The 72,089-nt window shown below is 36.8% G+C and overlaps 2 protein-coding genes across 2 annotated transcripts; one reads left to right on the top strand and one right to left on the bottom strand.

Annotated features, from left to right (window-relative positions):
• Window positions 1–14,407: 14,407 nt before the first annotated feature.
• LOC109059506 (60S ribosomal protein L34) lies at window positions 14,408–19,552 on the bottom strand. Its single transcript, XM_042753972.1, has 5 exons — window positions 19,464–19,552; window positions 18,971–19,041; window positions 18,755–18,854; window positions 16,637–16,740; window positions 14,408–14,531 (listed from the first exon to the last, which is right to left on the bottom strand). Exons 2-5 carry the CDS (start codon window positions 19,033–19,035, stop codon window positions 14,447–14,449), a joined length of 354 nt encoding a protein of 117 aa, XP_042609906.1. The 5' UTR covers window positions 19,036–19,041; window positions 19,464–19,552; the 3' UTR covers window positions 14,408–14,446.
• Window positions 19,553–37,083: 17,531 nt separating this feature from the next.
• On the top strand, window positions 37,084–58,054 carry LOC109065060 (probable tRNA (uracil-O(2)-)-methyltransferase). The gene is made up of 6 exons (XM_042753971.1): window positions 37,084–37,564; window positions 37,653–37,767; window positions 55,779–55,998; window positions 56,818–56,886; window positions 57,152–57,259; window positions 57,594–58,054. The coding sequence occupies exons 1-6, from the start codon at window positions 37,225–37,227 to the stop codon at window positions 57,678–57,680; spliced, it is 939 nt and encodes a 312-aa protein (XP_042609905.1). The 5' UTR covers window positions 37,084–37,224; the 3' UTR covers window positions 57,681–58,054.
• Window positions 58,055–72,089: the final 14,035 nt, after the last annotated feature.

Genomic DNA, 72,089 nt, shown 5'->3' on the forward strand with positions numbered 1-72,089 from the left:
GTGTCGAACGCAGCGCTTAGATCCAATAGCACTAATAGAGTGATACAACCACGATCAGATGATAAGAGCAGGTCATTTGTAACATTTGTAATTTGTAACATTTGTAATGACAGCAGTCTCAGTACTATGATACAGTCAAAAATCCTGACTGGAAATCCTCACAGATACCATTTTTCTCCAAGAAGGAATATAATTGTAAGGATACTACCTTTTCTAGTATCTTGGACAGAAAAGGGAGATTTGAGATTTGTCTGTAATTAACTAGTTCTTTGGGGTCAAGTTGCCATGTTTCAGTAACAGCCAGTTTGAAGGTTTTGGGGACATATCCTAATGACAATGACAAATTAATAATAGTCAGAAGAGGATCTCTGACTTCTGGAAGCACCTCTTTTAGGAGCTTAGATAAAATAGGGTCTAACATACATGTTCTTGGTTTAGATGATTTAACAAGTTTATACAATTCTTTGTGTCCTATAGTAGAGAATGAGTGGAATTATTTCTTAGGCTATCTATAGCACACTATCTGATGCAATACTGTAGCTGATGGCTGCATGGTTACAATTTTATCACTAATAGTATCGATCTTGAAAGTAAAAAAGATCATAAAGTCATTACTGCTGTGCTGCTGGGGAATGTCTGCATCTGCTGATGCTTTATTTTTTATTAATGTAGCCACTGTATTTAATAAATGCCTGTGGTTGTGTTTGTTTTCTTCTAAGAGAGATGAAAATTACGCAGATCTAGCAGTTTTTAGAGCTTTTCTTTAAGTAGAAATACCTTCCCAACATGCAATATGAAATACTTCTAGTTTTGTTTTCTTCCGGCGGCACTACATTCCCTGGGCATGTAAGGCATGTATTCTTTAAGGCACGATTGTACTCGTATTACCACAGTGTCAAACTTTTTTAAAGGTATAAAGGAGCAACCATATCTAAAGTGCTAGAAAAGAGAGAGTTTATAGTTTCTGTTACAACATCAAGTTTTTCTGAGCTATTGGATCTGCTGAGAAATTGAGACAAGAAGACATGCGTGTGATGCTGTCGCTGGTTTGAATTTGGAGCTCCATCAAATTTATCATTAATCCTCTGTTTAAACTAACCTATAACCTGCTATTTTCTTATTTTACAATGGGTGAACATATCCCCGATAGTAATTAACATTAAAAACAATCAGAATGGTTTGAAATAGCTAGTTTTATCCTATTTCCCAAACATCCGCTACTAGCTTAGCCCGTGGTACCCGGCTGGTAAGTTTCTGAGTAAAAAGTGTGTAAACAAGATGAAACTTACTGTTATTTGTTTAAATGGCGAATCTGTCGGCCCAGCTACGAGAGTGGAGAACAGCGCTTGAGACATAGTGCACTGATGCCCACAAATCCCTGGTAAGCTTCCCGCATTATGTTAATACTCCTACCTCCTCTACTCTCTGTGTTTCTCTGCTCAGTGTCCATACACCCAGGACACGATCGTCCCAGGTCTCCTTCACTCCGGCGCTGGGACACCATGGACCCTGGGTGCTTCAGCAGCGGAAGGGCGAGCCAGGTCCCAGGCAAGGGCCTCTCTCCCTCCGACCCCCCTGGTCTTCGAGATCTCCACCTGGAACCGCTTTGCACATCTCCATGAGACGAAGATGCAATGCTGTTGTCATCGATGACTCAATCGTCTGGCATGTCCACGTTACATCATATAAAGGTAAGGTGCACATTCATTGTTTTCCTGAGGCTTGTGTTCTCTATGTTGCTGCACAGTTACCCACAATCCTGAAGGGCTACAAAAGCATCAGAGCTGTTGTGCTGCACACTGGGGTGACCAATATCTGACTGCCGCAGACAGAGGTTCTGAATCAGGACTTCAGGAGCCTGATCTAGACGGTACGCAGCACAAGGATCATCATTTCTGGACCTCTACCAACATACCAATGATGAAATGAAAGTTTCAGTATATTATTTGCTCTAAATTAATGGCTAATGTCGTGGTGTATTGAACAGGAACCAACTCACCATCTTAATCATACACTAGACTTAATTATATCACATTGAGCCAGTCTTACTGATATAGACGTTATACAGCAAAGTATATACCTTGTAACTTGTGTACTTAATACCGCTGATATTTGTCATATCGCTCCATGTTATCAACTAGGTAGAACAATTATCCCAACCTCTCAAGATAGATTCACAAATAACCTGCCTGAACTTTCTCAGCTGCTAGACACAAATGAACTAGCATAGACACAAATGAACTAGATGAAATGACTAGCAGTATGGGCACAGTCATCTCTAGTACGTTAGATACCATGGCACCCATCAAATTAAAAAAGGTTAGAGAGAAAAATACTGCACCATGGTACAACCGTAATACTCAGGCTCTCAAGAGAGATACTCCTAACCTAGAGCGCAAATGGAAACAAAGTCATTTAGAAGTCTTTAAAATTACATGGAAAGAAAGCATATCCCATTACAAAAAGGTTTTAAAAGTAGCCAGGGCTGAGCATTTCTGCAAACTCCTACAGTCATTAGACTAAAAAATAAACAGACACCACCTGAACTGAATATTCCATCACAGTTTAGTAGTAATAACTTGACTTGACTTGAATTTCTAAACCGAGAAAATCTAAACTATTAGAAATACAATTGTAAATGTACAACCTTTGACTGTGTTTTATGATCCAGCCTCTGTTACTACCCCTATAGAACAATTACAGTGCTTTACAACTATAAGACAAGAAGAACTAAATAAACTAATCATTACATCTAAACCAAAAATATGTTTACTAGATCCCATTCCCACTAAATTATTGAAAGAGTTGTTACCTGTAGCAGAAAAGCCTATTCTCAATATTATTAATTCATCTCTGTCTCTAGGTCATGTTCCAAAACCATTTATGATGGCAGTTATTAAGCCTCTCATTAAGAAACCACAACTTGATCCAAATGAATTAGCAAATTACAGACCCATTTCAAATCTTCCCTTTATGTCTAAAATATGATCACACTTGTAATCGCTTTAATGAGCTTCTGCCTGAAATTAATTGTTAGCTTACCATGTGATTTTATTATCTTGAACTGTTCATTTGTGAAATGAATATTACTTTGACACACTCACTTTTGATAACAGATCACTCTAAATTGTAATGTAGACACATGCATTTTCTGTAAAGCTGCTTTAACAATGTGTATTGTGAAAAGCGCTATACAAATAAATTTGAATTTAATTGATTTGAACAAATCAGGAAGATTATTTACAAAGCAGTCTTTTATGGTAGAAGTGATGGTTCTACCCAGGAGCGTAAATTTCATCTTACAGTAGGGAGGGACAATAAACATCAAATTTCTAGAGCAATTTTTGAAGGGGACACAAATAATACAGCAAAAATTGTACTTGTAGAGATAAGTATACACAGAGGAAAACCTTACTACAGGGAGGCACACAAATGTGAAGTGAAGTTCACTTCACTTCGGAACATTCATTCATGGATTCACGATGCGCAACGTCTTCTCACACGGACAAATGTGACATCATATACCTCTGTAAATAAATAAATTAAAATTCACATCTCGCTCACTTCAATGCACTTTGGATTGGAACATATACGTTCGCTTCGAACTGGAATCATGGCGGAATATCCTGTAATGTCCACTTCGCAGGGCACTTGTGGTCGAATAGAATAAATGTCTGAGGTGATAAGAAAAACATACAAAATGTGCAGAGCAGGGGGCACAAGGACTGGAATTGAGAACTGCTGCTCTACTCTGCTCAAAACTCGCGTTTGAATCATCAGTGGCAAATCCTTTACATATTTGAACATATTTACAGACTGTGAGTCAGAACAGCTGGCATTGTAGTCTTCTCTCCCAGGATCAGGAAACAGTCCTCCATAAAATGTGCTGCACACTGAATATTTGGGTTGAAATGTTCTGGAACAGTGTTGTAAATACAACTTAACCACTGATTTGTAGTTGTGTCCTCTTTTGGAAGGCCACACAAAGTATTTTCGCTTTCACAACGAAACAGCATGTTAGAACGAGCCATTTTAGGGGGGCGTTGTTGACTCTTAACTTTTATAAAGAATATCTTTTTGGGTTTGAGACTTTAGTCTTTTCAATTTTACAGATCTTTTTTATGCACCAAGAGCTTGTAACACTCCAAAGAGAAAGGAAAACTTGAAATTGCATCATATGACTGACTGAAGTTTTTGCTGACCCAATATCTAAAAGAGCATTCACGGGTGTGTCTTTTTAAAGACAACGTTGTGTCTGACAAACTTGACATTGCATCTTTGTAAAAACGACAGTGTGTCATGGTATAGACAGTGTATCAGCCATGCATTTCTGGATGCGTGATTAAGCATGTTGGGGTGCCGTTCGTGGATGAGTCAATTCTTGTTTTTGGTTGATGGAAGTCTTGGAGATGTGGGAGTTGCTGGATTAGCTCCGTTACCCCAAAGGGGCGGAGCTTTTGCCTGGACCTAGTTCTCGTCATGGCAGCAGTCAGACAGGGGCTACTTCAGGCAGTAGCACAGGCAGTCTGAGGGTAACAGTGATGGCAAACCATCTCTCCTCTTGCACCCCGCAACCAGTTGAGCTGCCAATGGAACGTGTTAGGCCCTCTACAATGAACGTATCAGCAGTATCCTTCGGTGCTCCTCCCAATGATCAGATGTTGATAACTGCATCGGAGGGTGAGCTGGAGCTTTCTGGAGAGGAAGATTCAGCTGTGCTGCCACCCTCCGGGATCGTAGCAATGTCTGATTCAGATCTGGAAATGATGGCTATGCTTTCCCGGGCTGCCGTGAGGGTAGGGCTTGAGTGGAGACCTTCACTTTGTCCCGAGCCCTTAAAATTGGATGATTGGTTTTTCAGGCTGGCCTGTGCTGGTTCTCAGCACCCTGCCCCAGTGCCATTCTTCCCAGAGGTGCATGAGGGGCTTACCAGGTCATGGATGGCACCTTTTTCTGTTGGAAACTAACCTGCTAACTCCTCCTCCCTCACAACTCTCAACGGTGGTGCAGCTAGGGGGTATACGGGGGTCCCCCTGGTGGAGTGGTCGGTTGGGATGCAATTGTGTCCTAATACTGCCTCCGCCTGGCAGGGCAACCATGCCTCCCCTCCAGGGGCTGTAGTTAGTCGCCTGGTCTAAGTTTGGTTCCTCAAGGTCCCTGTGTCCCTGACCAGCCTCTTCTGTGATTCAGTCGAGAACATGGCCCAGCTGTTCTCAGCTGCACAGGAGCAGACTGAGGTGATCTGACATGTCCTGCCCCGGCGAGCAGCTACTGCCTCCAGCCCTCCGCCGGTCGCATCGCCCCAACCTGCTTGTCATTGAGGGAATCTCGACAAGAGGGCAGTTTTCTCTGTCTCTGTATCCCAAGAGGGCATGGAGAGGCAGCAGCAGATGGATTGAGAGCATCATCAAAGGCCCTACTCACACACCCTCTGCCAATTGTGGAACCAGGTAAGCGTTGCAGCGCACACTGAGACCCGTCTACAAGGTCCATGCGTTCCACCTCGCTGCCCCACCTCGGGTACATCGGTGGTCCCATTGGTCCAGCTTGTACAGTGTCTTGGTGCCTGGCTACCCAAACCGTCTCGCTGGCTCCTGCAGACCATCAGACTTGGCTATGAGATTCTGTTCGCCCGGCGTCCCCCCAAGTTCAATGGCATGCACTTCGCAACAGTGAAGGTTGCTGATGCTCCTGTCTTGCGTACGGAAATCGCAGTCCTACTGGGGAAGGATGCGATAGAGCCGGTCTCTCCAGCCGATATGAAGATGGGGTTTTACAGCCCTTACTTCATTGTACCCAAGAAAGGTGGTGGGTTATGACCGATCTTGGACCTTCCCCGGTTAACATACAAGATGTTGACACAGAAATGCATCTTCAGGTGCAACCGTCCCAGAGTTGTTAGTAGTATGCCTTGCCTTGAACCATCTCAGAGGGCGCTTACGAGGCAAGCATGTGCTGGTCCGCACGGACAACACTGCAGCCTTTGCGTACATCAATCGACAGGGTGGTCTATGCTCCCATCGCATGTCAACTTGCCCACCACCTCCTCTTCTGGAGTCAGAATCATTGGAGATTGCTTCATGCCATTCACATTTCGGGCCTGCACAGCCGTGCAGCTGACGAGCTGTCACAAGCTGTGCTCCCCGGAGAGTAGAGAATCCATCCCCAGACGGTCCAGCAGTCCCTCCCTGGCAGATTCCTCTGGGGAAGGATCTACTGACTCAGAGACGGGGCACCCTGTGGTACCCACATCCAGACCTCTAGAAACTTCAAGTCTGGTCCCTGAATGGGACGCGGAGGTTCTAGGTGACCCACCCCAAATGGTAGTTGACACCATCACTTCGGCGCAAGCACCATCACACACTGACGTGGAACCTGTTCGTTGAGTGCTGCTGTTCTTGCCGCCGAGGATGCCCAAGTCGTGCTGTCATTTTTGCAACAAGGGTTGGAGTGAAGGCTGTCTCCCTCGACCCTTAAAGTCTATGTTGCTGCGATCACTGCTTACCACGACCCCATAGAGGGAAGTCGGTAAGGAAGTATTTCCTGGTTATCAGGTTTCTTTGGGGGGGCGAGAAGGTTGAATCCTCCCCGGCCCCCTCTATACCCTCTTGGGACCTGACTCTAGTGTTCAGCACTACAACAGGGCCCATTTGAGCCCTTATAGTCAGTCGAGCTTAAGTTTCTTTCAAAGAAAACTCTGCTCCTGGTTGTATTGGCCTCCATCAAGAGGGTAGGAGACCTGCACGCATTTTTGGTTGAAGAATCGTGCCTAGAGTTTGGGCCAGGTGACTCCCGGGTAATCCTGAGGCCCCGGCCCTGCTACGTGCCCAAGGTTCGTACTACCCCCTTCTGGGATCAGGTAGTGAACCTGCAAGCGCTACCCCCAGAGGAGGCAGACCCAGCCCTAGCTTTGCTTTGTCCAGTCTGAGCCTTGAGATGGTACGTAGGCCGGACAGAAAGCTTCAGGAACTCGGATCAGCTTTTGTCTGATACGGAGGCCAGCAGAAGGGGAATGCCATCTCTAAGCAGAGCATGGTCCACTGGATAGTGGATGCCATCACCCTGGCTTATCAGGCACAGGGTGTGCCCTGCCTGCACAGGTTGCGAGCTCACTCTACTAGAGGTGTGTATCCTCCTGGGCGCTGGATCATGGTGCTTCGATGACAGATATTTGTAGAGCTGCAGGCTGGGCGACCCCCAACATGTTCGCTAGATTCTATAGCCTTCGCGGGAGCCAGTACCCTCCGGTGTTCTCACCTCTAAGGGGTAGAGACACCTAGAGGCCCCGGTTTAGTGTCTGCTTGCTAAAACTACTCCAGAGTGTCTGTACTGTAGACCCTGTTGAGCTCCTCCATCCCCTCGGCAGCCGATCGTGGTGGAATGTTCAGCACCAGGGCCTCACTCGATGAATCTATGAGAACCAGTAGAGGGCTGGATCCCATATGTGTAAGGTCCACGGTATAGCCTCAGAGCCTGTGTTTCTCCCTGCAGACTCTCTGGCATTTTCCAAGAGGGTTACAAGCACTTCTAATCTTCCATATGCACCTAAACGATCGTTCATATGTGTAAGTGCTTCCGAAACCTCCTTCGGGAAGGATGGGGCTTCGGCAGTCTTATACAATCTCACCAAGTGGGTAGTGCTATGACAACAGTGATTGACCTTCTTGTTGCGAGCCCAGGACTACACCAAAAAGGGGTGCAGGAGGCTTGCACAGGACACTGGAAGGGGCAGTATCCATAGGGCTTTGGTAGGGATCCCAATTCGTTGGTCATTATCGAAGTTTCGACTGAAAGGGAATGTCTCTGTTACATATGTAACCCTCATCCCCGAAAAGGGGGAACAGAGATGTCACGTCCCGTCGCCACGGCTGCTGTACCACCGCTAAGCAGCCGGGTTACTGGCTCAGCTCCTCAGCGAAAACCTGGTATGCATTGCACCTGCTACATTTTTATGCTAACGCTGTGATCAGCAGCAGCTGGATGCAATCATCGCATGCCAATGTGCATTGGCTCGTTTAGTTAGACTCAAAGTGGATTGGTCTCTCTAAGCGAGATCCCAATTCATCGGGCATCACCTCCTTCAGGGAACGAGGGTTCCATACATAACCGAGACATTCTGGCATGAAACTCTAGATGGCGCAGTCCAATAGGTCTAACTCAATCTGACCTAATGACATCATTATCACATGGCACAGCTACACCTGTATAGATCTATTATGAGGTGATTCATGTTTGCTATATGGGGGTTATTTCATGAATGTTATATTTGCAGCAGCAATAGATCTTACATGCTCACAGCAGCATGTTGTGGATGTATTGGAAGTAGCAAGACTCTGTACTTGCTCAGCCACAGCAGCAGCAGCGTAGCAGATCTATTCCACCAAGACAAATACATTAACATCCCTCCGAGAGTTGTCATGACAGAAATATATATATATTTCGATTTTACACATTATATCAGGTGTAAATAAATAAAAGGATCCAAATAATAAGAAAATCTAAGTGTTAGACAGTGTTTTAGGTTATTACATGCAGAGGTTTTTGGTCCAATAATTAAAACCTGTTTTTTTTTTTTAATTTTTTTTTAGTTAGTTAATTATTGCTTTTTTTTTTTTTTTATCTATTATTTATTTTAGTTTTTTTTGTTGGTTTGTTTGTTTCATCAGGCGTATAACAGTGAAAGTTGTTTTTTTTTTTTTTACCTAAAAATTTACATTTATGGATATGAAATTTATCCATTAAAATAAAATAAAAAAATTATAAAATAAATGCAGGTCTGTTTATCTTTGGAGTTTAGAGTAATGCCTAAAAGAACATTTTTCTACTGTAAAATAAAATCTCCATCAACATATCCAACAATAAAGTCAAGTACATTCCTCCAGAAAAAAGACACATAAGGGCAGTGCCAAAATAAATAAATAATAATAATAATAATAATATGTTTATTTTTTCTAGCTTCTTTCAAGAACCCAAGGACGCTTTACAAAATAATACAAGCAAATTGGCAAACAAAATACACCAGACAGTCAAGAGCCCAAAGACGTTTCAGAAAATAATACAAGCAATTATGTCAAGATGATGGTCTTATGTCATACAAACAGAAGTTGAGAAATAGAGAAACAGAGAAGTAAATAAGTTATTTAGAGGACAAAGTAAATAGATGAGTTGTAAGTTGAGACTTAAAGACCTGGAGAGAGGAGGCAGCATGAATATTATGGGGGAACTTATTCCATAGCATAGGGCCTATAATACAAAAAGCCCTACCACCCACCTTAGAGAGTTTTTACTTGGGCACAACAAGCAAGTTATCATTGCTAGATCTAAGAGTCCATGCAGGAATGTATGGTTGCACTAACTCCACTAAGTATTGAGGTGCGAGGCTGTGACAGGCCTTTTGAGCTGAATACGCTTGGCCACAGGAAGCCGGTGAAGTTGGTGAAGGATGGGAATGATGTGTGCAGATTTTTTGTTAAATATAAGGGCTCGAGCAGCAGAGTTTTGTACCATTTGGAGGCAATTAATAACTTTGGCAGGTAAGCCACTATATAAGGAGTTCTTAATCTGGAGGTTATAAAAGTATAGATAATAATCAGCAAATCAGCGTAGCGCCATTTTGGCAATTCTGAGCAGTACGCAGATGGCGTACATTCTTTTGTGTCAGTTGCACTACGCCGATACACTGTTTTCTTTCAAACCAAAGCGTAAATACATGTTAAAAAAAACATATCTTTGTGGTGCGGCTGACACAGAAGAGCGTAAGCCACTTGTGTACTACTCAGATTTGTCAAAATGGCGCTACGCTGATTTGGAGAGACAAAGAGGAGAGGAATTGTTTAATAAAGTCGTTATTTTTGTTTTCTTTGTGTACAAAAAGTATTCTCATAGCTTTATAACGTTATGGTTGAATCACTGATGGTAGATGGACTATTCTGACGATGCTTTTCATACTTTCCTGGACCTTGACACTGTTATTTATTTGGCAGTCTGTGGGACAGTCTCAAGCCTCCCTGTTTTCATCCAAAATATCTTAAATTGTGTTCCGAAGATGAACAAAGCTTTTACGGGTTTGGAACAACATGGGGGTAAGTGAATAATGATAAAAAAAAATTTCATTTTGGGATGGAGTATCCCTTTAAGTGAGGGACGTATACAAACAATATTCCGCAACTGGTAAAAGCATGATTTAACAATCTGACTAATATGTGAATCAAAGTGTAACGCAGAGTGAAACAACACTCCCAAACTTCGCACAGTTGTTGAGGGCCTAATCTGGACACCATCTATGAAGATGTCATTTTTGGAAGAGCTCTGTGATTTAGGGCCAACCAGCAGGATTTCAGTTTTGTCTGCATTTAGTTGTAAAAAGTTCTGACATCTGACATCCAGGTTTTAAGTTCTTGAAGACAGGAAACAATAAAAAGGGGTGGACAAACTGAGTTGGGTTGAACCATAAAATAGATTTGAATATCATCAGCATAGCTATGAAAATTAAGACCATGACGTATGATGATCTGACCCAGTGGCAGTACGTAAATGAGAAATAGAAATGAACAGCTGTCTCCGGCTTCTGCTTGCAAAAGCTACAACTAACCTCAGTATCTTTTTTAAAAATGTAATTAAACAATGTTTAGTAGGGTATATTCTGTGGAGAAATTTTAAGGATACTTCTTTCACCATATTTGTTAAGAGATATAGATTGGGCAGAAGCCAGACTTTTTTCCAGTCAACATTACTCATAAATTTACTCCAATATGCAATTACATGTGGTTTCAAAACTACATTCTTCTGGAAAAGGGCTCTTATTGGTCTATTATAATTATTACAGGAGAAACATATTTTACCTACAGGGGAGTGATTTGGTGAAAGGCATGGAAGTTACTGATAATTAACTCTTTTTTGCTGTTTAAACAACATACATATTTTAGAAGAAATCGCACCAAAAACAGTTGCAAATTCCTTTGGTGTTATGGGAATATTATATATTTAATGAATAACTCATATGTAAAAAGAAGGACATCTTAATTAAATAGTTGATCTACCAAACCAATATTATTTCGAAACCAGTTTTATAAGAAAATAGACTTTTGTCCTTATTATTCCAAATAATGTAATTGTGTGGTGAAAAGTTGTGTTTTTGAATCATATTCCATGATAGAAAAGCTTGTCAGTGAAATCCAGAAAGCATCATTGGTATTTTGTTGATATCAAAGTTACAAAATATACCTGCTTCGGAAATCAAAACTCTTCCTTTTAATGATAAATCTCTTGGAAGCCACTGATTTAATTTCCTTTGAGTATTTTGAATAACAGGATTAAAATTTAATAAACTTCTGTTCTGTTGATTCTGATTTACTATAATTCCTATGTATTTGACTTCTGTTTTGCCTGGAATGTTACAATAAGATGCCACTGAACAGTCTTTAACTGCCATAAGCTTACACTTCTTTACATTTAAATATACACCAGATGGTTTAGAAAACTCCTCTATTACATTAATTTGCGACAGAGGTTTGGTTTTCATTTCGGAGAAAAAGGGTGGTATCATCTGCTAATTGCGTTATAATTAGTTCTCTATGAATAATAGACATACCTTTAATTGTGCTGGCTTTAATATTATTTGCAAGGAGTTGGCTAATTATCAAAAATAAATATTGAGAAACAGGGCAAGGTAAATCTGCTAGAAGTGCCACCAAACAATTTAATTGAACTGTTGCAATTCTTATAAAGGGTTTTAATTGCATTAGTAAAGAAATTTCCAAAACCAAATTGTATAACTGACTCAAAAATAAACTGATGCTCAGAAATCAAGAAAAAGAATAAAACCATTATCTATATTAAATACTAGATAATCCAAAATATCTAACACTAATCTTATATTGTTTGTAATATGCATATGTAATATGTTTCTTTTATAATTGAATCTAGCACAAATATGAGTCTTTTAGAAAAAATCAGGGCAAATAGTTTATAATCATTGTTGAGTTAACTAATTGGACACCAATTATCAAGAGAAAATAGATCCTTTTTTGGTTTAGGAATTAATGTGATTAACCCTTGAGTTAAGGTGGGAGGAAGACACTGATTATTAATACTTTCATTAAACATTTTTAGCAAAAAAGGGGCCAAATCATCAGCAATTAGCTTATAAAATTCTCCAGGCAAACGCTCCGTACCTGTCGACTTATTTTTCAAATTATTAATTGCCTTTATCACTTCCTCAACTGAAATAGGTATATCAAAAAATTCTCTTACAATTTTGTCAATAGTTTTCACCTCTATAGAGCTCAACAAAGCATCAGATATAGGAGAGTAATTAGAAGTATATATTCTCTTATAAAATTTATAGCAATAACTAGAAATTAGTTTATGGTGCTTTGTTACAATCCCATTCACATTTAATTTACTAACGTTATTATTAATATGGTGTCTCTCTAAATTAAAGAAGTATTGTGAATTTTGCTCACCTTCCTCGAGCCAACGTCTCCTTGACTGAACAAACACCTTCAGCATTCTTTCTATAAAATTCATCTAGTTTGATTTGCAGATCTGATAAAAAAATAAAAAATAAAAAAAAATCTTCATCTAATAAACTGTCTGGACATTTATTTGTTAATTTAGTAATTTCAACAATAATGGTGGTTTCTTCATCTCTTTTATATTAGACTTCGTTGGCTGCCAAATTTCCTTAAATATTTAGTGACCTCAAATTTCAGTTCACAATTTGAACTAAAAGAATTCTCCTTGTTAGTTTAACCCCAAAATTGGCATATCAATCTATATACCTCTCTTTTTACCCCATCATACAGTTACGATTAATTCTTGAGTTTCTAGTATGACGCATAATTAAAACAACTTGTATTAGATAATTTAATATTAATACTTATAGCTTCGTGGTCTGTTAATGGTGTAGAAGCAATATCAACTACACTGACTTATGCGGAAATTTGGCTCTCCAAATATCTATGAAATTTAATTTCTCCATTAAGTTTCTAAGACTATTATTATTTACAGGTGCATCTCAATAAATTAGAATGTCGTGGAAAAGTTCATTTATTTCAGTTATTCAACTGATTTTAACAAAAACCCACCCATTTACTATCTCAACAAATTAGAATATGGTGACATGCCAATCTGCTAATCAACTCAAAACACCTGCAAAGTACTTTTCTGAGCCTTCAAAATGGTCACTCAGTATGGTTCACTAGGCTACACAACCACGGGAAGACTGCTGATCTGAGTTGTCCAGAAGACAATCATTGACACCCTTCACAAGGAGGGTAAGCCACTAATTCATTGCCAAAGAAGCTGGTTGTTCACAAAGTGCTGTATCCAAGCATGTTATCAGAAAGTTGAGTGGAAGGATTCAAGAATTTGAGTGAACTTCACAAGGAATGGACTAAGGCTGGGGTTAAAGCATCAAGAGCCACCACACACAGACGTGTCAAGGAATTTGGCTAGAGTTGTCGTATCCACTCCTGAACCACAGACAACGTCAGAGGCGTCTTACCTGGGCTAAGAAGAAGAACTGGACTGTTGCCCAGTGGTCCAAAGTCCTCTTTTCAGACGAGAGCAAGTTTTGTATTTCATTTGGAAACACCAGCAGATGAAATTGCACCCCAAATCATCACAGACTGTGGAAACTTAACATTGGACTTCAAGCAACTTGGGCTATGAGCTTCTCCACCCTTCCTCCAGACTCTAGGACCTTGGTTTCCAAATGAAATACAAAACTTGCTCTCATCTGAAAAGAGTACTTTTCAGATGAACAGTAGCCTAATATCGCATGAACATTTCACATGAAATTCTGTCAGGGGGAGATGTAGAGATGTGCAACGCAAAGCACACAAGAAAAATACAACCGCACTAGGATATATTTTTCTGGTCAGCTTAATAAAAAATTAATCACAAAACTATCACAAAAATTAAGTATCTTGAGATCGAGGGGCAAGGAAAAAATGGTTAGAATTTACCAAGTTTTCCTGCCAGTTGGCATTGAGAGTGACTGAAACCTGATGGTCAGAAAAAAAATGACTAAATAGATGTGTAAAAAAAATATAAATATATATTATATATATATATATATATATATATATATATATATATATATATATATATATATATATGAAAAGAAAATCTATGTGCATTCATAAATTGTATTAATTTTTAAGTCATATTTGGCAGTTGGCATTAGAAGTTATATTACTAATGACAGTGATATATGGTAAGTTTAATACCACAGATTTTTTTTTTTATGTCTTTTTCGAAGCTGCTGTATACAAAAAAAAAAAAAAAAAAAGATGGCTGGATTTGCATGCTATTTAGATAGCTGAAGCTAGGCATTCATTACTTTCTCTCAATTTAATTAGTTTTTTTTTTACCTTCATAGGCAAATAAGGACACAGAACAGTGCTTTCAATTATTTTATTTAAACCGTACAAATCAACTTCTACTTTGACTTCTGGCTCTGTGCCTGGGCCTTCAGTACTTTGACCACGATTTTCTGCTCCTCAATGAGGAAAGCTCGTTTGATCCTAAAAAGAAGAGAGATGTGGATCATTAGCTCACAAAAAGCATTTAAGAGTTTAACTACAGCATTCCTAAATCAACAGTTCACCAATTAATAAAAAAACCCTGTCATTATTTACTTGTGTATTATGTTGTTTCATACAATGATGTTTTATTCTGGGAAACCCAAAGGATAACTGCACTGGTCTGAACTGGATGATGACATCACTGAATCATCAATTAACTGACCCTAACTGAAAAATTTACTTTGTTATTGTCAGGGGTCCACATTTTTTTCAGCCTGGTTCTCAAGAGAACCTGGAGATTTGGTTTGGTCCTCACACTGCATATAGCGTGACCCATTAAATAATAAAAAATTAATAATAGTTATAATATTATGGCACTTTATTTATTTAGTTTTTTTTTAATAAAAGAACTAAATAATAATGTGATAATATTATTAAAAATAAAAGGTAGGCCTAGTATTAAATAAATACAATTATTTTATAGTAAACTTAAAGCTGCAGTCGGTAACTTTTGGGGCTCGCGTCTGGCGGAAGAACATTGTAGCCGGAGCTACTTCTCTCCAATATAAACAAAATCCACCGCTCCCGGCTCTTCTGGTCCAATCAGCGCAGGGCTGTGACACAGTGTTGTTTTGTGTTGAAAATGTAAAAAATATATATAATGAGCGAGTACATCATGAATTCATTTTCCAAACCGTGTTTTTGTCTCATCCTGAATCACTACGGTACACCAATAATAATTATTTATATTCTGACTATTTTAGTCTGGTTGGGGTCGGCAACGCTGCAGAGTAGCACAGTACCTGCGTGACTCGCCATAGATGTAAACAGAGAAGTAGCTCCAGCTACAATGTTCTTCCGCCAGATGCGAGCCCCAAAAGTTACCAACTGCAGCTTTAAAAATAAAATGCTAATATTCACTACAACTTTGTTTGCCTCTTTAAGAAGAATCGCTTTATGTATTCCACAATTGTAAGTCGCTTTGGTTAAAAGTGTCTAAAAATAAAAGGAAGAAAAGCGTTTTCATTTTCAAACTTAAAATCAGCAGGCTTTTGTTTTGGCGGGTTGCCGGCAAGTATACACGCTTCCGGATTTAGCACTGCTGCTGATTAAAAAGCATCAATGAACGAATGTCACAGTTTTGCATCGTGTTTTGAAAACAGCATGGGATAGCCTAGATTTATGCTTTCAGTTTGAAAAGATCTTATATAGTACAGTTTGTCTATCTAAAATTGTAATTGTGTCAAGTCACCTTTATTTATATAGCGCTTTAAACAAAAAAGATTGCGTCAAAGCAACTGAACAACATTAATTAGGAAAACAATCATGTCAATAATGCAAAATGACAGTTAAAGGCAGTTCATCACTGAATTCAGTAATGTCATCATGCAGCTCAGTTCAGTTTAAATAGTATCTGTGCAATAATTTGCAATCAAGTCAACGATATCGCTGTAAATGAAGTGTCCCCAACTAAGCAAGCCAGAGTATTGTTTATTAACAGCTGTCAACCATGTCGGTACGCAATTGCGCTGTCAGAACTTATATAGTGCATTTTTCTATTTTGGTCGCGCTTGCGGACATGCTGACCACTTATGTGCACCCCTGGTTATTGTCCTCTTGCATTATTGACAACTATTTTTGTATTGTATAAAGCGCTATATAAACAAAGGTGACTTGATTGCTTTTTTTCCCACAAAATGATTAGACTCCAACTGTCATTTTTGCAAAGTAGCCTACAGTAAAGAGCCAATTAAATTCAAAAGCATCAAACCATAAGTGCAAATACCTATTTATATATATTTGTCAAAACAAAAACCAATTAATCAATTTCTATAGCTGTAACTTACAGATCTATGAAAAGCACCAAAGTAGTACCATAACATCCATATGAATACTGCACCATATACAATCTTCTGAAGTCACAAAATAGCTTTGTGTGAGGAACAGAACAAAATTTTAATTACTTAGTGAAATGTTATAATAGTTGGTCAGCTTTGGTGAGTTTAAATGTGCTATCTAAAAGTATAATAGGTAAAGTACGAGTCAAACAATTTTTGGATGAATCTACTTATTTACAAACAGACAAATGAAACAGTCTCAGTTACCTGTCTCGTACACACTTGGCACACATGGAACCACCATAAGCTCGGCTGACATGCTTCTTGGTTTTTGAGAGTCTCATAAGAACCTGGGGTCTCACAGCACGGATCTAATGAGGAACAAACATTAAAACAAGGTTTAAATCACATGTTCAACTATGTATAGTTTAACAAATTAAAACTATTCTGTAATCCAATCTGATGTAACTACCAAGACTTTCAATAGATGTTAACATCTGCTGCACTACTGTAGATTATATTTTCTTTGATCACCCTAATATTAGAAAAAACTACTCCAAAACACACTAGATATACAGGTCCTTCTCAAAAAATTAGCATATTGTGATAAAAGTTCATTATTTTCCATAATGTAATGATAAAAATTAAACTTTCATATATTTTAGATTCATTGCACACCAACTGAAATATTTCAGGTCTTTTATTGTTTTAATACTGATGATTTTGGCATACAGCTCATGAAAACCCAAAATTCCTATCTCAAAAAATGTGCATATTTCATCCGACCAATAAAAGAAAAGTGTTTTTAATACAAAAAAAGTCAACCTTCAAATAATTATGTTCAGTTATGCACTCAATACTTGGTCGGGAACCCTTTTGCAGAAATGACTGCTTCAATGCGGCGTGGCATGGAGGCAATCAGCCTGTGGCACTGCTGAGGTGTTATGGAGGCCCAGGATGCTTCGATAGCGGCCTTAAGCTCATCCAGAGTGTTGGGTCTTGCGTCTCTCAACTTTCTCTTCACAATATCCCATAGATTCTCTATGGGGTTCAGGTCAGGAGAGTTGGCAGGCCAATTGAGCACAGTAATACCACGGTCAGTAAACCATTTACCAGTGGTTTTGGCACTGTGAGCAGCTGCCAGGTCGTGCTGAAAAAACGAAATCTTCATCTCCATAAAGCTTTTCAGCAGATGGAAGCATGAAGTGCTCCAAAATCTCCTTATAGCTAGCTGCATTGACCCTGCCCTTGATAAAACACAGTGGACCAACACCAGCAGCTGACATGGCACCCCAGACCACCACTGACTGTGGGTACTTGACACTGGACTTCAGGCATTTTGGCATTTCCTTCTCCCCAGTCTTCCTCCAGACTCTGGCACCTTGATATACCAATGACATGCAAAATTTGCTTTCATCCGAAAAAAGTACTTTGGACCACAGCTTCTGCCGCTGTTTCTGGTTCAAAAGCACACGCCTGTACACGGTGGCTCTGGATGTTTCTACTCCAGACTCAGTCCACTGCTTCCGCAGGTCCCCCAAGGTCTGGAATCGGTCCTTCTCCACAATCTTCCTCAGGGTCCGGTCACCTCTTCTCGTTGTGCAGTGTTTTTTGCCACACTTTTTCCTTCCCACAGACTTCCCACTGAGGTGCCTTGATACAGCACTCTGGGAACAGCCTAATTCGTTCAGAAATTTCTTTCTGTGTCTTACCCTCTCGCTTGAGGGTGTCAATGATGGCCTTCTGGACAGCAGTCAGGTCGGCAGTCTTACCCATGATTGCAGTTTTGAGTAATGAACCAGGCTGGGAGTTTTAAAAGCCTCAGGAATCTTTTGCAGGTGTTTAGAGTTAATTAGTTGATTCAGATGATTAGGTTAATTGGTCGTTTAGAGAACCTTTTCATGATATGCTAATTTTTTGAGATAGGAATTTTGGGTTTTCGTGAGCTGTATGCCAAAATCATCAGTATTAAAACAATAAAAGACCTGAAATATTTCAGTTGGTGTGCAATGAATCTAAAATATATGAAAGTTTAATTTTTATCATTACATTATGGAAAATAAGGAACTTATCACAATATGCTAATTTTTTTTGAGAAGGACCTGTATTACTGGTCTTATCTTTAACATTAATATACTTTGCCACTAACCGAGTGACATTAGAACACTTAGAAATGCAATATAAATACTCTAGAGATTACACCAATTATTTTATGAAATAATTTTTAACTCATGATAAACATACTATTTACTCTACAACAAAGGCTGCTTCTTTTTTTGTTTTAACCAGATATATTGCCCTCTATATTCAAAAACCATTGATATCAGGGTACTCAAAATAACTACGTAGTCCAAGCTCACAGCAAAGAACTAGTGCAACACTTACACCACGCAGTCTACCGGGGCAGATTCCGCATGCCGACTTGGGTGCCTTGCCAGTCTTCTTGGTATACAAGTACACAATGCGGTTACCTGGCGTACGGGACCTGAATGATAATTAAGTAGTTAAGTACAGCTTTTGAAGTATGCATAATACACCACATTGTAGAAAATCGTCGGTTCATGGTGAAAATCTTTTTACATCAATCCAGGAATTACTCACAGTCTGGTCTTGTTTGAAGCAGTGTTGTAGGAAAGCCTACGTCGGTAAGTCAGGCGCTGCACCATCTTGATCTGAAAAATTACATGATCTTTAATTATGTCAGTTCAAGACAATGTCAAAGAATGTGTGGAGTTCAGGCTTAGTAGCGGAAAAAGCACCATTTATATTATAAGCTAAAAATGTTCAAACGTGTTAAATACCCGTTTAAACCAATTCAACAATTTTAACGGCGTCACACTTTTACTCTGATACAATTGTAATATCGTAATCTGATACGTTCGAGTTTGTAAGGGAAATGAATGACACCTTCCCAGCGTCAACTCAAGCAGTAACAAAAATCCGTAACTACAGTTAACTTAATATGGCAAGGGTATCCTCCGTTAGAATGCGAACTACACGTATTACACTAAATATGATTTATTTGAGCTTCAAAAACGGCAGATGACAATAGATAGTCGAATCACATTTACAGCGAAAAGACAATCCGCCATACCTGCTATCGCTGTAGACGGAAGAGGAAGGAGTCGATACCGGGTGAAAGTTCAAGAGCTGCCCGCAACGGAAATAATGCGTTTGCAAATAGCAAAATAAAAGACGTTATAGAGTACCTTGTTGTTGCTATATATTATAATAGATATTATATAAAATAGTATATTTTGTAATATTCAAGTGAGATTATATTATATTATATATATAGGGGTGCACATAATTTTTTCAGCCTGGTTCTCATAAAAGAACCTGGAGATTTGGTTTGGTCCTCACACTGCATATAGCGTGAGCATTAAATATAACTATAAAAATTTTAATTAATAATAGTTATAATATTATTGCACTTTATTTATTTAGTTTTTTTATAAAATAATAAACTAAATAATAATGTGTGATATTATTAAAAATAAAAGGTAGGCCTAGTATTAAATACAAATAGAATTATTTTATAGTAAACTTTAAAATAAAATGCAAATATTTAATTATACTTTCTTTGTTTGTCTCTTTAAGAAGAATCGCTTTATGTAATCCACAATTGTAAGTCGCTTTGGTTAAAGGCGTCTAAAAATAAAGAAATAAAAGCGTTTTCATCATTTTCAAACATAAAATCAGCAGGCTTTTATTTTGGCGGGTTGCCGGCAAGTATACGCGCTTCCGGATGGGATTTAGCGCTGCTTTTTTTTTTTTTTTTTTTTCAGAATTACACATAAAGTAATACAGTAAATACAAATATTTAACAAATAATATTCTAAATGATTACAAATCAGCATAAGACATGAAGAACATTAAAGGTAACATTCATATCAATGAAATTAACGAACATTCGATTTACACGCACACACAAAAAAAAAAAAAAAAAAAAAAAAAAAAAACATAACGGAAAGGGGTATACATACATAATTAAAATAAAGAAGAGAAATGTAATTCTTTGATAATGTCCATAGTTCTTAATGCTTTGCGGTTTGAAAGTCCTTTCAGTGTTTCAAAGCAAATCTACATGTCAGCCTTTAAATGGTAGATGTTGGGTATCCTTTCAGACCATTTACATTTATGTATGTAAAACTTACCAAGTAATAAAATAAGATTTAACACAAAACTGTGAATTTTGTCTATATATTTTTTTGTCATAATAAAAAAACATCCTTTTTCTCTATGCAAATTTTAATTCCACTCAACATATTAAATAAATATTCCACATCAGTCCAAAAAAGACCTCACATACATGCATTCAAAGAAAAGATGTAAGACAGTTTCAGTATCCTTTTTACAAAATGTACAGGATTCAGAAAGTTCATTTTTATATCGTTTTAGGAACTCATTTGTTGGGTAAATTTTATGTATAATTTTAAAGTATATTTCAAAAACTTTATTATTAATACAGTATTTATTATTATAAATCCAAATCACTCTCCAATTAATATTTCCAAAAAGTTAATTCCAAAAATATTTATTTCGAGGCGTAGCAGGGCAGTGAACCAAGCATCTGAAGAACTTATTATTACATTTACTATCTTTTATATCAATTCCATTTAACAAAACCTGTTTTTTATTCATTGATTGCTTATGAGGTTCACTACTACCTCTCAAGAGTCTCAATAAACCTTCTGGAATTGCATCAAAGACAATACTATACTCCCTTGGAGTTATTGGAATCCTAAATATGTTTAAAAATTCAGTATATGTTAGTAAGTAACCCTCATATTCATCAGTTGTGAGACCATTAGAATATAGAAGATTGATTTATTCTTATATTTTACTATTTTATTATTCCAGATTAACTGTTTGTGAGGGGAGAAGTTATGTTTGTATATAAGAAGCCAAAATAAAAGAGCCTGTCGATGAAAATTGGATAGCTGAATGGGGAGCTTGTTAACCTCAAAGTCAAATTTTAAAAGGAACTCTATACCACCAACTTTTTCAAAAATAAGATTTGGAATGATATACCATAATTTATCAGTATGCTTAATATAGTGTTTAATCCAGTTCAATTTGAAGATTGTATTAGAAGTACCAAAATCAAGCACATTTAAACCTCCTTGATTATAAGAATTACATAAAATATTTTTATTTAAATAGTGTGACTTGTTTTTCCATATAAAGTTGAATAAGGTTGAATCAATTTTTTAATACAAGATTTTGGTACATCTAACACCTTTGCAGGATAGACTAAACGAGACAGCCCCTCAGTTTTGGACAGAAGAACTCTACCTTTGAGTGATAAATCCCTCATAAGCCACATATCAAATCTCTTTTTCGTTTTCACCATAAGGGGTTGGAAATTAGATTGCACTCTGTCTAATTGATTTTTACAGATATTGATACCAAGGTACGTAACTTCCTCCCTAACTGAAATATCTTCAAATTCAGTTAAAGGAGTATCATTGTCTTTAAGTGGAAAAAGAGTAAATTTGTTTAACATTTAAAGATAAACCTGAAGCTCTAGAAAATATATTGAGACACTCTATAACTTTTTTAACCTGTGATATGTCTTTTTAAAAAATAGCAGTATCATCAGCTAGTTGACAACGTTTAATTTCTTTTATATATATTATATATATATATATATATATATATATATATATATATATATATATATATATATATATATATATATATATATATATAAAGCCATAGTTTGCATGACCAGAAGAAACAAGAAAGGAGCCACCGGATCTCCTTGTTTTATGCCCCGGGAGTTGCTAAATCTGCGAGTAGTTCCCCATGGAAGTTTAACTGAACTATTGCAGTCACTATATAAAGTTAGAATTGCATTTTTGACCAAAACCAAAAAAATCTAATACATCAAATAAAAAATCATGTGTCACAGTATCAAAGGCTTTGTATATATCTATAAATAGAATGTAACTATTATCGGTAATTAAATCTTTATAATCGATTAAATCTAAGATTAATCGAATATTGTTACTAATATGCCGTCCTTGCATAAAACCAGACTGACTGTCATCTATTATTGTATAAGCATAACTTTATTCTTTGCGCAAAGATATGGGCCAACAATTTTGCATCATTATTAATTAAAGTTATAGGCCTCCAATTGTCAAGAAGCAAGCAATCCTTATTGGGTTTAGGTAACAATGTAATTAAGCCTTGACACATAGTTGGGGGAAGCCTACAGGTTTCTATAGCCTCCTTAAAAGCTAATAATAAGAATTCAGAAATGTAATCTTGAAATGCTTTATAAAATTCACCTGTTAGGCCATCATTCTCTGGAGATTTATTATCTTTTAACTTATTAATGTTCTTTTTAAGTTATTCTAAGGATATGTCTTGATCACAAATGTCCTTCTGAGTTTTATCAATACCTTTAGACACACTTTTTATACATGAGAGGAAATATGAGCTCTGACAACTGTTATGTTTGGAATATAGTTTTTTATAAAAATCTTCCACAAAATTTTAAATTTTTGAAGGGTCTTCAGAGATCTGATCATTAATTTTAAGTTTATATATACTGTTAACACTAACATTTTTTTTTCTAAATTATGAAAATACTTCGTATTCCTTTCACCATGCTCTATCCATTTCCGCCTAGAACGAATAAAGGCTCCCTGTGCCAAATTTTGATAGATATTGTCCAATTCAGCTTGTAATTCAAATAAAATATTGATGTCAGCTTGTGATTGCTCTTTTTTTTTTCAGAAATAGAAATCATTCCCTTGAGTATTCTATCTTGTCTCATTCTTTTTTCCTTAGATAATTCTTTTGCCCTTTCAATGGCCATATTACGGATTTGAAATTTTGTATACTCCCAATATTTTCCATATGTTTTGTCTTTTTTTGCTTCTATCAAATTTTTCATTTTTTATTTTTTTTTTGTTTTTTTATGTGAGGTTTTTTTAATTAAAAGTTTTTTTTTTTATTTTCCAATAGTTGGTTTATATTTTATTGATTGACCCCTTGTACATATTACTAAAGTGATCATATTATGATCAGAAAATAATGAGGGCTCTATTTTGGTTTCTTCCACATTGTCTGACAACTCATTTGAAATAAGCCAGAAGTCAATCCTGGATCTCTTAGATAAATCTTTGTTAGTCCAAGTGAACTGGATTTGCTGTGGATATTTTAGTCTCCATATGTCACAACAGTTTAAATGCATACATAGATTATTAAACTCTTCATAATTGCTTAAGGATCTTTGAGGTTGACAGTCTTTGATGGGGTCACTTTAGCGTTGATGAAAGAAATCAATAAGGCATTTATTTGTTCATCAAATTCTGCAAAAAGATGTGTGTTTCTATGACTATTATTATGACCATATATATTACCCAAAATGAAAATATTTTCCATAAATTCGATAACTAAAATAACCCATCTCCCTAAATCATGAACAACATTTTTAAGGATCTTTCCCTGAAAGGAGCCCTTTAATATGGCAACGCCAGCAGATTTACTGTTTCCATAACCCATTCAAATATTGTCTCCCCACTGATTTTTCCAGAAATTAAAATCTGAAGCTAAGGCATGTGTTTCTTGTAGAAAATAAAAATCTGCCTTGAAAGTTTTACAAAATAAAAATACAGCTTTCCTCTTAGTCTGTTCTCGTATACCCCTCACATTAAGTGAATAAAATGACAAAGACAAATTGAGAAGTAGAACAGGCTAACTAAAACAAGAACAAAAAACAAACAAAAAACCTTGAGTTTTAAGTGTAACAAAGAGGGGAAATGATTTTCTTCACCTTTTGAATACTGATTATAACAAGCATACTTGGGATTATAAATCTGACCTTTTAACTGTCAAACATTAAATATAACAGCACATCAATAGATGTATTTTAGAATACAACTTTACTTCTCAACGAAAGTCCATAAGCAACTTCAGAGCTGTCATTAAATCTTTATTTCTTTACCTTCAATGATGGCTTTGTCTCCGACGAAGAAGGCTCTCCTCCCTTGCTTCCGTGCCTCTTCAATCTGTGGCCATAGTTTAGTGCGAGTCTCTTTGTCTTTTGTGGTCAACTCTTCGCTGAATTTTAACTTCTTTATTTTGAGGAATTCCGAATTCTTCGCGCATTTCTATACCTTTTCTTTGGTCGATCTTAATGTATATCTTATCACCGGTCGAGTTTTACCATCCTCTCTCTCCCTGATCCTATGGCTTACATCAATTTGGGAACGAAGATCCCCATCAGGGTCTTGAATGACTGCCCTACAGATGTCAGTCACCTGCTGTTTAACGTCTTCTCCTTCCTGCTCTGGGCAAGCCATACAACCTTAAGTTCCATCTTCTGTGGAACTTCCATAACTTCCTCAGTCTCATATCTGTTCTCAGTGGTGAATGAAAGCGTCTTATTTGTCTTTTTTACCTTGATCTCTTGGCCTTTTGTCTGTCATCTTTGTTTTTTTGTTGTAGTTTTTTTTCAGCTATGCTAGATGGTCTGTTTAAATTAACTCACGCTTGAAAAAAAATAGCTCAAATCGTCCTCTTGTTAAGACAACAATATAAAGATATATTTCCAGTTGTTTGCACTTATCGAATTTAACGTTTAAGGTGAGAAAAACATTTATCTTTCCTTAGCCTTGAATATCGCCAACTGCCTCGGCCGCCATCTTGCGCGCTTCCCGGATTTAGCACTGCTGCTGATTAAAGAGAAAATTGTAATTGCGTATTACGCAAATGCGCTGTCAGAACTTTTTTATAATAGCGCATTTTTTATTTTGGTTTGGATCTGCGGACCACTTATGTGCACCCCATATATATATACGGGTGTTATATATATATAACACACACAAGCGACTTACTCATATATATATATATTTCCTCCCTTTATAGTTACACTGAGTAAAACTGCCAGTAATGGCCTAGTTGCATGTAAAATAAACAATAGTAATAGGCCAAAAAACAAATTGAAAAGAAACAAAATAAACAATTCACAAAAATACAGTGAAGGCAGGGAAAACAGTGATCAGTTAAGCTGGACCAAAACAACTCTAAAAAGAAAACACTAAACAAAACAATTTGTTAACCCATGTTATACAGTCCCACTTTCTCAATCAGGACAACTATTTTAATTACACCAATATAAAAAGAAAAAACACCATTACATTTTAAAATAGAAACCACGGTCTATAAATATATTAATCAACAGTATTAAGATGCTTAATATACTAGCCTGACAATAAAATGTAAAATAAATACCTTTGAGACTTTAGCAGATCACACACACCATTAAGGGTTACAATCATCACCATATTCTTCCATAGATCGTAAACGCTCAAGCGCAGTGTGCGGCTGGTTCAGCATATGCCACTCCTCCAGCCCAAGATAACCAACATGAGAATTTAACACACCTAAAAGAGCAATTGCGTAATTACACGCCACTGACCCCATCCCATACCGTTTACATGATCATAAGTCACTGGCTTTTGACCAGCGACGCCTAAGCCAGCACTCATTTAAATACCTCAGAAATCTAATAATACAATGACCAACAAATGAAATTTTGACAGTCTCTTCAAACAAGCACCTGTATATATATATATATATATATATATATATATATATATATTATAATATATATATATATATATATATATATATATATATATATATATATATATATATGTGATGTATACCTAAAGCTGCACTAGGTATACATCACATATTGGCACAAAAAAATTATATTTTGAGCACACAATTGAAAATGTACACCTAACGTATCATTCGTACTATTTACAGGTCGTGGTTCAGAGAGCTTGTTAGTCCAAATTAAGATTAGAAGCCAACAAGATAAAAGCCCCAGATTAGAGAAGCAGTTCTTGATAAAATGACAAGCACACACAACAAAAGGCTCGAATTGTATATTTTCTGTGGTATCCTTGAACACCACGTCTTCTCAACATGATGTAAACGCACTAATAGCAAAAGTGTTTGTGGGGCAGGTCAGACTCTGTTCGTATTTCGCGGGCAGGCGGGGATTATGCAAATGTGTTTACCCAGTGACGTAACAGGCAAAAGAGTGTCAAAAATATAACGACTCGTTACGGCGATTCCAGAACCGACTCTTTCTTTTGAGAGACAATATCTTTATTTATCATGCACTTTTTTGATTAACAACTTTGCAGATTGTTTTCATTTAAGGATAGCTACGTTATAAACTGCAAAAGAGAGATTTTTCAAAAACCCATCTGACCTGCTCTTTAAATTATATTCTAATTTTCTGAGATACTGAATTTGGGATTTTCCTTAGTTGTCAGTTATAATCATCAAAATTAAAAGAAATAAACATTTGAAATATTATCAGTCTGTGTGTAATGAATGAATATAATATACAAGTTTCACTTTTTGAATGGAATTAATTAAATAAATCAACTTTTTGATGATATTCTAATTATATGTATGTATATATATATATATATATATATATATATATATATATATATATATATATATATATATGGGCATGGCTTCAGCAACCAGCTCCCGCCTTTTTGCCTGTTTTCGATTATCCGGGAGTGACGCGCGTCACCGCGCTGCCAAGATGGCGACGGCGGCCGCCTCCCACTTTGCGCTTCAAAATGTCTAATATGGCGAGAAGTTTCACTCTCACTACACTTCCGGCTTCTGAACTGGTTGCAGTTCCACTCTGATTCCATATGAGGGCGCTCACAGGACGAGTGGCAGAATGAATGGAGGTCAATGGCGGTATATCCCTCAAAATCCACTTTTCTCAGGATATAATTTTTTGTCTAGTAATTTGAATGTTGTATTCGAAAGGAGATGCAAAGAAATTACACATTGCTGGGTGGTAGATTTTTTAGAGTCACTTATTTGCTTTAAAAAGTCTTTTTAAAATGCCAATGACGTCATATGTTATACGTTCATTAGCAGAATGCTGGCGTGTTATGGGGCAACAACAACTCAACCTGTAAGAAATCGAAAGGACATAAGTACTCGTTCATTCAACTTTCGACCTATAACCCATGTTGAACTTGCAAAACCTACAATCAGATCTGAGATTTCTCAGAAATGAATGGGAGCCCCATAGACTCCCATTTATTTTGCACTCATGGCGATCGCCCCCAGTGGAACTCTGGTGGAACTGCAAACAAAATTCGGTACAATAGGACTTAATAGGGAGTGGGACGGCTCTCCGTAGAGGGGCTCTGATTATGTCTATGTCAAAAACGCTCTTCAGGAATCTACGGGTGACGTCACGGACACTACGTCCATGTTTTTATACAGTCTATGGTTTTTTTAACACCTCCGATTTGAAAAGGGGTATGGTCAACTGTGAAAAGCTGGGAGGGTAGAGTCTGGAAAAGGGAAGGGTTTTGCATAAAAGAGGGAGTTTCATTGAGCGCATAAAGACAGCTAATTTGCATAACGGCAGTGCAAACACACACACATACACAACAGACACAGACACCCAGGTGAAATGGATAGTGATACACAGAGTGCAGCAGTTACAGCGGTTCTGAGAGCTGTCTGGAAGTGGAGGACTTCTCCCCACCAGAATCCACTGAATCGCACTGTGATCATACTTACCAAATTCATGACCAATGCTATTTACGTTGCTATATGGACACATTTTAAAAATGAATAAAAAGGTAAAATCAAATTGTTTCCTGCAAAGTCCACCAGACTCTTATTCTACATCTCCCATTTTCATATCATTTTACTGTATCATTCTTAAATAATTGCATGGCAAAATCATGAAAAATGGTCTTTCTCACAATACACTCAAATTTTGAAAATTCATAAAAAATTTAATTCAAATTGTTTTCTGCAAACACCACCAGATTTTTGTTCTGCATCTCCCCAGGTACCACTGTGGTGATTGTCATCTTACTTCACTGAATATTTTTTTTTTAATAATTGCTTGCCAAAATCATGACCAATGCTATTTATGTTGCTACAGGGACAGAATCAATGTTCCCTCTAATTTTTTTTCTTGCTGAGCAAAACTTTTCTCTATTGGGCGGACATTTCGGCCACCTGTGCAAAAACATTCTTTATACCAGACATGTACAGCGCGCACAAAAAAAGTGTGTAACTTTTAAACTTTAATGTGCTATTTGTATTTAATTTGACCCGTGACTAAATGATGTACATTTTAGATTACCTGAGAAAACTTTATATATATATATATATATATATATATATTATATATATATATATATATATATACAGTATAATACACTGCCATTCAAAAGTTTGGGATCAATAATGTTTATTAAATAAGTTTCTTATGCTCCATCAAGGCTGTATCTATTTGATAAAAATATTGAATATTATTTCACAAAATAATATTTGTGAAATATTATTGCATTTAAAATAAAAGTTTTCTATTTTAATATACTTTAAAATATAATTTATTCCTATGAAGCAAAGCAATTTTCAGCATCATTTCTCCAGTCTACGGTGTCACATGATCCTTCACAAATCATTCTAATATGCTGAATTTATAATCAATGTTGGAAACAGTTGTGCTGCATAATATTTTTTTGGGACTTGTGATATTTTTTCGGGATTCTTTGATAAATAAAAAGTTAAAAAGGACAGTGTTTATTCAAAATAGAAATTTTTGTGTTACAATATACACTACTAAAATGTTTGTGGTCAATGTTTTTTTTATCTTGTTTTAAAGAAATTAATACTTTTATTCAGCAAGAATGTGTTAAATGGATAAAAAGTGATAATAAAGACATATTTTTAGAAAAGATTTCTATTTTGAATAAATGCTGTTCTTTTTAACTTTTTTATTAATCTAAGAATCAAAGAAAAAAAGTAAAAACGTTCAAAAACAAAAAAAAAAAAAAAAAAAAAAAAGTAAAAATATTAAGCAGCACAACAGATTCATCACTGATAATAAATTAGCATATTAGAATGATTTTATAAGGTTAATATTATGTTTTAGGATTGGGTTATGGTGATTAAGATTTTGTTTTGCTCCACGGGAATAAATTATATTTTAAAGTATATTAAAACAGGAAACCAATATTAGAAATTGCAATAATGTTTCACAATATTACTGTTTTCCTCTGTATTTTCGATAAAATAAATACATCCTTGATGAGCAGAGACTCCATTAAAAAACAAGGTCAATTATTTATTAGGTTAATAATATAGGCCTAAAATATAATATAATATCAAAACAAACTGAAGTATTTAAAACTGATAGAATAGAATAGAATAGAATAGAATAGAATAGAACAGAATAGATAGAATAGAAACTGAAGCATTTAAACTGAGATCTGTAAGTTAAATTAAAAAAAAAAAAAAACGTGAACGTCAATTCTTCTATAGCCATCTAAACATCCCTATGATGTACAGTTTGCACACTACACTTGTGTGACTGTAAATGTCTCTGAGTTTTGTTACCGTAATGTGCCCATCATCCGCTGTTTCCAGCACTTAATCAAGCCACTCTTCTTTAATACATGATGACGTTTTATTTCACATGTCATTGCGTTTGCGTCGGCTCTCGAGTTGAGCTATTTCGTAGGCTACGCAACCATTAAAATATTCGGTAACGGTTTCAACAGCGACTCATTTGGCGCACATCATTCCCTTTCTATGAAACTATAAACCGCATTCACCGGTTCTAACTCTATCGTGATATCAACTCTATAGCGGTTTACCCAAGCATTGCAATTCATTCGTTTTCGCAAATAGCTTTCCCAACTCATTTATGCGTGTGCGCGGCACATTATTTCTTCTGCGCGGCAGCGCAGCTTAGAGGGAACATAGGACAGAATTTTAAAATTCATAAAAAAAGGAAATCAAACAGTTTTCTGCAAACTCCACCAGATTCTTGTTCTACATCTCCCCAGGTACCACTGTGGTGATTGTCATCTTACATTACTGTATAATTTTTTTAATAATTGCTTACCAAAACCTGACCAAGGCTATTTACGTTGCTATACAGACACATTTTAAAAATTCATAAAAAATAGGAAATCAATATTTTTCCGCAAACTCTACCAGATTCTTGTTCTACATCTCCCCAGGTAGCACTGTGATGATTGTCATGTCACTTTACTTTACCATTTTTTAATAATTGCTTACCAAATTCCTGACCAATGCTATTTACATTGCTATGCGGACACATTTTAAAATAAAAAGGTAAAATCAAATTGTTTTCTGAAACTCCACAAGATTCTTGTTCTACATCTCTCCAGGTACCACTGTGGTGATTGTCATCTTACTTTACTGTATAATTTTTTAATAATTGCTTACCAAATTCATGACCAATGCCATTTACGTTGCTATACGGAGACATTTCAAAAAATCATAAAACAGGAAATCAAACTGTATTCTGCAAACACCACCAGATATTTGTTCTGTATCTCCCCAGATACCACTGTAGTGATTGTCATCTTACTTTACTGCATAATTCTTTTAATAATTGCTTATCAATATCATGACCAATGCTATTTATGTTGCTATACGGACATATAAAAAAAATAATAATAAAAAGGTAAAATCAAATTGTTTTTTTTTTATTGCAAAATACTCCTTTTTCTTTTTGTACATGTGCACTGGTGTTGTTGTTTTAATTTTATTTTAATGCCTCATTCTTTAATAATTGCATGCCAAAATCATGAAAAAATTATATCTTTCTCACTATACACTGAAATTTTGAAAATTCATGAAAAATTAAAATCAAATTGTTTTCTGCAAACTCCACCAGATTTATGTTCTGCATCTCCCCAGGTACAAATATGGTGATTGTCATCTTACTTTACTGTATCAGTTTTTTAATAATTGCTTACCAAAATCATGACCAATACTATGTATGTTACTATACAGACACATTTAAAAAAAAATCATAAAAATAAAGGAAATCAGATTTTTTTTTTCTTCAAACACCCACCAGATTCTTGTTCTACATCTCCCCAGGTACCACTGTGGTGATTGTCATGTCACTTTACTGTATATATTTTTTTAATAATTGCTGAACAAAACCATGACCAATGCCATTTGCGTTGCTACACGGACACATTTTAAAAATTCATAAAAAATTAAAATCTAATTGTTTTCTGCAAACTCCACCAGATTCTTGTTCTACATCTCTCCAGGTACCACTGTGGTGATTGTCTTCTTACTTTACTTCATAATTTTTTAATATTTTTTTAACATTGATTATGAAAATTGCCATTTACGTTGCTATTTGGGTTGATTTGAGGAAGTATTTAATAAAAATAATAAAGGGAGTTTTCTGCAAACACCACCAGATTCTTGTTCAACATCTCCCCAGGTACCACTGTGGTGATTGTCAACTTGCTTTACTGTATCAATTTTTAACAATTGCTTACCAAAATCATGACCAATGCCATTTATGTTGCTATACGGACACATTTTACAAATAAATAAAAAGGTAAAATCAAACTGTTTTCTGCAAACTCCACCAGATTCGTATTCTACATCTCCCCAGGTACCACTGTGGTGATTGTCATCTTACTTTACTGTATCATTTTTTAATAATTGCTTACCAAATCATGGTCAATGCTATTTATTTTGCTATGAGAACATTTTAAAAAATCATAAAAAAAAGGAAATCAAATTGTTTTCAGCAAACTCCATGTCACTTTACTGTATCATTATTTAATAATTGCTTACCAAATTCCTGACCAATGCTATTTACGTTGCAATACAGAAACATTTAAAAAATTAATAAACAGGTAAAATCAATTGTTTTCTGGAAACTCCACCAGATTCTTATTCTACATCTCCCCAGGTACCACTGGAGTGATGGTCATCTTACTTTACTGTATCATTTTACTGTATCATTCTTAAATATTTGCATGCCAAAATCATGAAAAATGATATATTTTTCGCGATACACTCAAATTACTGTTTTTTGTGTATTGTTCAACATCCCCTCAGGTACAACTGTGGTGATTATCAACTTACTTTACTGTATCATTTTTTAATAATTGCTTACCAAAATCATGACCAATGCCATTTACGTTGCTATATGGACACATTTAAAAAAAAAAATCATTAAAAAAGGAAATCAAATTGTTTTCTGCAAACACCACCAGATTCATGTATTACATCTTCCTAGGTACCACTGTGGTGAATGCCATCTTACGTTAATGTATCTTTTTTTAATTATTGCTTATCAAAATCATGGCCAATGCTATTGACATTGCTATACAGACATAGTTTAAAAATTCATTAAAAAAAGAAAAATTAAATTGTTTTCTGCAAACTCTATCAGACTCTTGTTCTACATGTCCCCAAGTACAACTGTGGTCATTTTCATGTCATTTTACTGTATCATTCTTAAAAATTGGATGCCAAATTCATGAAAAATACTATCTTTCTGACCATACACTCAAATTTTCAAAATTCATAAAAAATTTAAATCAAATTGTTTTCTGCAAACTCCACCAGATTCTTATTCTATATCTCCCCAGGTACCACTGGGGTGACTGTCGTCTTACTTTACTGTATCATTTTTTTAACAATTGCTTACCAAATTAATGACCAATGCTATCTTCTACCTCACTGTAAAGACATTTAAAAAATTCATAAAAAGGTAAAATCAATTTGTTTTCTGCCAACACCACCAGATTCTTGTTCTGCATCTCCCCAAGTACCACTGTGTTGATTGTCAACTTACTTTACTCGATAATGTTTTTTTAAATAATTGCTTACCAATATCATGACCAATGCTATTTACGTTGCTATTTGGACACATTTAAAAAAAATCATAAAAAAAGGAAATCAGATTGTTTTCTGCAAACTCCACCAGATTCTTGTTCTACATATCCCCATGTACCACTGTGGTGATTGTCATGTCACTTTACTGTATCTTTTTTTTAATAATTGCTGAACAAAACCATGACCAATGCCATTTACGTTGCTATACGGACACATTTTAAAAATTAATAAAAAGGTAAAATCAAATTGTTTTCTGCAAACTCCACCAGATTCTTATTCTAAATCTCCCCAGGTACCACTGTGGGGATTGTCATCTTACTTTACTGTATAATTTTTTAATAATTGCTTACTAAATCATGGCCAATGCTATTTATGTTGCTATAAGGACACATTTTAAAAAATCATAAAAAAAAGGAAATCAAATTGTTTTCTGCAAACTCCAACAGACTCTTGTTCTAAATTTCCCCAAGCACCGCTGTGTTAATTTTCAGATTATTTTACTGCATCATTCTTTAATAATTGCATGCCAAAATCATGAAAAATAATATCTTTTTCACTTTATACTAACATTTTGAAAATTCATAAAAAATTTAATCAAGTTGTTTTCTGCAAACTCCAACAGATTCTTATTCTACATCTCCTCAGGTACCACATTATTTTTTAATAATTGCTTACCAAAATCATGACTAATGGTATCTACTATGTCACTGTAAAGACATTTTAAAAATTCTTAAAAAGGTCAAATCAAAATTGTTTTCTGCAAACACCACCAGATTCTTGTTCTGCATCTCCCCAGGTACTACTGTGGTGATTGTCATCTTACATTACTGTATAATTTTTTAATAATTGCTTACCAAAATCATGATCACATTTAAAAAAAAAATCATAAAAAAAGGATTTACCCTGCTATACTGTAATATTTTAAAGATTCTTGTTATAAATTTTCTAAAGCTTTTCTTTGGTAATTTTCATATTATTTTACTGCATCATTCTTTAATAATTGCATCTTCAATAATTGTATTAAATTGCTGTTAAAGGAAGAGGCTCCATCATATATTTTTTGTCTCATGTTAAAACAGGATGTGCAGCTTTACCATAAACCGTATGTCTGCACAGTCCATTATCCTTATGCAGGATTCTGTTCACACAGGCAAATACATGATTATAATAGTAAAATACCTTGATTCATAAATGGTTATATTCACAATGATTATACTAGTACAATTCATATTTTGACCAATAAAAATTCTCCCACCTGGTCTGACGTTACAGGCTCGGACTCTGGGGCGATCCTCAGCACTGTCGCTCTCTCTGGCGATGGCTCGTCAGTCGCGGCGGGCTCTGGCTCTCCGTCATCGGTGGGCTCGGGCTTAAGCTCCACGTAGCAGGATGATTGTGGGCTGGGCTCTGGCTGTGTTCTGGATCAGAGATAGATGCTCTCCAGACACCAGATGATAGCCTCTCTCCAGCTTAGTCCAATGGTGTCAATTCTGAATATGGGTACCATAATTGGCAAATGTCACGACTTTTTTCACTTCAAATCCCTCCGAAATCATATTTACTCTCATAACCATATTATTTTTAAGTAATCATTCAATAAAGAGATCAATAAACAAATGAGTCAGTCAGCCAGTTAAATGAATAGACATAGTCTCAGAGAAAAATGGTTGCAGGAATCTCATTTTCATGGCATCTTCATCAAATTTGAAGTAGAAACTCATGAGACATGTGACTTTCAACACATTACTTTTCTGGATTGCTCCAGGACTAATGTATTTTTATATGAAATAATAATAATAAAAAAATAAAAAAAATCAGTGTGGTACAATTTTTTCAGGGCACTTCAGTGTCTATAACTGAAGTCAGGAACTATTACAATTTAAGTTTGGTAGGTCATTTTTAGCTGTGAGTCCAATAATGAGGGGTGCTGCTTAACAGATTAATAATAACCACCATGGAACATTCCGTGAATGTTATATGGTTACAAAAACAAAACAACCTAAAAATAAATAATAATACCAATAATGTAAACATTTTTTTAATACAGACTATTTTTTATACACAATATACACAATTTGTTTATTTCTATACTTCATGCTTACGTTCCTCTAATGTTAGTATTTTATTCCCCAAAAAATAACCCAATTGGAATCAAAAACTAACGTTAGGGGAACGTTCTGTGTTTGCTGGGTATATACGAAAAATATTTTATAACAGGATACTGTATCTCTCTATTTCTTGTATATTGTGTTAAACCTAAGCATGAAGTATAGAAATAAACAAATTGTGTATAAAAATATTGTGTATTAAAAAATGTTCATGCTGCACACGGAAAAGTAAAAATAAATAAATTAATTAATAAATCTGGAGATATATACATGTGTGAATAAATTAATATATAAAAAATAAATGAACACATACAGTAAATAAATAAATGTAAAAATAAATAAATACATTTTAATAAAATATATTCAGGATAATATTGTATTACAAGTTAATTATATTTGTTTCATCAGATCATTTATTCTTTTATTTATTTTTATTTTTATTTATCCTATTACATGTAATTATTTATCTATATTTGTATTTATTTGTAATTTTTGCAGGTTTGGTCCTCTATACTTGCACACCTAAGTGTAATTAAAAGCAATTAAAAAGTGATTGGTAAATATTGTTATTTATGCTTTTTTCAGGCAGCGGAAGAAGAAATTGGGGCACCTCCTAAAGATGGAGACAGACAGTGACAGACTCACACACACACACACACTTGTGTCCTTACTGTTTCCCAATATTCAGACAAATTTTAATGCTTTACTGTGAAATTATTGTCATGGCAATAAAGCCAATTTGAATTGAACTGAACTGAATTGCATGAGCTCTTTGTTCACCCCTCTCTCTCCTCTCCCTCTCCCTCTCCTCCACCCTTCCTATATGCGTGACCACATTTAATATTAATTTATAGTCTGTTTTTGTTCACAAAATAAATGATGGATTCCTGCTTTGCATTTTATCTTTGAATGTGTTAAGTGTGAACACACAGTGCCTGATTAAGGTTCTGCAATCTAAGAACCAGTTTGAAAGAAGTAATTTAGTAACATTTTAGTTTGATCCCACTGATGTCACATGGACTATTTTAACAATGTCCTTACTATGTTTCTGGGCCTTGAATGTAGTAGTTCCATTGCTGTCAGGTTCAGAAAGCTCTCGAATTTCAGCTAAAACAATCTGTGCTCCGAAGATGAACGAAGGTCCTACGGGTTTGGAACAGCATAAGGGTGATTCATTAATAACAGAATTTATATTTATATATTTTTGGGAATTATCCCTTTAATAATAAGTTAGATTTTGGAATTTATTTTATTAACTGTTATAATTTCCCCAGTACTATTATTGGTTATTCAGACAACCTGAAGTTGATTTACAGATTCATGATAGTAGCCTATTCAAAAGAACAGAATGACATTTATATCAAAAGCTACCCAATAGAATATATCAGAACAGTTTATTATTAATTATTTCCATTCTACACAGATGGCTCACGAAACCCAGTCATAGGTTGAACGGGTGCAGCATTCTATATGTCCCAGACTTTAAACTAGGAAAATATTGTTGGTTAACATATGGGACTTAAGTATACACTGCAGGATTGGTGGCAATTCAGATGGCACTTTGTCAGTGGACACATGAATAGAAACTAGATCCCATCATGTACACCTAGGCCCTGTCCCAGATGGCACCCTAAGGTCTTCCTCTGAGTCCGCACTTTCGTGACATAATGCCGCTTTGACTGTCGGGCAGAAGTCTGCTGCTTAGTAAAAAATAAATAAATAAAAAAATTAATAATAATAAAAAAAAGTCTGCTGCGTAGCTCGCACCAGTGCGGACTCGGCAGAAGTGCGGATCGAGGGCGCATAACGGCCACAAGGGGGCGATTGCGAACACTCTTCTGAACGCTATGAAATCACTTCTCACTCCAACACAGTGGGTGGCGGAGTGCATTTAAAACGTTGGTATGCGACCCGCCATTCACGGAAGAAGACGAGTTGCGGTTGTGTTAGTGGCTTGTAGTGGACGGTACTCTAGTAATAATATTCTACTTTTTGTAATATTTCGCTGAGGTCGAAAGCATGTCGCAGCCTTGTGAGATAAACATGACAGGAATGCGAAGCGCAGATAGCATGTGGTCCGCTGCTGACGTCTGGATCAAGAAGCCACATGTAGTAAATAAGAGACTGTGTGGCGTAACAGAGACGGAGTACAGGGACGTGGACACTGCGGAATTAATTCAGGTTTTATTTTCTCTTCTGGGGACCAATATTAAGATTGCTGATATTTCTATGTTTCTTCACGCTGATATTGTGGATAAGGAACATGAAACTGCAGGACGCTGGTGTGTCGGAGTCAGAACTATTATTCCCAAAGTGAACAAGACAGTTGAGTGTCTATACAAAGAAGTTATCATAAAAGGTAAGAAACGGCACAAGACCATTTGGATATGTTGTCATTTTGTTGTGATCTCGTTGGCTTTAGACCTCTTTTCTTATTTCTTTCAAAGATAATGTTGGGCATACAGTGACATTTATCCCATTTGAAGAGACTGGCGTGGAACAGGTTATTGTCAAGAGCAGTAACATTTATCAGATCCAGCTGCAGTTAAAGCCAGAGGAATGGTAAGAGACTACTTGGATGGAAGTTAAAAAACAGAATGCTTTGACTATCATCATGCTTTTGGCTGGACAATATGACCAAAATTTATATCACAATATATTCCTTAATTTCGGTCGATATGATATAATTCCGATATCGATATGAACAATATTAAAAAAGCCTAAAAAAACAACAACCAAGAACGCCCCTAACGGATGTCTGTACCTAAAAACATCTGAAAAATTAATTAGCCAAATCTTTAAAAACTCCTCCTATAAAACTGTATAATATAAATTAATTAATACAGATAAATTACTGTTCACCTTTTATTTGTATTTAGCCTTCATACAAACAAGAAATGTGAAATAAACGCTCAGACCTTATTAATATTAATATCTTTAACTTTAAACTATAACATATGGTGATTATTCTTATAGATTGAAACAAACAAACTGCTTCAGCCAGTATAAAGAATATGAAAAGTGCTCAGAATTGCTGCAGAGAAAAAACAGTGAGCAACAACACCAAAAAAGTGTGAGCAACAACAAAAACACGTTACTGGGGCAGGAACATTGTTGAGTGTTGATGACACCCTGTGACAGGCTCTAATGCAGGTGTCTTAAACATTTTTCAGTGCAAGGACTCCTTAGGCCAGGGTTTTTTTGACCCAAGGGGGAGCCAGCCTCTGTCAAGGGGGGCACGAGCATCTGTTAAATTCAGAGTACCCTCGAATAGCCTATTTATGAATACGAGCTACCAAATCTTTAGCCATCCCCTAGGGGGCAATCTGATTATTCCCACTGCTAATCAGTCGACAGTTAGAGCAGTGTTGGTTCCAGTATCAGTCACGCTTATTGACAGTGTAAGATGATTTATGGTAAGTAGTGTTGGGAATCCAGCCACGTATTGGCATGCTGCTATCAGAAACAGGCTCAGCCATCACATTGAATCAAGTAATATATTTATTATCAGGTTATATATTTTAGGGCTGGGCGATATGGGCAAAAATTCATATCTCTGTATTTTGGCTGATATATATATAAGGGATGCGACGGTTTGCAACAAAAAAATTTAACGGTTCGGCATGCGCTAGGACCGCGGTTTAACTTAAATCTGACAATGCATCTGTACTATGGTTTCTTATAAATAACATGTAAAATAACAGGGTTTGGCTAATGTATGTTTCTGTTGATGGATGCACATTCTGGATTCCCAGTACTTTACAACAACAGCGATGAGGAAAAAAAAAAAAAAAAAACCTGGACAAACCGTTCACTTTTGTTCAATGCAAATGCTGTATGCTGGAGCAGTCATTTATTTTCTTTATCACCCGGGCGCACAGGAGAGCAGCACATGTAGATTTCTGTGTTGAAACTAAACTCATTTAAGTTTTGCCAGTTTAAACATTTAAGAGCCAGAGGACGCGAGCTCGCACTAGCAGTGAGAAGATTTGTGAATGCGTTCATCCGAAGCACGCAAGCCCGCGTCTCAGAATACGCGCAAATATAAAGCTCTCTCTGAAGTATTGCCCGGGTCTTAGAACACAAGCAAATATTAAGCTGTCTCTTAAGCATTGTGTTTGAATGGACAAATTCACACAAAAATTGTCAAAATGTCCGTCTTAAGTATCCTATAGCAGACAGCCGGCTGAACGTACTGTATCAATGCACTGGATCAGTGCATTCTCTTAAAGTGACAGCTTTAATATTAATCGAACAGCAGCAACAAATAAATCACTTTTGTGACTTGGATAAAGATTAATATTTATTTATACAGTCAAATATGCAATGCTGTATTACATTTCACTACTTCATTCAATTTCTGTACCTAAAAACTAATGCTAGACCTACCTAAAAAAAATATTTTATTTGTATCTTTACTCTATTGTATTTATTAGTGCTGTTGCTTGTAGTTAGATAGAATATTCTTATTTTCTTTATTTTTATTCGAAAGTATAGTTTTTCTATAAACACAGCACATACCGAACCACACCGAAACCGTGACTCTAAAACCGTGATACAAACCGAACCGTGAAAAAGTTGAACCATTCCACCACTATCTGAGGCAGAATGGGCTTAGAAAAAGACGGGCGCTCAGAATGATCAAAAATACGGGAATAACTCGTCCGGTTTGATATTCTTAGAACCTGGACGATAAGAAATAGAAAAATTAAAACGACAGAAAAAAAAGAGCCCACCCGGCCTGCCTAGAGTTCCCTTGGTGAACTTGATGTATTCAAGATTCTTGTGGTAGGTCCAAACGACAAAAGGAACCCCCGAACCTTCCAACAAATGACGGCACTCTTCCAAGGCAAGCTTGACTGTCAACAACTCTCTGTTACCAATGTCATAATTATGCTTGGCAGGAGACAAACGGTGAGAAAAATACACGCAAGGATGCACCTTGCCATTTGCGAGGGAACGCTGGGATAGAGCCGCGCCAATCCCCACCTCTGATGCGTCAACCTCCACCACAAACTGCTGGGATAGATCAGGCGCAACAAGGATGGGAGCTGAAACGAAGCAGCTTCTGAGTTTGGAAAATGCAGCATCCACTGCACTGGACCACCTGAAGGCAGTCTTGATGGAGGTTAAGGCAATCAAAGGGTCGGCTAGCTGGCTGAAATTGTGAATAAATTGCCGGTAAAAATTGGCAAAGCCCAGAAACCTATGCAGGGCCTTGCGAGAATCTGGGGATGGCCAATTCACCACAGCCTGAACTTTGTCGGACTCCATGCGCACCCCGTCGGCCGAGACGATGTATCACAAAAAAGGAACAGACTGTGCATGAAAAACACATTTCTCCTTTTGCCTTGACAAAAAGCCCATTCTCTAACAACCTCTGAAGCACTCACCTGATGTGTTGAACATGTTCTTGGAGAGAATGAGAAAATATCAGTATGTCATCCAGGTAGACATAAATTAACTGATCTACCATATCTCTCAACACATCATTGATGAGTGCTTGGAACACCACGGAGGCGTTACAAAGGTCGAAGGGAAGATCAAGATATTCAGAGTGCCCCCTGGGGGTATTAAAAGCGGTTTTCCATTCACCCCCCTCTCTTATGCGCACCAAATGATAAGTACTCACATGGCATGTAAGACAGGTCAGTGCGATCATCCTGAAACACAGAACAAGACACAGGAGAACATGCAGACAACAAACAGGAAGCATGACAATATTCGCGCCAAGCCAAAACAGCATTCTTTTCCCAGTTTATATAGGGATTATGGAGCACAAGCCAGGGATGCCCCAGAACCACAGGAGCAGCGGGAGTGTCAATCAGAAGAAAGTCAATGTTCTCTGAGTGTTGTCCAGAGGTGATGAGCCTTAACGAGACAGTGGCATACGTGACGGAGGGTAAAGGCGGACAATTCAGCACAACCACAGAGATGGGCTGAGAGAGCACCACCACGGGTATCTTGAGACTGTGAGCGAGACTGTCTAAAAAATTACCCTCAGCTCCCGAGTCCACTAAAGCTCCACAATCATAAGTCAATGAATGCATTCTTAGCCTCACCGGAAGATGAGTGGCTGAGAAAGAGGATTTGTTCAGAGTAATCCCAACCATCAGTAACCTCTTACCTACTGGCGGGCATCGGTTTTTACTGGACACTGCAGGGCGATGTGCCCGGCAGCTCCACAATATAAGCACAGTCCCCTCTCCCTGCATCTCTGCTTCTCCTGCTGTGAAAGATGGGAACTGCCCATCTGCATGGGCTCGGGATCTGGAAAAGATAACACAGTTTCGCCAGTGACTGATGGAAAGTTAAGTTAACCACACCAGCGGGTTAACCACACCAGCGGGTAAATCCGATTAATAAATCTCATCCTTGATGGAGTCAGAAAGCCCATACAAAAACATGTCCCATTGCGCCTCTGAATTCCAACCACACTCCGCGGCCAAAGTACGAAACTCAATAGAATAGTTGGTTACGATGTGTTCCCCTTGACGCAGTTCCGTGAGAAGTCAAACACCTTTTTGAGTTCCTCAGAAAATGTTTGGAAAGAGGAGCAACAAGGAAGCCTCTGTTCCAACATGGTGGTTCCCCAGCTAGCCGCTCCTCCTGTGAGCAAGGTTATAACAAAAACCACTTTAGATTCCTCAATGGGAAACGATGATGGTTGGAGAGAAATGTACAGGAAACATTTGGCCAAGAATGAGCGACATAACTGGGGTTCCCTGGAGTAAAAGGCCAGGGGTGGTAAACGAGGTTCAGTGGAGCGAACAATCTGATCCACAGCAACAGGTGGGTTGGGCGCGGGTGGTTGCTGAGCCGAAGCGGTCTCCACCTTCAACCGCTGAAGCTGAGTAGTACGCTCAGAAACCTGAGCGACCAGGGCCTGGACAGCATGAACCGTGGCTGTCATTTGGTCCTCCTGGCTCTCCATGCGAGTGTTGCTGCTAGACAGAAAGTCTCTCAGTTCTGCCGTGCTCACTGGATCCATAGTGGTCAGTTCATTCTGTCACAATGACGAGTCTCGAGATCCAAGTGCGAGTGCTAATTAGGTTTATTGAGACACAACAAGCAGTGAGAAGAACCGGAAGACTATTGCAATCATAACCTCAGCAGATATCAGTCCAACACGCTCTAGAAGATATGAGTCTCCAACCCAGTGCAGGTGAGTCCAAGGTGAGTGTGGAAATAATCCAAAATAGGCTGGATGAGATCTGGAACAATGAAAAGCTGACAAAGAGACAGGACAAGAATTAACGAACCGACAACACAACCTGAAAATGCCAACCAATATATAGGTACTAGGTAATGGAACGCACACACACCAGACAGAGACACAAGATGAACACACAGACCCATGAACAGTGACAGCATGAAAGTGTGTCATGAGTAATGAACAGCCAATCACATGCCTTGAAACTCTGATTCACTTCTTGCGAGAGGGTCAGTGCAATTCACTACCAAAGGTGAAAAAAATTTAAAAAATATGAAGAATTTAAACACATTTACTATGAAGGATCAATCCTGCAGAAATTATGAATGAATTAATGAAATAACATGAAAATAAAGAAATATATGACTTTCTAAATCAAGTATAGTTTTTTAAGCAATAGAATTTAATCCTGAATTATTATTGCCCTTTTCCTATATGTATTTTTTTCTGTATTTTTACATTTAATTTTTTAAAACTATTCTTTAGTTTTTCTTTCATTTATTTTTATATTTATATTTTTTTTTATTTGAAAAGTGTATTTATTCATGCATTTATTATTTATTCCCACATGTAATTATTTCCAGATTTATTTATTTTTATTTTTGCGTGTGCAACATGGAAATGAGGGAGGCAGTCCTAGCAGAGCTGCGATGAATCATTGGTTGAGAGCTCATGCAGCTATACTCCATATAGTTAAAGCTGCAAATTCAACTCCTTGTTGCAAATATGGTATAACTGTCACTTCTTCCACAAAAGACTGCTTTGTAAATAATCTTCCTGACTTGTCACAGCTGGAAGAAAACAAAACTAGAGGTGTTTCGTATTGCATGGCGGGAAAGTACTTCTACTTACAGAAAAGCTCTAAAACGACTACATCTGCTTACTTTTTGTCTCTCTTAGAAGAAAACAAGGACAACTCAGGCATTTATTCATTAAAGTGGCTAAATTAATGAAAAATAGACAGACATTCCCAAACAGCACAGCAGTAATGACTTTATGAACCGCTTTACTTCCAAGATTGATACTATTAGAGAAAAAAATCTAACCATGCAGGCGTCAGCCACAATATTGCATAAGATGTGCTCTATAGACCCCTTGAGGAACAATTCCACTCTTTCTCTGCTGACGGACAGGAAGAATTGTATAACCTTGTCAAATCATCAAAACCTACAACATGTACAGTGGTGTTAAAAATTGTTGGCCCCCTTCCTGATTTCTTATTTTTTTTGCATGTCACACTTTAATGTTTCAGATCATCAAACAAATTTAAATTTTAGTAAAAGATAATACAAGTGAACAAAACATGCAGTTTTTAAATTAAGGTTTTTATTATTAAGGGGAAAAAAATCCAAAACTACATGGCCCTGTGTGAAAAAGTGTTTGCCCCCTAAAAATAATAACTGGTTGGGCCACCCTTAGCAGCAACAACTGTAATCAAGAGTTTGCGATAACTTGCAATGAGTCTGTTACAGCGCTGTGGAGGAATTTTGGTCCACTCATCTATGCAGAATTGTTGTAATTCAGCCTTTTTCACCCTCTGAAGTCTAGGGGGTGTTGGGGGCCTAGAAAAATTGACATGCCTTGACTTTTGTGCTTTTTTTCAGTTACTTATAAATATATTCATGGCTAAAGTCTGAGAACACTGTATTCAGTACAAACTGGGCTACAATAATATATAAATAGCATGTATGTACATGATTGCGTTTTTGAGAAAACGTTTATGCATGGTTAGTGAAAAACAAAAATTTTGAAGTCACTGAAATAAGGTTATACAGTAAAACACATACAGAACATCTGTTCACAAGACTGTCAAACCTGGAGCTTGTAGCCTAGAATTTTTGCTTCAAAATGATATGAAAATCGTTTACTCACAGAAAACAATAGATTGATTTAAATTTTCTAAGACACTTTTTGTTTGTAAAAGTCATATGTGTGTAGGCGTCAAGTCATCTTTATTTATATAGCGCTTTAAACAAAAAAGATTGCGTCAAAGCAACTGTGTGTCAATAATGCAAAATGACAGTTAAAGGCAGTTCATCATTGAATTCAGTGATGTCATCATGCAGCTCAGTTCAGTTTAAATAGTATCTGTCCAATAATTTGCAATCAAGTCAACGATATCGCTGTAAATGAAGTGTCCCCAACTAAGCAAGCCAGAGGCGACAGCGGCAAGGAACCAAAACTCCATCTGTGACAGAATGGAGAAAAAAACCTTGGGAGAAACCAGGCTCAGTCAGCGGGCCAGTTCTCCTCTGGCCAGACGAAACCAGCAGTTCAATTCCAGGCTGCAGCAAATTCAGATTGTGCAGAAGAATCATCTGTTTCCTGTGGTCTTGTCCCGGTGGTCGTCTGAGACGAGGTCTTTACAGGGATCTGTCTCTGGGGCTCCAGTTGTCCTGGTCTCCGCTGTCTTCCAGGGCTGTAGAGGTCCTTTCTAGGTGCTGATCCACCATCTGGGCTGGATACATACTGGATCCAGGTGACTGCAGTGACCCTCTGACTTGTATACAGACTTGATCTTGTGGCTACGGTGACCTCGGAATAAGAGAGAAACAGACTTGCTAATGATGTAGTAAGTACATCAGGTGTTATGGGAAGTGTTCCCGGTTCCAGTTTACCTAATTAATGCAGCCTAAAAATCCTTTAACGGATTTGGATATTAGAAGTGTATTAGTATGTTATGTGTAGGCCAGGTTAAAGAGATGGGTCTTTAATCTAGATTTAAACTGCAAGAGTGTGTCTGCCTCCCGAACAATGTTAGGTAGGTTATTCCAGAATTTGGGTGCTAAATAGGAGAAGGATCTGCCGCCCGCAGTTGACTTTGATATTCTAGGTATTATCAAATTGCCAGAGTTTTGAGAACGCAGCGGACGTCTGCAGAACAACCACCCAATAGAGCATTACAATAGTCTAACCTTGAGGTCATAAACGCATGGATTAACATTTCTGCATTTGACATTGAGAGCATAGGCCATAATTTAGATATATTTTTGAGATGGAAAAAATGCAGTTTTACAAATGCTATAAACGTGGCTTTCTAAGGAAAGGTTGCTATCAAATAGCACACCTAGGTTCCTAACTGATGACGAAGAATTGACAGAGCAGCCATTAAGTCTTAGACAGCGTTCTAGGTTATTACATGCAGAGTTTTTAGGCCCTATAATTAACACCTTGGTTTTTTCAAAATTTAGCAGTAAGAAATTACTCGTCATCCAGTTTTTTTATATCGACTATGCATTCCATTAGTTTTTCAAATTGGTATGTTTCGCCGGGCCGCGAAGAAATATAGAGCTGCGTATCATCAGCATAACAGTGAAAGCTAACACCGTGTTTCCTGATGATATTTCCCAAGGGTAACATGTAAAGCATGAAGAGTAATGGATCTAGTACTGAGCCTTGCGGTACTCCATACTGCACTTGTGAACGATATGATACCTCTTCATTCACTGCTACGAATTGATGGCGGTCATATAAGTACGATTTAAACCATGCTAATGCACTTGTATTAATGCCAACAAAGTGTTCTAGTCTATGCAAAAGAATAGTGTGGTCAATAGTGTCGAATGCAGCACTAAGATCCAATAGCACTAATAGAGAGATACAACCACGATCAGATGATAAGAGCAGGTCATTTGTAACTCTGAGAGCAGTCTCAGTACTATGATACGGTCTAAATCCTGACTGGAAATCCTCACAGATGCCATTTTCCTCTAAGAAGGAATATAATTGTGAGGATACTACCTTTTCTAGTATCTTGGGCAGAAAAGGGAGATTGGAGATCGGTCTATAATTAACTAGTTCTTTGGGGTCAAGTTGTGGTTTTTTGATGAGAGGCTTAATAACAGCCAGTTTGAAGGTTTTGGTGACATACCCTAATAACAATGAGGAATTAATAATAGTCAGAAGAGGATCTATGACTTCTGGAAGCACCTCTTTTAGGAGCTTAGATGGAATAGGGTCTAACATACATGTTGTTGGTTTAGATGATTTTAACAAGTTTATACAATTCTTCCTCTCCTATAGTATAGAATTAGTGGAACTTTTCCTCAGGGGATCTATAGTGCACTGTCTGATGTGATACTGTAGCTGATGGCTGCATGGTTACAATTTTATCTCCAATAGTATCGACTTTAGAAGTAAAGTAGTTCATAAAGTCATTACTGCTGTGATGTTGAGAAATGTCAACACTTGATGCTTTATTTTTCGTTAATTTAGCCACTGTATTGAATAAATACCTGGGGTTATGTTTGTTTTCTTCTAAAAGAGACGAAAAGTAATCAGATTTAGCGGTTTTTAATGCTTTTCTGTAAGATAGGTTACTTTCCCTCCAAGCAATACGAAATACCTCTAGTTTTGTTTTCCTCCAGCTGCGCTCTATTTTCCGGGCTGCTCTCTTTAGGGTGCGAGTGTGCTCATTATACCACCGGTGTCAGACTGTTTTCCTTAACCTTCCTTAAGCGTAAAGGAGCAACTGTATTTAAAATGCTAGAAAAGAGAGAGTCCATAGTTTCTGTTACATCATCAAGTTGTTCTGAGGTTTTGGATATGCTAAGGAATTGGGATCCATCAGGAAGATTACTTACAAAGCAGTGGTAGAAGTGATGGTTTTACCATACTTGTAACAAGAAGTAGAATTTACAGTTTTAGCTATATGAAGTTTGCACAAAACTAAATGATCTGAGATATCATCGCTTGGCTGCATAATTTCAACACCATCAACTTCAATTCCATGTGACAGTATTAAATCTAGAGTATGATTTCGACAATGAGTAGGTCCTGAGACGTGTTGTCTAAACCCAATAGAGTTCAGAATGTTTATAAATGCTGATCCCAATGCATCTTTTTCATTATCAACATGGATATTAAAATCACCAACAATTAAATCTTTCTAAAAACAACTATCATGAATAGCATTGTGATTTACACCTGAGAAGACAAAGACCCGCATAATGAGCTGCGTAATGAGCCATTCAGTCAGGTGTGTGACTGAGAAGAAGAGTTACAAGAAAGAATGTGAGGACAAAATATATGTATATAATTTTTTGTTTGTATTTTATTTTGAATATATTTAATTAACCTACAAAATAATGAGATTCACTTTCGAGTGCAGTTAAACAGTTTGTTAGGAACAATCAAAGCTGACTTTCAAAGCTGAATTTTTAGCATAATTACTCCAGTCACACAATACTTGAGAAATCCTTTTAATATTCTGATTTTCTACAAAAAAACATTATTGATATTATTATTATTATTATTATTATTATTATTAATGCTGAAAAGAGCTGAGAATATTTTTTCCAGGTTTTTTAGATAAATTGAAAGAACAGCATTGTAACATTTATCGTATTAATCGTTTTTATTCATCATTCATCATTTTATTCATCATTTTTATTAATCATCATGTGTGTGCTAAATAAGTTTTGATTTCTATAAATACTGACTCCAAGCTTTTGAATGGTATAGTGTATATCGTTACACTTGGAGTAAGACTGGAGTAATGATGCTGAAAATTTAGCTTTGATTGCAGGAATAAATTGAATTGTAAAACATATTCAAATAGAATGCAGTTATTTTAATAGTAAAAATTATTTGTTGCTTAAATTAAAAATAAATTACTGCTTTAGCAAACTGGTATTGACTGGTATTGTGTAATGTTGAAATATATGAATGAACATCACATAACTAGCATTTCCAAAGTGTATATTGTTTATGTGCTCTTAAATAAACTAAATGATAAACTACATTATTAACATTATTGTAATGGTCACTGATACTACTACTGTAGAACATTTAGATTATGTGAATGAAACGTCATAATGTTTCACTTGATTATACATTTAGTCAGGAATTATAGTTTGGAAAAAGTCCAACTAGTAAAATGTGTACACGTTATGTGAAACCTAATACAAGCATATAAATAAAAAAGAGACTTACTCATGTTTATGATCTCTGCTGGATTAAGCTCTTCATTCTTCTTTCTGAGGAAATCCAAAACTCAAATCCTGAGGTAATCCTCAGCGCATCTTCTTGGGGTGAATTATGTCTTATTCCTCTCATTGCGAAGCAAACAGTAAAATAAAAAAGTCTTGAAGAACAGTCTCGCTGCTTTGTTTTCCGTGGTATGGGCATTTACAAGCCGCGAGCTTCAAGTGAAACATTATAATCTCAATAGCGCGTTCAGCGCGTGGGCGTGGTCGCATTAGATATAATGAAGGGAGACATGAAAGACGGACATAACGTTGTTTTCATATGGATTACTTTATCACAGAATATGTTTTCGGTAGCACTTGCTTAGTTTAAAAGTAGACATGTCAAGCTTTCTATAGATATATTTCTCTCATGTCTCGTCATTGAGTGTTCACTGAGTTACACTTCATTTTAATGACGCGTTTCTAAATGAAGTTCACCGAAGACCAAGGCTGCAGACAGCGCACCTTGTTTGTTTTCTTTATTTCATAAATGCACAAAGATTTGTTGTTATGTGTGTATACAAATAAAAGTAAACCCTTTACAGATTTGATTGATGTATTGCTCTTATCTGTACGATCAAAACTGTAAGTGTAATTTAAGTTCTTTTCGGGGTTATCAGGAGAAAATGTGGGGATTGACTCCAGAGGGTTAAGGTCATGCCACAACATCTCAATAGGATTCAGGTCAGGACTTTGACTAGGCCACTCCAGAGTCTTCATTTTGTTTTTCTTCAGCCATTCAGAGGTGGACTTGCTGGTGTGTTTTGGATCATTGTCCTGCTGCAGATCCCAAGTTCACTTTAGCTTGAAGTCACGAACAGATGGCTGGACATTCTCCTTCAGGATTTTTTGGTAAACAGCAGAATTCATGGTTCCATTTATCACAGCAAGTCTTCCAGGTCCTGAAGCAGCAAAACAGCCCCAGACCATCACACTACCACCACCATTACCGTATTTTACTGTTGGCATGATGTTCTTTTTCTGAAATGCGGTGTTACTTTTACACCAGACATAATGGGACACACACCTTCCAAAAAGTTCAACCTTTGTCTCGTCAGTCCACAGAGTATTTTCCCAAAAGTCTTGGGGATCATCAAGATGTTTTCTGGCAAAACTGAGACAAGCCTTTGTTCATTTTGCTCAGCAGTGGTTTTTGTCTTGGAACTCTGCCATGCAGACCATTTTTGCCCAGTCTCTTTCTTATGGTGGAGTCATGAACACTGACCTTAACTGAGGCAAGTGAGGCCTGCAGTTCTTTGGATGTTGTTGTGGGGTCACTGTGCTCTTGGGGTAATTTTGGTCGGCCGGCCACTCCTGGGAAGGTTCTCCACTGTTCCATGTTTTTGCCATTTGTGAATAATGGCTCTCACTGTGGTTCGCTGGAGTCCCAAAGCTTTAGAAATGGCTTTATAACCTTTTCCAGACTGATAGATCTCAATTACTTTCTTTCTCATGTGTTTCTGAATTTCTTTGGATCTCTGCATGATGTCTAGCTTTTGAGAATCTTTTGGTCTACTTCACTTTGTCAGGCAGGTCCTTTTTAAGAGATTTCTTGATTGTGGACAGGTGTGGCAGTAATCAGGCCTGGGTGTGGCTAGAGAAATTGAACTCAGGTGTGATAAACCACAGTTTTAACAGGGGGGCAAACACATACAGGGGCATGTAGTTTTGGATTTTGTTTTCCCTTAATAATAAAAACCTTCATTTAAAAACTGCATGTTGTGTTTACTTGTGTTATCTTTGGCTAATAATAAATTTTTTTTTGATGATCTGAAACATTAAAGTGTGACAAACATGCAAAAAAAATAAGAAATCAGGACACTTTTTCACACCACTGTATGTTACACCCTATTCCATCGATGGTACTTAAAGAAGTCATAGATCCTCTTCTGAATATTATTAATTTGTCAATGTCATTAGGATATTTCCTTAAAACCTTCAAATGGGCTGTTATTTAACCTCTCATTAAAAAAACACAAATTGATCCTAGAGAATTTGTTGATTACAGAATGATCGCAAATCTCCCTATTCTTTTTAAAAATATTAGAAAAGGCAGTATCCTCTCAGCTATGTTTCTTCTTAAGCCCCTTTCACACTGAGATTCCAGATAATACACGGGTAATGCGTCCCGGCAATTGTTCCCGGGTCGCAAGATTTTGCCTCTTTCACATTGCCAGTGATTTCCCGGAATCTGTGCATGTGTTCACACACAACCCATAAAGGTCCCATAAGAAGACGTGACATCAGGATGTGATGTATAATGTACGAGTCGAAAACGCTAGGCACGTTAACTTTAACTTAAGCTGGCGAACAATCTCGGCTTCAGCGCAGATAGTGAGGAGCTAACTGATCTCTGCTTTATTACAGTTTGCACAATTTTTTTGACGCGAACGTTGATCTGCCTTCAAAACACCCGGTAAAAGAGTCGCACCATATAGTGCGTCATTACTACGACACATCCTTTACAGCATTGGTTCTGGCTTTTGTTCACACAGAGCTTGTTCCGGGACTGAACCCGGCAATTTTACTAGGTCCCCAACCTTGGATCAATCCCAGAATCAATCCCGGGACGTGTTTGCGTTCACACAGAAGGCGATCTGGCAATTTTCCGGGAACAGCAGTGTGAAAAAGGCTTTAGAGAGAAATGGTATCTGTGAGGATTTCCAGTCAGGATTTAGACCTTATCATAGTACTGAGACTGCTCTCATCGAAGTTACAAATGACCTGCTCTTATCATCTGGTTAGTGTTACTGGATCTTGTTGCTGAGTTTGACTTCAAATCTTACTTATCTGACCGTCATCAGTTCATAGCAGTAAATGACGAAGTATCAAATCGATCAGAATGGAGTACCACAAAGCTTAGTACTTAGGCCCATTGCTTTTCACACTTTACACATTACCTTTGGGAGATATCATCAAGAAACGTGGTGTTAGCATACACTGTTATGCTGATGAGACTCAGTTCTATATTTCTTGGCGCCCCGATGAAACATACCAATTTGCGAAACTAATGAAATTATAGTTCATATAAGAAAAACTGGAAGACTGCTAATTTTCTACTGCTAAATTCTGTGAAATTATTGGACCAAAAAGCTCTGCATGCTATAACCTAAACACTGTCTAACACTTGATTGCTGCTCTGTTAATTCATCGTCATCAGTTACGAACGTAGGTGTGCTATTTGATAGCAAACTTTCCTCAATGTCAAATACAGAAACGTTGATTCATGTGTTCATGACCTCAAGGTTAGATTATTGTAATGCTTTATTAGGTGGTTGCTCTACACACTTAATAAACAAACTCCAGCTTGTTCAAAATGCAGCAGCTAGAGTTCTTACTAGAACCAGGAAGTACGACCATATTAGCCTGGTTCTGTCAACACTATTGAACATCAAATACATTTTAAAATCTTGCTAATTACTTCTTAAGCCCTGAAAGGTTTAGCTCCTCAATACAAGACTGCTGGTTCTTAGAAGGTTTGTAGAAGGACACGGGTCGGTTTAGGTGTTAGCGGCCTCGGGTAATTTAAAATAAATGTGCTTTTTTTCAAATGGACACAATAAGACCTGAATTCTTTTAAACTATCCTGGATGTGTACTTGCACATTCGTGTTAAGTGAGGAACACGCATAGAAAAGGACCATACGTTTTTAATCTTGCCAACAGAAATCCATCTTATAAATATGAGATCCATCAGGGAAATCCACTCGCTGCATATTCATGCAGGGCTTTTCTTTTTTGTGTGCAGAAGCCTTTCGCTGGCGATTAGGTTGCAGGCAACACTAGCGAAGCCATGAATTATTCTATGATCATGAGTTATGCTTTAGATTTGCCATGAAAAGCTATCAATTTTATTATTATTATTATTTTTTTTTTATCAAACTATCATGGTAATTTTTCAAATCCACTGTTCACAACTGAAAGCCAAACTTAGAAATTACTTGTATCCATCAGGCAGACGATAATGTATAGTAATAACAAAATTAAATAAATGAAAGTAATGGAGAAGTGGCTAAATTAGTCAGCAGGTAACTGGGTTTTCCTGACTGGCGGCGGGGCTGCAGGCTTTGCACACGTCAGTGCTGTTTATGTTAGGGTTCAGTCGGGTTCGAAAATATGCAGTCGGACTCGGGTCTAATTTCATCGGGTCAGGTTTTTCTTTAAAAAAAAAAAATTATCGGGTTGGGGCAAGAAGTGATTTGGGTCGATTCTGGTCGGGTACAGATTCTAGGACCTGAGAAGACCTCTAATCCCTAGTCTGTATCCAGATCAGATTGCCACCTCCCAGATCCAGTCGTTATCTAGACCAGATGGTGGATCAGCACCTTGAGATGACCTCTACAGCCCTCAGAAGAGACCATGTCAACTAGATGCCCCCCAGAGACAGATCCCCTGCGAAGAACTTGTCAACTCGACGACCATCGGCACAAGACTACAGAAACCTTCTCTGAAAACGAAAGTCCTCTGCACATTCTGACCTGTGTTGGAGCCTGGAATTAAACCACCCCATGCTAGTTTCGTCTGGCCAGAGGAGAACTGGCCCCTGAATGAGCCTGGTTTCTCCAAAGGTTTTTTCTCCATTTGTCACCAATGGAGTTTTGGTTCCTTGCCGCTGTCGCCTCTGGCTTGCTTAGTTGGGGACGCTTGACTGGTTGCACAGACACTGTTGGAAGAGAGATGAACTGGATGATGACATCACTGAATCATCAATGAACTGACTTTCGCTAGAAAAATGACTCAAAAATGTAATTTGTTATTGTCTTCTTGCATTATCGTCAAACTATTTTCCTGTTTGACATTGTAAAGCTGTTTTGGCACAATCAGCATTGTATAAAGCACTATAAAAATAAAGGTGACTTGACTTGAAACTTACCTTGGGCCCGTTCTTCGTACATCACTAACTTAGTTAGATGGATTTGATTGTTGACGATTTGGCATTATCTTGGATTGGTTGGTTCTTCGAAGCTAATCCCGGAGTTGCTGTCATAGCAACAGGTCCATAAGCTTAAACCTGCTTTAATTTAAAGATAATATAATAATGTTGTGTTGTCTTTAATACTATAGACACAACCAGTTTTACTCACTGAAAGATTTATTCGTCATAAAATAATTACTTCATAATTGTATTAGAGTCTTACACACATGCTATACAGATAATGTAGAGTCGTGCATTCATTTGAGTGATGACAGCTATTATGGGAGTGGTTTGATGGAGCACAGGAGATGCAGATAACATGATCTTGACCCTTAAGAAATTTTAATTAATGCTGTCACATAACAAATCTATTCAAATATAAAATTAAATGAACTGCTAATTACTATATTGAAGTAAAAATGTAAAGCCTGTACAAATATTAGAAATCGTGAAAATAAATAATTGGGAACATTTGGGAATGTTATTGGGAATAACATTTATGTAGTTTTGTTCGCTTGGCTGTTTCCTTATAAAAGTCCAGGAATTTGTCAAGTTTTTCTTCAGGTGTCTTTTTTAATTATATGATGTCATTACGTTGCTGTCTTGCCGCCAGCCAATCCCTGCATTGCTGATAGTGGTTTCGAGTATCGATACATAACCCCTTTTAAACCAACCCATGAATGCACAATTATCTCCGCTTACTCAATCCAGCCATTCTAATCATCAACAGCAGGTACGTTTGAAGAACCGAATTAGCCAGATCATGATTAGCGTGATGATATCATCTTGGATGTGACATTTCATCTTGGATGTAATAAGCGATGTACGAAGAACGGGCCCCTGGCTAGCCAGCTAAATCAGCTTCATTGTACAGGTCCCTGGTCTCCGTCTGTTCTTTGGCAGCTAACATAATAAATAATTGTGTAATTTTAACCCCAAATACACTGACTATATCCACTGCTACCAGCGGGAGCAAAACAGTATGCACAATAGGTTACTATTCACCATTAACCAAATGATTGTCACCTCCCACAACATCTCTCTGTGTTTAGACTCCGTTTGATGAATGTAAGCAAACAGACCTTGCAATTCTACATTTACCTTATGTTTTATTCCTCCCATGAATCCATAATGGAGTGCGCATGATGTCACAACTTAAGGCTGATTTATACTTCTGCGTCAGACCTACGCCGTAGCCTTTACGCTGTAGGCTATGCATTAGTTTTCATTTATACTTCTGCATCGTTGTCCGCATCGACGTGCAGTACACATGCAAACCGCTAGTCTGCAATGTCCATGGGCATGTTGTTTGTGTTACATGCAGTACCACGACAAAAGCCGAAGAAGAAGCGACTCGTCGGAGAAGCATAGCCATGACGGCAGCAAATAAATATCAAATCGTTTAGTCATTATTTAAAACTACGAAAAGGAGACAAAAAAGGAACAGGAGAAGATATGGCATTCTTTCTATCTCCACAAGGACTTGTACCACGGCAGATCAACATTGTCTGTCGTGGACAACTACTGATGTATAATGCTATGTAGTATAATAAATAAGACACTTGTTCTTAGCTTTGTTTAATTTGATATAAGAAGGTGTAACATTAAAATATATTAAAGTGCACATTATAAACACACACCAAACTCAAGTACATACGGAGGAAGGGATTCTAGCAGACCAATCACAGCGCTTGCGGTCCGCTTAGAATTGATGCGCTGTTCGATTTTTGGAGAGGTGCAAGTCGGGCTATGGCGTAGGGTGTGTGTCTATGCGTAGGCTACGGCGTAGGTTCGGCACAGAAGTAATCAGCCTTTAGCATCTAATCTGCCACAACATCTGTCACTATTGATGCTCCGATTGATGCATGTAAGCAAACAGACCATGCAGTTCTACATTTATTTAGCTATTTGCCACCTTACCTTATATTTTATTCCTCCCTTTAAATCCAAAATGGAGCACGCGGCACCTAAGCGTCATGCCTGCCACAACATGTCTCACTGTTTACACTCTGATTGATGCACATAAGCAAAAGTCTAGTTTTACTTATCTATTTGCCATAGTGGTGACAGGTCAAGTGGCAGGTGCATACAACATTGATGTGTCACGTGACAGATGCATACAACTGTGATGGATTGAGTGGCAGGCGCATTTACAATAGTGACGGGACACGTGGCAGGCACTTTTAGCAGAGACTGGTCGAGTGGCAACTGCCTCTAGTGGTAACGGGTTGAGTGGCAGGTCTCCATGGCAGCTCCCCCTGCCACGCAAAGATTTTAACTTTCCTAAAATATTGAAAAATGTTAAATTGTTTTGATACATTGCTTAATATGAAAGCATTCCCTTGCTAGTGTATGACAATGTGAATAATTAAGATGCTTAATTATAATTTATAATGGAATTGTGTTTATACTTTTATTGTAGATTGTTCAGGAATGTGGAAATGTCAATGACTTATTTTGCTAAGTCACATTTACAGGATGTTTTCTCTTCACGCTCTGATGCCTGAGCAGTGGTGCAGTGATGGAGTAGCTTACCCTAAACTCTCCTGGCTCTGTACTAAGCTCTTGCCTAAACTATCACGCTGGGCTCTGGAGAGCAAGACCAGTGAGTTTAAGAGTACCCTTTCTCTCATACCTGTGGAGAAATATGGTATCCTCTACCAGCAGCTGAAAGAAAAATACAAAGAGTTAGTAAAGGTGAGGGCAGATTTTTTATTTATTTATTTATTATTTTTTTTTGGTTAATTTAATCTTGACTGTATCTTTCCACATTCATCAATGATGAATTGGCCATAGGGAAAGCCAGTACTTTTCCTGGTGGTCAAAATTTTCGCATGGAGCTCCCAGTCTCTGTCTTCATTAGTTTTCTGTCTTTAACATTTCTGACTAATAAATTATTACACAGAACTTTTGAACAAAGTTAGTAAAGGGTATATTATAATCAATCATCTGGAAGACTCATTAGTAATTTTTTGACCTCCCTGCATGATTCCTACCTGTGATAATTTTGTAATAAGCTTGTTGAAATACTTTCTAATATCAAAACTTTAACTGTAAATAAGCCACTTATTTGAATTGTGAAGTGAACACTATGTGGTGCTATCAAAAAACTGCTGTTTAAGATGACCAATAAAAGAGTATTCTGGAAACATTATTTTCTGCTGACTCATTCAGAAAAAAAGCAAAAGTCTGTTACACTTATCCTTAAAGTATCAAAATCTTTAGTATTAAGATAAGATTAAAAAAAAAAAAAAAAACCTTTGCAATTTAAGTGCCCATGTCATAACAGCTCTTTTCATACATATATTGATTTTCTCGATTTATAAATTTTATAAAATACAATAGTTTGTATTAAATGTGTAAGCCTTGCATGTAATGGAGGTTTTATTCTCATATACTATCCTTAAAATGCATTTGTTGTTTGCTTGGGTTTAAAGTACTGCATATGTCTCCAATTTAGGCGAATAAGATAACTTTTTTTTTTTTATTAATTTTTTATTTTTTTTTTTCTTCAAGGTATGGCCTGAAGTTACTGATCCAGAGAAGTTTGTCTTTGAAGATGTTGCTATTGCTTCATATCTGTTGGTTGGTTGAACTATTGATTGTTTATGATGCATATTATTTGTTTTTATAAATCAAAGTTTCACCCTCAATGTTTTGTAAATATCTTTAAGAATATTTAATATCTGACAGTTCATGCAAGAAAGACTTTATATAGAAAACTCTGAAAATGTATATTGTGCATGTTAAACAAACTGACTCATAAACATCTTATTGACTCTTACTGTTGAAGTTTTATTGACTTTGAGCATATCAGAGAAAAAACCTAGTCTCTCTGTCACCTGTGCAGGTCTTATGGGGTGAAGAGCGTGCTGAAAAGGGAACAACAACCAAACAGTCCTTTGTGGATCTTGGCTGTGGAAATGGCCTCCTGGTTCACATATTAAACAATGAAGGGGTAGGTTAACTAATACATTTGCTGCAGTGTTGAATTACTACACTTTGTAGCATGTTTCATGTCTGTAAATCACCCATGCAGCTCCCCCTGTAGAGCTCTTTTAATTTGTTAATATTCATCTAGTGTTAAAACCAATAATACAGCTAAGTCTGTGTAAATAAATTACAATGAGAACCCATCACTGTTCTGAAACATTTAATTACACGAGAGATCAGAAATTTGACTGCTTCCCTCAGGGTTTAAAGGGAATTATATACTGCCCCTGTAATACACTCTGTTCTGTTTTGATTAAACCGACTAAGGCCTAAGTTAGTCATTTAATCCTGGGTTTCAGCATCCTGGAAAGGGCATGGACATTCGCAAAAGAAATATCTGGGACATGTATGGGCCTGGTACTCATCTAGAGGTAAGATGTAATTGAGACATTGGACAGTGTCTTAAAGGCGTAAGGCTTTTTATTTTTTTTTTGCTGTCTACTTTTAAATGTGTACTAGTAGGTAGATAGTATTGATTAATTTATTTTAATCTTCTTTTTTGATTAACCAATATTGATTCCTAAATCCCAAGAATCAATCCCAAGAGGGGGAACACTATAATATTTATCTTTTTCATGATTACTGCAAGCAATGTTCCCTCTAATTTTTTATGAACTTTTTTTCTTCCTGAGCAAAACTTCTTTCTTTTGGCTGAATATTCTGGCCAGCTGAGGAGAAACATTCTTTAGACTAGACCCCTAAAGCGTACACACAAAAAGTGTTTACATCATGCAGTTGTAACTTGAAATTTTAACGAGCTATCTATATTTGAATATAATAGAATAGAATAAATTGAAGCAGTTGCACTGAGATGGTTTGGAACAACCTTTATATGTTTTGGTATGGTTAATTGTACTATATCAGCTTTAGTATCACAATACCATCCTGCAGTATTCTGTTAATTCATAATTCATAATTCAAATATACAGAATAAACCAGATTTTCATAAATATGTAAATGAAAACAGACAATATTTTCCTCTGAATATTTTGAGGATGAATAACTAGTTATTGTTACCAATCAAATGAAAACAGTGTAAACCCAATCCATCTTCACTGCTCCGTAGCACAGAAGCTGCATGAAGTAACCATTTAGATGTGGTTTCAATACATGAAATTAATGTTTTAATGAAATGTAATGATTAAGTAACGGAATCATTTATTTAAGGAATTTGTTCATTCAGGAAAAAAAGCAAGTGGCGGTTTTTTGAATGGTTTAGAGAATCATTGATTCACCTGATTTGTTTAAAATCAAGGTTTCGTTCAGAAATGAAAAACACTGTGTGTTGCTTGGGATGTGCAACAGTTCTGCTTTTAGAACTATTTTATTTCTCAGACTAGAGTGGAAACATCAATATTGACAATGTTGTGTCTAACGTGTCTATTAAATAAAATGCCATTTAATAATAACTCTGCTATGGAACAGTGGTATAAAATCACATTTGCAGTTGTGCTAATCTTCAGAAAAACAGTATGCTTGTCATATTGCTGAACTGTCATGTAACAAATATGAAAAACAAGAACAGATACAGGAGCATTTTCCCTTCATATCTTGAAATTTCCAACTCTGACTGGAGTATGTATATTAAAACATATAATTATTATTATTATAATTCTATTATAATTCTAATGATTTTAATATTAGAATTCTAATGTTAAAATCACAGCTTTACAGTGTCACACAGGAAAATAGTTTGTCAATGATGCAAGAAGACAATATTAGAGTCATTTTTTAGTTAAAGTCAGTTCATTGATGATTCAGTGATGTTATCATCCAGTTCAGTTGTCTTTCTATAGTTAGTATAAATGTTATAGCGTGTTATGTCTATGCCAGGTTAAAGAGATGGGTCTTTAATCTAGATTTAAACTGACAGAGTGGGTCTGCCTCCTGAACAACACTAGGTAGACTGTTCACTAGGTAGATATTGATATTCTAGGTACAGTCGTGGCCAAAAGTTTTGAGAATTACATAAATATTAGTTTTCAGAAAGTTTGCTGCTAAACTGCTTTTAGATCTTTGTTTCAGTTGTTTCTGTGATGTACTGAGATATAATTACAAGCACTTCATACGTTTCAAAGGCTTTTATCGACAATTACATGACATTTATGCAAAGAGTCAGTATGTGCAGTGTTGGCCCTTCTTTTTCAGGACCTCTGCAATTCGACTGGGCATGCTCTCAATCAACTTCTGGGCCAAATCCTGACTGATAGCAACCCATTCTTTCATAATAACTTCTTGGAGTTTGTCAGAATTAGTGGGTTTTTGTTTGTCCACCCGCCTCTTGAGGATTGACCACAAGTTCTCAATGGGATTACAGATCTGGGGAGTTTCCAGGCCATGGACCCAAAATTTCAACATTCTGGTCCCTGAGCCACTTAGTTATCACTTTTGCCTTATGGCACGGTGCTCCATCGTGCTGGAAGATGCATTGTTCTTCACCAAACTGTTGTTGGATTGTTGGAAGAAGTTGCTGTTGGAGGGTGTTTTTGGTACCATTCTTTATTCATGGCTTTGTTTTTGGGCAGAATTGTGAGTGAGCCCACTCCCTTGGATGAGAAGCAACCCCACACATGAATGGTGTCAGGATGCTTTACTGTTGGCATGACACAGGACTGATGGTAGCGCTCACCTTTTCTTCTCCGGACGAGCCTTTTTCCAGATGCCCCAAACAATCGGAAAGGGGCTTCATCGGAGAATATGACTTTGCCCCAGTCCTCAGCAGTCCATTCACTATACTTTCTGCAGAAGATCAATCTGTCCCTGATGTTTTTTTTGGAGAGAAGTGGCTTCTTTGCTGCCCTTCTTGACACCAGGCCATCTTCCAAATGTCTTCGCCTCACTGTGCGTGCAGATGCGCTCACACCTGCCTGCTGCCATTCCTGAGCAAGCTCTGCACTGGTGGCACTCCGATCCCGCAGCTGAATCCTCTTTAGGAGACGATCCTGGCGCTTGCTGGACTTTCTTGGATGCCCTGAAGCCTTCTTTACAAGAATTGAACCTCTTTCCTTGAAGTTCTTGATGAACCTATAAATTTTTGATTTAGGTGCAATCTTAGTAGCCACAATATCCTTGCCTGTGAAGCCATTTTTATGCAACGCAATGATGGCTGCACGCGTTTCTTTGCAGGTCAACATGGTTAACAATGGAAGAACAATGATTTCAAGCATCACCCTCCTTTTAACATGTCAAGTCTGCCATTCTAACCCAATCAGCCTGACATAATGATCTCCAGCCTTGTGCTCGTCAACATTCTCACCTGAGTTAACAAGATGATTACTGAAATGATCTCAGCAGGCCCTTTAATGACAGCAATGAAATGCAGTAGAAAGGTTTTTTTGGGATTAAATTAATTTTCATGGCAAAGAAGGACTATGCAATTCATCTGATCACTCTTCATAACATTCTGGAGTATATGCAAATTGCTATTATAAAAACTTAAGCAGCAACTTTTCCAATTTCCAATATTTATGTAATTCTCAAAACTTTTGGCCACGACTGTATTATCAAATGGGCAGAGTTTTGAGATCGTAGCACACGTGAAGGACTATAATGCGATATGAGCTCGCTCAAGTACTGAGGAGCTAAAACATTCAGGGCTTTATAAGTAATTAGCAAGATTTTAAAATGTTTTTGTTTATGTGAACGGAGTTAGTGGAGAGTTTTGAGTTGAGTGATAATATTGTAGTATTTATTGGTTTTAGTGTGTGATCTAGCTGCTGCATTTTGGACCAGCTGGAGTTTGTTTATTAAGCTTACAGAACAACCACACAATAAAGCATTACAATAATCTAACCTTGAGGTCTTGAATGCATGAATTAACAATTCTGCATTTGACATTAAGAGCATAGGTCGTAATTTAGATATATTTTTAAGATGGAAGAACGCAGTTTTACAAATGCTAGAAACATGGTTTTCAAAGAAAAGAGCACACGTAGGTTCCCAGTATTTAAGGTTATTACATGTGGAGGTTTTTGGTCCAATAATTATGGATCTGGCAGAGCATTCCATAATTTTGGATCTGGCAGAGCATTCCATAATTTTGCCCCTTTCACTGAAACAGCAACCTCGGCAAATGATGTTCTACGAAAGGGATGTTACAATTGACTTTAGAAGCAAATCTGGTGGATCTAGTACTTTGCTGTCTTGTTGTTATTTTGCAAAGCGGTAGTGGAGCAGTATCATTTAAGCATTTGAAGACCAGTTTAACCAGATGCAGAGAAATAAAATTAACAAAACTTAAAATCTTATATTTACTTTGAATTTGGCAGTGATTGTACCTTTTTCTCTTCTTGTCCAGAACTTTCAAGGCTCGGTTGTAAAGACACTCTATGGTTTTGACTGATGACTGATGAGCTTGGGACCATGTGGTTAAGCCATAAGATATATGTGAAAGAATCATAGAATTTAAAAAAATAAAAGCACAGTCAAGAGTCAGACAGTTTCTTATCATCATAAAACAGCTCAAATTGGCCCTAATAGTTTTACAGATTTTCTTGATATGTATGGAGTCAATATAATATCACATATATACGCAAAAAAATAAAGTTTTGCAAAAGAAAATAAAGTTTTGCAAACAAAAATTATTGAGGAAAATAATTTTGCTTTTTGCAAACAAAAATAAAGAATTGCAAAACATAAATAATACCGTGCGAAAGCAATGATTTTGCAATACATATTTTCTATGGTCATATCTAAAATTTTATTTGCAACACTGATTTTATTTTGCGTGTCGGTCTAGTTTGACGCGTGCGCTGCAGTTTTTCCTGTGCGCTTCATTTTTCTGCGCGTCTCGCTTTGTGGCGCTGTTTTGACGTGGGGGTGGAGTCAAGGGGCAGGGGCGTGTACAACATGCCTCCCTGGAAGTGACGTCATCGGCCCGAGACGCAGCTCACTGATCCAGGTACTGTCATGATGAGCAGATGCATGCGAGTGGATCGCTTCCTTTTATTCGCTAGCATTAAAACATGCATGGTTTCGTTTTATTAACTTTATTAACAAATGTATAGCCTATGTGTATTAGCAGCGTTTGCTCAAGGTTAAAGAAGTTGTTACCATGCACATCTGCTGTTTATTTCTCTCGATGTGCACACTTTTCTAGCATTAAAATGTGTATTGTTTCATTTGGTTAACTGCATGTGTATTAACAGTGTTTGATTAAAATCTCTTAACCTGTGGAGGACGCCAGCGCACAGAAGCGTTCTTTGTTCACATTAGTTCAGAGTTACTGCTAGTTTTTAACGATGCTTTTGGAAAACGCAGCCCTGAAGAGTTTTGTAAATAAAAGCCTATACTGTAAAAGCCCGACATGCCAATAAAGATTTTTTACTGGAAGTGCACTTTAGAGGATGAATTTAACAATAACCCTATAATAATAAATACTAGAATTATAAATGAATAATTCGCTAGTTTCATTTGTAAATTAAAACAATAATTTAACAAAGAACGTTAATTAGGTAAGCAATACACGAATTAAAAGGGGAAATAAGCATAACAATAAATATAAAAATATAGCCCTATTTAATATAATGGTATTATCAATTATTATATACGGTTAGCCTATATGAATAAATGAAAGTGAAAGTGAAAGTGAAAGTGACGTGACATTCAGCCAAGTATGGTGACCCATACTCAGAATTAGTGCTCTGCATTTAACCAATCCGAAGTGCACACACACAGAGCAGTGAACACACACACACACACTGTGAACACACACCCGGAGCAGTGGGCAGCCATTTTTATGCTGCGGCGCCCGGGGAGCAGTTGGGGGTTCGATGCCTTGCTCAAGGGCACCTAAGTCATGGTATTGAAGGTGGAGAGAGAACTGTACATGCACTCCCCCCCACCCACAATTCCTGCCGGCCCGAGACTCGAACTCACAACCCTTCGATTGGGAGTCCGACTCTCTAACCATTAGGCCACGACTTCCCAAATGAATGATGCATTTATATAGCGCTTTATAATGTATTGTTGTACACCCAATTCGCTGTATGATCATGTGGGGGGTCTCTCCTCAACCACCAGCAGTGTGCAGCATCCACTTGGATATATTATATATAATGATAAAAATAATAAAAGCCTTATATGCACATATACTACATAAAAAGACACGATCAACGGACTGTGGGATGGATAAAAATATTTGATCAATCTCTGATAATCTCAGGTTGCTATGGTCATGCGGGTTTGTTTATGCATTAAACTCATGGAAAAATTAAACCAAAAAGATTCGAGCTTCATTTTTTTTTATCTTACAATGACAGTCATTTATTAATTTATGCCTGGAGTTATGTAAATGAGAAGCGAAGTCGAGATCGATATAAAACTTGAGTCGTAGACCTCTTTAATGATGTACGTTATAGTTTATGAAGTGAATTGCATAATTTTACATTAAAAACTAGCAGTAGGCTAACTCTGAACTAATGTGAACAAAGAACGCTTCTGTGCACTGGCGTCCTCCCACAGGCTAAGAGATCTTAAACAAACACTGTTAATACACATGCAGTTAACCATATGAAACAATACACATTTTAATGCTATAGAAGTGTGTGATTGGCATAAAGTTGGCTTGACGTTGGACGTTCGATATTCGCAAATCTAGGGACCGTCTCTAAAGTTACATGCAAAACTACTATACACTTATCTAACGTCAATAGCATGCAAGGAGAATGACTAACAGTAATGAAAACAACTGTTAACTGTTTATCCAGGTGTCAACTATAATGCACTCCTTTTATATTTTTTTGATAATTATTAAAATAAACTGTAAATCAAATGTAAAATATTGCTAATTTTCATTACGAATGGGCTCAAATTTAAAATATGCCATAATTTGAAGCTCAATAGCATTTGAACAGAATGACTCATATTCATAAAACATACTGTAAAGTGTTCATCTAGGTGTCAAATGCACACCATTCATATTTTTTCATAATTATTCAAATAAACTGTAAATCATATGTAAAATATTGCTACTTTTCATTACCGAATGCACTTAAATACAAATTTAAAGCTCAATAGCATTTGAACAGAATGACTCACTTTCATAAAACATACTGTAAAGTGTTCATCTTCGTGTCAACTATAATGTACACCGTTCATATTTTTCATAATTATTCAAATAAACTGTAAATCATATGTAAAATATTGTTATTTTTCATTTGAGCTTTTGATCTTTAAATTAGTGTTTACGTCCATTTGGTAATGAAAAGTAGCAATATGTTACACATTATTTTACAGTTTATTTTAATAATTATCAAAAAATATAAAAGGTGTGCATTATAGTTGACACCTGAATGAACAGTTAACAGTTGTTTTCATGACTGTTAGTCATTCTCCTTGCATGCTATTGACGTTAGAGAAGTGTATAGTAGTTTCGCATGTAACTTTAGAGACGGTCCCTAGATTTGTGAATATCGAACATCCAACGTCAAGCCAATTTTATGCCAGTAAAAGAGCGCACATCGAGAGAAATAAACAGCAGATGTGCATGGTAACAACTTCTTTAACTTGAGCAAACGCTGCTAATACACATAGGCTATACATTTGTTAATAAAGTTAATAAAACGAAACCATGCATGTTTTAATGCTAGCGAATAAAAGGAAGCGATCCACTCGCATGCATCTGCTCATCATGACAGTACCTGGATCAGTGAGCTGCGTCTCGGGCCGATGACGTCACTTCCAAGGGAGGCATGTTGTACACGCCCCTGCCCCTTGACTCCACCCCCACGTCAAAACAGCGCCACAAAGCGAGACGCGCAGAAAAAATGAAGCGCACAGGAAAAACTGCAGCGCACGCTCAAACTAGACCGACACGCAAAATAAAATCAGTGTTGCAAATAAAATTGTAGATATGACCATAGAAAATATGTATTGCAAAATCATTGCTTTCGCACGGTATTATTTTATGTTTTGCAATTCTTTATTTTTGTCTGCAAAAAGCAAAATTATTTTCCTCAATACTTTAATTTTTGTTTGCAAAACTTTATTTTCTTTTGCAAAACTTTATTTTTTTGTGTATATATGTGATATTATATTGACTCCATAGATATGACTTTTAAAATTCAACTGATAATCTATATTTATTCCAAGATACTTCACTTCAGGTACTTGTTCAATAAGTTCCCCATTAATTTTTATGTTCAAAAGTTGTGTTAGAGGTATTTTTTGAATAGAAATCAGACAGAGTTTGTTTTAGTATTTAAAGTTAAACAAGATGAGGCCAGCCAAGATGATATTCTTTCTAAATTAGTATTAAGTTTGTCAGCCACAGAGATCTGCACCACTGTGTCATCTGCATACATCAGTAGACCTATATCTGGACAAACTACGTCCGGTAAGTCATTAATATATAGACTGAAGAGTATGGGTCCCAAGACCGTGCCCTGAATACCTGTTTTAATTTTAAGAAAAGTGGATCTCACACTATTAATCACAACACACTGTTCAAGGCCCTTTAAATATGATTCAAACCAGGACAATGTTTTTTTGGATAAATTGAACTTAGCTAATTTTGAAATTAATATGTTGTGATTTACTGTATCGAATGCTTTTTTTAAATCTAGAAACACAGCACCAGCTACATTTCCCTGGTCAATTGATTGTTTGATATTTTCAGTTAATAGACAGATTGCGGATTCTGTGGAATGGTTGTGCCTGAATCCAAATTGCAGAGGACTCAGATACTGGTTTGTCTCTAGATGCATGAGTTGTTCTGAAACAATCTTCTCTAAAACTTTAGACAAAGCTGGGAGAAGACTGATAGGTCTATAATTACAACACATTTTGTCATCTCCTGATTTAAAAATCGGTATTACTAGAGCATATTAACAAGATTGGTGAGAGGCTGGACCAGAATGCTGCTATATTTTTTACGAAAAGCTGTATCTAAATTAAAAATATCTTTTGAGAAGGTGGTGTTTAGGTCCTGTATAGCTTTCAGAACAGCTGTCTGACCAACCTCCCTGAGCTGGAATGAGTTATCTTGACCTTCAAGCAGGTCTACTGTTGTTAGGCCTATATCTTTACAGCATGGAAAGCTTGATGCTAGGTTGTTAACAGATTGTATGAAAAAGTTATTGAATTCATTAGCAACTTGTGCATTATCAGTGATGATGTTCACACCCATTTTAAGTTCATATTTTGTTTGGGTGGTGTTACCCTTTGGATTTAATAGGCTGTTTAATTGTTTCCACATTAATTTGCCGTTCCCTTTAGCCTCTGTTAGAGCTTGAATATAATCATTTGATTTAGACATTCTAAGTTCTTTGACAACTTGGTTACGCAAACCTTTAAATAGTTTCAAATCAGTGTCCCTTCGGGTCTTAATAAAAATTTTCAAGGCAAGGTCTCTCCTTTTCATCAGCTGAAATCGAATCTTATCGTTCATCCATGGTAACTGAATTTTTCTCTGGGATTTCTTTAGCTTTTTAATGTATTTATCTACAATACTCTCAATAGTGGACATAAGCTTATTACAGCAATCGTTTACTTGATCATATTCAGGGTTTTTCCTGGGTCAAAATTGGTCTTCGGTGGTGGCTGACCGACATGGTCATCAACACACAGCAAAGAGTACCCTAGTACCCACATGATCCGCAAGCCCAATATTGACAATAAATGTTAAATTTATAATAAATACAAAGAAACAGTTTGTGATTTTTTTTTCTTATCCTATTTATTCATGAAAAAAACGATCACTGTAAGGCTAGATAGTAAAGAATGTAAAACATCATCAATACCAAAGTATATTTGAAGTGTCAAAGGTATCACAATTTATCTATTTACAAATTATGCAATTATCAGACACAGATATTACCTGTCACTCTCACTGTCATCCTTTCTTGCCCTCTTTTTGCAAAAAAAGCTGTGATTTTTCCACGACTGGCTTTCATAGTTTTGAAAGATAACATCCTTTTTGATACCCGGATAATTATTTTAGTATAATCATATCACTTAAAAAGTAGCATTAAAAACGTAGCGTTAAAAGGTGTAATAGTGTAATTTTTTTACCATATAAAATTTAATAAAATTAGCAGCTAGCTAGCAACAGCTTGCTTTGTGCTTTGATCTAGTTTCATCTCACTCCAGTCTATCTTTAAACTAAATGATTTTATAGGTCATTTACTACACATTGTCATAGGCCTCTACATACTGTGGATTATTAAGGCTAAATTTTACTAAACACTCTTGCTAAATGGGGTAAGCACACTTACTTTCTCATTTCAGATATGTATGTTCTTCTAAGAAGTAATGATTTGTTATACACCGATTCAGACACTGACGGGCAGACCGATCGCTTTAACCATTCATTATAATGAATCGGATCAAAGGAGTCATTAGGTCGCGAATCGGACTTTAGCGGACGTATTGTGTGGGAATCCTGGCTGTTAGGACATCGCGAAATATTTGTCAACACGCACACACAAAAAACACTTCTAACACTTTTTTTTTTTTGCGTTTATTTAAAGTTATGTCAGCTGAGGAATGCTTGTCACAAGTTGTAAGAGAAGATAAGGCAACTTTTTTTTTTTACTGTAATTCACACCCAGCGGTAATTCAGCAAAAATATTCTCCGAATGCACCACGTGAAACATGGATTCGGTCTTCCGACCTTTAGGATCGGTTGATTTTGACGCGAGGGAGAGAGCAAAGACAGAACTGAAGACGGAGAGTGCGCGCGCGGGGGAGGGGCGCTGTGCTCGTTCTCTCCGTCACTCCGTCTGTAGACTGCTTCACTCACAAAACACAATTACACATCAAATAAGGCTTTGGCGGGACAAAAAAAATTGTTTTGGCGGCCGCCAAAAAATTTTCAATGTAGGAAAAACCCTGATATTGTTGAAGCTCATCCCAGTTAACACCCTTTAACTCATTCTCAAATTCAGTCCGCTTTTTACGAGGGATTTCAAGTTTAAACAGGTACTGATTTGGATTAAAAAATCTAGTCATTCTTTTCTTTGTCAGTTTTCTTGCAATTAAAATCATATTATGGTCAGGTAGACCATTAACTAAATTATATTTTTTTATGATTCTGTCAGGTTTGTTAGCAAAAAATACATCTATTAGTGTTTGAGTATTTCTGGTAATACGCGTAGGGGTTTCAATCATTTGAATAAAATCATGTTTGGATGCAAGATTTTTCAGTTTTTTCCTGCAATATTTGTCTATCCAATTTATAATAAAATCACCGAAGACAAGCACCTCATTCTTGTGCTTAAAGTTTTTAAACATCGCATCCAAGTTTTCACAGAGCATTGCAGTGCATGCCGAGGGAGGATTATATACCACTAAAATATGAAATTGCATACTTTGCGACAATATTACATTAATACATAGACATTCAGTTGACATATCAACAGTTGGATACTTTTGCTTTGCATTGAATGTGTCCTTAATATATATCAGTACACCCCCACCCCTTCCCACAGTTCGGTCCCTTCTAAAACATGTATACCCCGGAACATCAATTATGCTAGTTGGAATTTTATCATGCAGCCAAGTTTCGCTAATACATAGAAAATCGATGTTGGACTCAGACAACAATATTCTGATCTCATCTCGCTTGGGAAATAAGCTTCTGATATTTAAATGACCTCCTAAAATACCTTTAGGCTTTACCGTGGAATCCCAAACCACTCATGATTGGCATGATTAACAGTCTGAAAAGATTAAAGTTTGTCTCTGTTTAGTCAATGCTTGTGTTTGGATTGATCTTACTTTGTCAGGGACAGTTCTTCTTCACCGGCCAGCACTGTTAGCTGAGCGGTTCAGACTCGCAAAGGCCAACTTGTAATCCACCATCGCGCCGGCCCCAGTCAACCCCTCAACCGCGCAGGTCGGCCTCTCCGCCTGCTCCGCGTTCAGGTCCCCGCGCCAGAGACCGGAAATCCGCGAGCACTCCAGGTAGTATGGAGCCGATCGAACCGGTGTCATCCAGGGCAAGAAACTCCACTCGCTGGCGGGGAAGGAGGCTAAAAAAGATCTAAAAAAAGAGATGAGTTAGTCCGAAAGAAAGTGCAGCAAACACAGAGCCACACCAACCGTGTGTGCGCGCCATACTACTAATACTACTGCCCTGTATACAGTAGGCCAGTACAAACATCACAGGGGATTTATCATAAACACTTGTTTCTCTGGGTAATGTTATTTGAATCACCATTACTTTCAATGAATTATACTTGAAACCAGAGCTCTGAGAAATACTGAACATACTACCATAAATTTGTAGCAACACCTCCCCCGTGCGCGCGGCGGGGTGTTACCTTTTGGTATCACCTAGTGATTGCTGACTTGCGAAGTCGGACATCATTAGTGCCAACGTGAATAACAATCTTACTGAATTTACGTTTTGCATTTGCCAGCACTTTAAAATTTGCCAAGATGTCAGGCGCTGTGGCTCCCGGTAAACATTGGACTATGGTGGCTGGTGTCTCTATTTTCACATTCCTTACAATAGAATCACCAATAACTAGGGCTCTTTCAACAGGTTTCTCAGTTGGTGTGTCACTGAGTGGGAAGAACCTGTTTAAAGTTTTAATCGGAACAGAAGAACGGTGTTTTGTCCCGTGACTATGCTGCCTTACAGTCACCCAGTCGCCCTGCAGCGGGGGCTCTGCAACAACCAGAAACCGAGCAATGTATGGGACTCGCTCGCTATGCTAGTGCATCCAACAGCGTATCTATGGACCTCACATTCTTACTATCCTCAATTAAAAGCCTGGATGCTGTCTCTAGTTCTGAAATCATCTCTGTCAGCCTAACTATTTCCAATTTAGTTACCATTTTTGACAATTCAAATCGAGATGAGATGTTAAACAAATCGCATATATTTGGGGGTTAGAGTTTATATGAATGCATCTCTGAGGAGAACTGACTGTCTTTAAAAGTTTAAAAGGGTAGGTTAAAGGGTTTTTTCTTTTCATCTTGGTTCTGTATAATGCATATTAACACAGTGTTCATAAGTGCAGCTGCTGTGTTTACAGTGGCAATCAAGGAAACACTGTATTGCTGTTATTCCATAAGCACCACCTGCTGACAGAGAGAGAATTTGCTTTCTCATTCAGCCTGTCTGCTGTTTGGTTTTGTGTTTCTGTTTTGTGTGTTTTTTTCTGTGTAGTGTTTTTTAAAACATCAGACCATTCTGTATTTGCTTCATATTTTGAAATTATATAATCTAATTTAGATTAAAAACTGCTCATGCTGCATGTGCAGCATCTTTGTTTGAATTGTGATTAAAATACTGTGGTTGCCTCTAATTTTAAATGGAAAGAGCAGAGGCAAACCCTTAGTTTGTTTATATTGTTTGTATTTATTTTTTTTTTTTTTTTTTATTTGTTTTTTTGTTTGTTTTTTTGGGGTTTGTTTAAAAATTTAAATTTGATATTTTAATTTCACAAAGAAATGTGCAGCATTTTGTCAAAGTAATACTAAAAGGACACCTTTTCATTTATAATTTGTATTAAAGGGGTCATGAACTGCCTTTTTTATTATTTTGCACTGTTCTCTGAAGTCCACTTATAATGTTATCAAGATTTTACATCAAAAAGTGCAAAAAGTTAGTCTAGAGCCCTGTAATCTAATGGTTCTTTAACTTTTGCTGCTGAACATATCATAACACACACCCACCAGCTTGTGTTTTTATGTGTCCTTGCATTCATCAGCCATAACTGCATAGTAGGTGTATGGAGTCTTATGTAACTCAGCCTTGATCTTTAGTAAAAGTAGTGAGGCTGCACATTCAAATAACTTATTCTCACTATCTGGACTCATTAGTCTAGCATTTTGGGTATCTACTGGAGATGATTTTGCACATTTGGATAATTGCTTGGCAATTAAACGGTTGCAAAAAAAAAAAAAAAAATTCCACAGCTGCAAACACTCTATACCAAGCCATGTGAACTTGTTGTATCATTTTGGGGAAAAGCAAAACGGTACTACAAGTTCCCCCCCCCCCCCCCCCCGCACAAAAGATGGTTACTGCATGGATGATGATTGCAAATCGTGCAAATGGCCTTAAGCTATTACCTAAATAAACTGAAATAAAAAGAAACATCTCAGGATGGAAAGGTCCTGAGAGCATCTGCAGAACAGTTCAAAGCATTCAAATGATTCAAAGTGCCAAACGTGAGCAGAATCAGTGCTGAAATGTGTTACTCGACCCGGTGACTTTTTATGAATGGCGGTGAGAATTTGAGATTGGTAGAGCTGTCATAAAATTCACAACGGTTGTGCTGTAATGATATAATAGGCTGTAGTGTGACGCGCTACGTGTCTGCTGTTAAAGTACTGTTTTTGGTTTCGATTCACTGTTAGTGCTGCGCTTGGTTTGAGCTGCTTTGATTTGCATTTGGGAGCGCAACATTCATCATTAGAAACATTTATAAATCTGTTGTAGTTTACAAAGTAGATTCAGTGTCACAAAATCCTTCAGAAAATCATTCTAATATGCTAATTTGCTGCTCAAGAAACATTTCTGATTATTATAAATGTAAGAAAACAGTTTTGCTGCTTAATATTTTTGTGGAAACAATGATAGGCTACCCCTTTAAAAAAGAGAGAGAAATTAATCATTTTTATTCTCAATCATGCATGAAAGTGACAAAAAGTGAGTAAAGACATTACAAAATGATTTCTATTAACGAATTTAATATATTTGATAAATGCAAATAAATGCTGTTCATTAAACTTTATATTTATCAAAAAATCCTGAAAATAGTATGCCATCATCATTTTCCACACAAAATGTGAAGCAGCAAAATAGTTTTCAACATTGATAAATCAGAAATGTTTCTTGA

Source organism: Cyprinus carpio, unplaced genomic scaffold (assembly GCF_018340385.1).
Source record: "Cyprinus carpio isolate SPL01 unplaced genomic scaffold, ASM1834038v1 S000000888, whole genome shotgun sequence".
NCBI classification, from domain to species: Eukaryota; Metazoa; Chordata; class Actinopteri; order Cypriniformes; family Cyprinidae; genus Cyprinus; species Cyprinus carpio.

What these genes read in the sequence shown, in the direction of transcription:
- LOC109059506 (XM_042753972.1), bottom strand. Translation starts at nt 19,035, where the DNA reads ATGGTGCAGCGCCTGACTTACCGACGTAGGCTTTCCTACAACACTGCT. An exon ending in GCTTCAAACAAGACCAGACT is followed by an intron (nt 18,855 to 18,970) that starts GTGAGTAATTCC and finishes ATTATCATTCAG; the next exon opens with GTCCCGTACGCCAGGTAACC. An exon ending in GCCCCGGTAGACTGCGTGGT is followed by an intron (nt 16,741 to 18,754) that starts GTAAGTGTTGCA and finishes GTTCCTCATTAG; the next exon opens with ATCCGTGCTGTGAGACCCCA.
- LOC109065060 (XM_042753971.1), top strand. Translation starts at nt 37,225, where the DNA reads ATGTCGCAGCCTTGTGAGATAAACATGACAGGAATGCGAAGCGCAGAT. An exon ending in AATACAAAGAGTTAGTAAAG is followed by an intron (nt 55,999 to 56,817) that starts GTGAGGGCAGAT and finishes TTTTTCTTCAAG; the next exon opens with GTATGGCCTGAAGTTACTGA. An exon ending in ACATATTAAACAATGAAGGG is followed by an intron (nt 57,260 to 57,593) that starts GTAGGTTAACTA and finishes CCTGGGTTTCAG; the next exon opens with CATCCTGGAAAGGGCATGGA.